The 71,758-nt window shown below is 41.9% G+C and overlaps 2 protein-coding genes across 9 annotated transcripts; both read left to right on the top strand.

The window, feature by feature from the left end:
* The first annotated feature begins 12,271 nt into the window (after positions 1-12,271).
* Positions 12,272-28,318, top strand: PLIN3 (perilipin 3). Of its 2 annotated transcripts, none has more exons than XM_072601866.1 (8): positions 12,272-12,578; positions 16,219-16,298; positions 16,901-17,096; positions 17,587-17,669; positions 20,186-20,483; positions 23,494-23,693; positions 25,327-25,452; positions 27,407-28,318. In XM_072601866.1, the coding sequence occupies exons 2-8, from the start codon at positions 16,236-16,238 to the stop codon at positions 27,770-27,772; spliced, it is 1,332 nt and encodes a 443-aa protein (XP_072457967.1). In that variant the 5' UTR covers positions 12,272-12,578; positions 16,219-16,235; the 3' UTR covers positions 27,773-28,318. The 2 variants fall into 2 exon arrangements, with proteins under 2 accessions (XP_072457967.1, XP_072457968.1); XM_072601867.1 differs by having other exon boundaries at positions 12,368-12,578; positions 27,410-28,318.
* Positions 28,319-42,052: 13,734 nt separating this feature from the next.
* Positions 42,053-61,227, top strand: TICAM1 (TIR domain containing adaptor molecule 1). 7 transcript variants are annotated; one of them, XM_072601860.1, is made up of 4 exons: positions 42,053-42,995; positions 44,807-44,929; positions 45,583-45,822; positions 52,535-61,227. In XM_072601860.1, the coding sequence occupies exon 4, from the start codon at positions 52,665-52,667 to the stop codon at positions 54,771-54,773; it is 2,109 nt and encodes a 702-aa protein (XP_072457961.1). In that variant the 5' UTR covers positions 42,053-42,995; positions 44,807-44,929; positions 45,583-45,822; positions 52,535-52,664; the 3' UTR covers positions 54,774-61,227. The 7 variants fall into 7 exon arrangements, with proteins under 7 accessions (XP_072457961.1, XP_072457960.1, XP_072457964.1 ...); XM_072601859.1 differs by having other exon boundaries at positions 42,053-43,010; XM_072601863.1 differs by lacking the exon at positions 44,807-44,929.
* Positions 61,228-71,758: the final 10,531 nt, after the last annotated feature.

Here is a 71,758-nt window from a genome sequence, read left to right as displayed (position 1 = left end):
CTTCTCAAGCTCATTTGATGGATGAGTAAACTGAGGCAAACTAGATTGTGACTTTCCCAAGGTCATGAAGCCAGTCTGAGGCTAGATTTGAACTCAGGAAGATGAGTTTTCCTGTCTATAGGCCCAGTGCTCTATCCACTGCACCCCCTAGCTACCCTATTTTTCCCATTTACTGATGAGGAAACCAAGGCAGACAGAGGTGAAGTGAGTAAAACGGCCAATGTGGTCACAATTTGAGATTGGATTGGAATTCAGATTTTCCTGACTCCAGAGAACCACTGCACCACCTAGCTATGGAATAAAGTCCGCATGGATAAAGGTTACTATTCAGTCATTTTCAATCAAGTCCGACTCTTCCTGAAATCATTTTGGATTTTCTTGGAAAAGATATTGAAGTGATTTGCAATTTTTTTCTTCACTTCATTTTAGAGATGAGGAAACTAAGGCAAACAAGGTTAAGAGACTTGCCCAGGATCACATAGCTAGTAAGAGTCTGAGGCCAGATTTCAACTGAAGTCATCCTGACTCCAGGCCTGGCACTCTATTTGCTGTGTCACCTAGCTGTCAGGGATAAAAGTTTTATAATTCCAAAAATTTGAAAAGAATAGGAGATACCTCCACCTATATCAATGCTCAATGAATTCAATTTTTCTGCTTCGTTATAGAACAACAGCTTTGATGTTTCTAAGACTTTTCTTCTCACCACAGTATGAGTTGGTAGATGCCACACAAAACTTCACTAAAATTTATATTTTCTGGACATGTGAAACGGGGAAATTTGTTTTGCTTTTGACTGTGAATATTTGTTGTAATATATATGTTATATATATGTATATGTGTGTGCTTTGTTTTTTTCTTTTTGCAATGGAGAGGGGAGTGGGAGAGAAAGAAGGTAGATTTTTGTGAGTTGTAAAAAATGATATTTTTTTTTAAAAAAAGAAACTTCTAAACATTTCAGAACTATGGGTAGCAGAATTCATAGCTAAACAAGGAACAATGATATCACAAAAGACAAAATGGACAATTTAATAACATAAAAATAAAAATCTCTTATGTGAACAAAATCCACCAAAAATAAGAAAGGAAGGAAATTGATACATTGTCCAACAGATAAGTGGTCAAGAGACATGAACATGTTATAAGAAGAAATGCTATCTCTCAATAATCATATGAAAATTTCTTCAAATGAAAATTTGGCAGCTAGATTATATAAATAGAACACTGAGCCTGCAGTCAAGAAGATACGAGTTCAAATCCAGCCCCAGACTAGCTGTGTGGCTATGGGTTAGTCACTTAACCGCAGTTTACCTCAGTTTACTGTAAAATGAGGTAATAATAGCACCTATCTCCCAGAGTTGTTGTGAGGATATGTATTTGTAAAGTGCTTAGCACATAGTAGGTGCATATAAATGCTAGCTATTATTATTAAATTAAACTCATTTCCTTTGTTTTTTTTTTTTTACAAAGAACTTCACAAACACCAACTCATTTTATCCTCACAAAACCCCTGTGCTACAGTTCTCTAAGGGCTATTATCCCCATTTTACAGATTAAGAAATTGAGGCTTGGCAGTTAAAGGACTTACCCTGGGTCACCAAGATGATAGGCATTTGAGGCAAGATCTTTCTTATTCCAAGAAAAGTAGTCTATTCACTACATCAAGATGCCTAAGAGTAGGCATCTAAACTCAGATTAAATGAAATGATAATCTTAGTAGGGGTAGAAGGAGGCAGATGATGAGACACTCTCCCTCCCTCTTAGTAGAGTACTAAATGTTAAATCTGTTATATGCTGTACATTTGTTGTCAAACTAGATTTTTTCTTTGTTAAGGGGTTAAATTGAGGAGGGTGGATGGAAGTTTTGGTGGTTGGTTAGTTGTCCTTTCTCAGAGAGGACTAAAATGACATTACTATGTTAGAGTCAACTTACAGTGTTTCCAGTTGTGGTTGATCAGACCAATACAAGCTCAGAATGTTCTACCACAGGTCGGGCACAAATAGTCCATGTGAACATTTGGGGTGGATTTTCTAAATTTGTGCATCCTGCATTTCTTTTGAGCAATTTTAATTCTGCTTTGCTTAGAGAGCACGGCACCTTCTTTGATGAGGGCACACCATGCTGGGTGGTCCTTTGCCAGTGTCTCCCACATTATACAATAAGTCCCAAAGTTCTCCAGAGAGGTCTTGAGAATGTCTTTCTGTGCTTCTTCTGACCACCATGTGAGTGCTTGCTTTGTGTGAGTTCATGAAATAGTCTTTTAGGCAAGCATATGTTTGACATCCAAACATCATGGCCAGCCCATCAGAGTTGAATTCTTTGTAGTAGAGTTTGAATGCTTGGCAGTTCAGTTGGAGAAAGAACCTCAGTGTCTGGTACCTTTTCTTGCCAGGTGATCTTCAGAATCTTCCCAAGACAATTCAAATGGCAAATGAAAGTCAGTTTACCTAATTTGGAGCTGGATATGTTTTTCTGGGGTGGCTATAGTGAAAGGGAGTATGCCATTTAGCTAGTGTACATTCTTCAATAAAAACTAATCTACTCAACAAACTTGTATGCTTACCAAAAAGAAGTGAAAGACAGGCTCATGACAATGTCACTTGCAGAAAAATGCCAAGCCACCATCCTCTGTGCCTATGCTCCCAACATGACAAACCCTGATGAGGTCAAAGAAAAGTTTTACAAAGACCTGGACACCTTCATCATCAATGTGCCAAAAGAGGATAAACTTATAATTCTGGATGACTTTAATGCTAGAGTAGGCACAGACTACCAGACATGGCAGGCAGTCCTAGGGAGGAATGGAGTTGGAAACAGCAACAGCAATGGTCACTTTGGTGGTAGAGACTTAACAGAAGGGCACCAATAAAATTTTATAAAAATAAACAAATAAGACAGGGTCCCTGTCCTCAAAGGATCTCTAGCTTGATGTCAGCACTTCCACTGAAGTCAATTCTCAATAGATTTTTCCAGGACACACTCCTCCCATCATGGTAGCAATTTTTGAAAGTCACACAAAACTGCGCTAAATAATTTTGGTTTATTTCAAGATGGCCTCAGGCAATATAAGGATCCTGTGGAGAATAAACTTATCTTGATTATACTTATTATAGAGAAAGGGGACATTGAAGACCTACTCCAATCCCTTGCCCTTCATTCTATAAAGAAGGATATTCACACAAGAGCAAATCAAAGCCTACAATGAGGATAGGCAGGAGCTCCTCTGGCCACTTGAACAACCACCCAAGGAAATCAAAGACTACCACCATGGAACAGAAATAGGCTACTGACTGGTCTGCCTGCCTCTAATCTCTCCCTTTCTACTTCATCTTCTGCAATCTGCAAGGCAATTTTAGGAGTGTTCCTTTGAATAATGATGGCATTTGCCCATCCCCCCCAGCTCAAAAACCTTAGTGCTTTTCCATTACCTATTGAATGGAGTATAACCTTATTCATCTGCCACTCAAGGACCTTCACAATCCAGCCCCAGTCCAGCTCCAACTTTATTTCACTCTCTTCCCCTCTAGGTACTTTCCAGTCAAATTACAGTTTGCTAATTTGATATGTTACCTGCTAGGAGAGAGCTACAAGACTTTGTCTAGATATGATTAGAAAATTTTTTGTACAAGTAGGTAGCTTCTTTTCCCTTTTAAATTTTTCCCACTCTACAGTATTTTAATTTTTCAATTCAATGTAAAGATAGTTTTCAACATTCACTTTTACAAGATTTTGAGTTCCAAATTTTTTCTTCCTCCCTTATTCCCCTCAAGCAAGATGGCAAGCAATCTGATATTGGTTATATACACATGTACAATCGTATTAAACATATTTCCACCTTAGATGTGTTATGAAATAAGAATCAGAGAACAAAAGTGAAAAAATGAGAAAGAAAAAAAAGACAACAGTATGCTTAGATCTTCATTCAGACTCCATAGTTCTTTCTCTGGATGTGGATAGCACTTTCCATCATGATTCTTTTAGAAATGTCTTAGATCATTGTATTCCTGAGAAGATCATGTAATTGATCATCGAACAATGTTGCTGTTACTGTGTACAATGTTCTTCTGGTTCTGCTTGATTCACTCAGCATCAGTTCATGTTAGTCTTTCCAGGTTTTTCTGAAATTTGCCTGCTCATCATTTCTTATAGTACTATGGTATTCCATTATGTTCATATACCAAAACTTGTTCAACCATTCCCCTATTGATGGACATCCTCTCAATTTCCAATTCTTTGCCACCTCAAAAGGAGCTGCTATAAATATCTTTGTACATGGGGGTTCCTTTCCATTTTTTATAATATGACTAGTAGTTTAACTGGGGCCTTCTGAAGACAACTCTCCCACATCTTGTCTATACCATTTATGTTGCTAATGGGTTTTGATGGTGGGAATTTCAGACCAGATAGGACAGTGAGTTAGATATCTTCCCTTCCAATTATTGCCTACACATGCTTTGTTTATTTGCTCATGAGCATACCTCTGTTCTCTGATTTGACTTCTCATACTTAACAAATCATTCTTGGTCTCTTTGCCTCCTCCTACCCCTTAGCTTTGAGCATTCTCCAAAGCTCTGACCTTGGTCCTTTTCTCTTTCTGCCTTGCCTTACTTGGCAATCTTAATCCATTCCCACCACTTGGGTGATCATATCTATGCAGATGACTCTCAAATGCAGCCCCATATCTCCAACTGCTCACTGAACATCTCTAGCAGGATGTCTCAGTGAGTCCTCAAACTCAATGTGTCCAAACCTGAACTCATCATCACCCCCCCTCCTACCACCAAAAAAGACCCTTCCCCTCCTTCTAATTTCTTTATATATGTTGATAACCTCATCCTTGCAGACAGATAACCTTGTAAACCTCAGAGCATCTAGCTGCCCTCAATGAGTTCAATCCATCAGAACACGATGAACTATACTCACAGGCTACTAAAATGAACCCACAGCCAGTATGACTGCAGAGTCTCCATCAACAATCTTGGAAAAGGCTTTAAGAACTTCAAGTCTTCTAATTCTATGATTCATTTGTAACCTCTGATTTTTCTTTGCTTCTTCCAATTCTAGTACCAGAGAAGAATGACACAGAGAGGCAAATGACTTCAGACATTTAACTTAAAAGCAGGTAACTTAAATTCATTCTAATTTCTGTCTTCTGAGGGGAACAGGCTTCCTGTTTCATGGAAAATCACCCCAGAAGGTATCCGAGGAGGATAATACATGAGCAGCATGCCAGAGACACAGAGGGGGCAGGAGCAATCTGTGGGCTTTCCAATATGGCTTCTTTTAGCTGCTTGGCCAGGATAATGAAGCACCCACACCAAGGCTTGAGCGGCAGTTACAACAGGCTCAGTTGGATGGTGAGACACAAACATGGAAAGATGCAGCAGTGTGTGACGGCCTGACACTGTTTGGCTTTGATATAATAATAATAATAGCAACATTTAAATAGTGCTTTAAGGTTCACAAAGGGCTTTACAAAATCTTATTTTGGGACAGGTAGGTGGTACAGTGGATAGAGTACCAGCCCTGGAGGACTTGAGTTCAAATCTGGCCTCAGACACTTACTAGCTGTGTGATCCTGGGGCAAGTCACTTAACCCCAATTACCTCCCAAAAAACCAAACAAACAAAATTTCGTAGCAATAAGTGCTAATATTAGCCAGAGACCAGATTTCAGTTCAGGTCTACACTGAATTCAGGCTAAAATATTTAAGAGATGATTTCTACCCCATCACCACTACCATTATAATCTGTGGGAGTTGCTTTGAAGAACCAAGCCTAGAAGAATGAGTGGATGAATGGAGATTTCAGACCTTCCTTGTGGTCTCATGCCACTCTCCCAATTGGGAGTGTTAAAGCAGGCCTTCTAAAGTTTATTTTAACCGCAATAAGGAGTCCAGAGGAATTGAGAGATCCAAATCTCTTCCCCAAATCTAACTTTATACTCTGTTTTGTTTTCATAGATAATTTTATTGTTTCTCTGTTTATAACTATCAAGGGATATTGGAATTGGACTTGTGATTTTGATGGTATAGGGTATGTAAGAAAAATCCCTTTACCAATACAGGTTAGCACCTTCTCCGCAACTTATAGTCACAGTAAGAATTCTTAACCTTTTTGTGTTATGGATCCTCCTTTCCCCCAATTTAGCAGTCCGGTGAAGCTTATGGACCCCTTCTCAGAATAATGTTTTTAAATGAATAAAATAAAATACATAGGATTACAAAAATGCTTTATACATACATGCACACATATTTGCTTGTTGTCTCCCCCAATAGACTGTAAGATACTTAAGGACAGGGACTATCTTTTGACTCTTTTTGTATCCCCAATTTAGCACAGTGCCTGGCATATGGTAGGTGTTTAAGGTTTATTGATAGATTTATTATTTGAACCAGAGCTGGAAAGCTCAAGTCCCAGGCACATGCTGTCTGTGTCTCTGCGAAGGATGGAAACGTCTGAAAAGACCTGAAGCAGCTCCAGCTTAGAGCGCTATCTGGTGTCCTGTGCAGAGACTGCACCCTCATTAGCCATGCAAATAAAATTCCTGTGGATAGGAAACCACCTCCCCCTCCTCTAAACAAATAATTTATAAATGCTGAGAAAGGGGAGCAATGGTAATTAAGGGCCAGCATGGAACCCTTCCCCAATCCCTCTTAGTTCTGTCTTCCCTCTATTATTTCCAATTTATCCTCTGTATAGCTTGCTACATACATACATATATGTTTGTATATATACATACATGTATATATGTAACACATATTTGTTAGTATGTTGTCTCCCCCTTAGATAGTAAACTCCTTTAGGTCAGGGACTGTCTTTGCCCTTTTTTTTTGTCTCCCTAGTTTAGCACAGTGTTTGGCAAATAGTAGGTACCTAATAAGAGTTGATTAATTGACTGATTAGATTAATAAAAAACAAGTTATATTAGAGTAACCATATTTTCTTTTCTGAGTTACTAGGGGATTGGTGTAATATAACTGGATTAAGAAAACCTGCTGTAGTGGAAAAAGCATTAACTTTAGGCAGAAGACCTTGGTTTAAATACCAACAGTTATGACCTTGTGTAAGCCACCAACCTCACCAAGTCTCATTTTCCTCTAATATAAAAGAAGGCTGGATTAGATGGCCTAATGTTCTCTTTCTGGGGTCTCTGTCCTCAGGGCATTTTACAAAACCTTTCATGATATCCTAGTGGACAAGACTGAGCATTGTGGGTGGATGATCGTTCAGTTAGGATGACCCAGTATTTGCTGAATGATTAGGGTCAAAAAATAGCAATGAATCCTAAAAGGAAGTTTTCATTGGAATACCACAGGGCTCTATCACTGACCGTAACTTGACCATCATTTTTCACCAGTGACTTGAATGGAGAAGAAGATATGCTTACTGAATTTATGGATGACAAGAAACTAAAAGAGGTAACTAACAAGCTAGATGATAGAATCAGGGTCCAAAAAGCTCTAGAGAGACTAGAATCTGGAATAGATTAGAACAAAATAAAAAAAAATTCCTAATAAGATGAAATTTAATAAGGATCAAAGAATTTCCAAGTGAGAAGAGATTTCAATAGTCATTCAATCCATTCCTTAAAAAAAAGTGAAGTATTCAATCAGCCTCCATTCTTTCCTAATGTATTTTACTAATGGATAGGTCAGATTGTTAGGAAATGTTCCATTACTGTGAGCCCAAATACATCTCTATGCTACTTCTACTCTTTCTACTCCTTGAGGGCTGGCAGCTTTAATCCTAGCTTTAAAATGTTTTAGGAGCTCCCCACTTCCTACTGATGGAATCCTAATAAAGCTGCCCCCAGCACCAGTATTCTAAATTCCTCATGGGCGTTACAGAACAGCAGATGTGTCTGTATTTAACTGCAGTCTGGCTTTAACCACATCACAGGCCCCCAGACTCAATCATAAGCCTCACTGAACAGCAGGCCCATCATCCCTAGTTATCCACTGCTCCCAGACTCAACGTAGCCACTACTCCCCTTGCCCCCAATTCAGTATCCTAACTTCTTTGTATATGCCTCACTGCCTTACTAGAACAGAAGGCTTGTCCATGAAGTCATGCCCCACTAGGACAGCAGGCGTGTCCATGGGATGGAATACTGGCCACTGTCTCTAGCTAGCCACTGCCCACAGACCCATTGCTCATATTTCCCACAGAAACAAGTACATCCATGCATTCAACTACAACCACATCCATCTACTCTCTGACCCGACACAATAGCCAGCCAATCAGAAAGCAGCAGCACCAGGGTGCCAGAATAGGATGTGGACCCCAAAACAACCGAAGGAACTTTCCCTATGTAGGCACTTGCGCAGTAATAGCAAAAGCTGTCCTTTAGGTGAACTTATTAAGTAGAGGGGCTTATTATAATATCATTATCATACATACATACTCCCTCTTGAGCTTTTCTGTATGCATTATGGGTAATCGCATGCGCAGTTCCACGGAGGTAGGACCCCCCCCCCCCATTACCTAATCCTTTTACAAACCCCTCTTACCTTTTTAATATTCATAGCTTCTGTTGTGTAATAGCATCATGACACAATAAAATTGCCGGTCTTGTCATACTAACATTGCTGGTTCCTCTTGGAACTCTCAGTCTCCTGGAGAAAATGTCACCCTCAATAAATAAATGCCTTTATTGATTAGAGGTGGTCTAAGTCTGAGTTCTTTGAGATGACCCTCCACAACGTACCATGAAACCACAACAAGCTGATGCAGGCTATGTGTACAATTATGTAAAACATTTACATGTTAGTCATTCTGTGCAAGAAAACTGGAAGGAAGGAAGGAAGGAAGGAAGGAAGGAAGGAAGGAAGGAAGGAAGGAAGCTTTAGTTTGTATTCAGAAGACATCAGCTCTTTCTCTGGTGGCAGACAGCACTTTTCATCATAAATCTTTTGGGATTGTCTTCCTTCCTAAAACTCTTAAGCTACTCTGACTTCTCCTAACTTGTATTATAATTATTTGTATTTTTTCCTCATCTTCACCCCTACCTGTTGGATACTAAGTTCTCTTAGGAGAGGAACTGTATTTTATTCCATTTTTCATATCACTAGTGTCTAATATCAAGCCTTATTATAATTATTGCTGACACATACTTTACGATTTACAAAGCATTGTGCATACGTTATCTCATTTAATCCTTACAAACTTTTGAGGTTAACACTATAAGCATCATTATTCCTACTTTACAGATTAGGAAAGTAAGGTTATGGGCAATTAAGTATGACCTACCGCTGACCACAGTTTAGAAAGTGTTGAAGATGGAATTCAATGTCCTATGTATGTTCATAGGACAAATCTAGCATTTTATCCACCATACCAGAGATGTCATACCCACCTCACCCCCATCTCCCCATGCTTCCCACAGATCTCTGTAGTGGGCATAGCCAGATTAAAGTGTAATTGGGAAATGTTTAACAAAAGAAATAAAATACAAAATAACATATATAATGTTAATTTGTGGTTTTCTAAGTCTATCTGCAACTGCAGGAATCCATTCCTATTTGAGTTTAATACTGCTGTACTATTCTCTATTGCCTCTCTAAATATAGTCTTATATATGTTGTGGTTGAGTTGTTCAGTCCTGTCTGAGTCTTCCAGACCTCACAGATCATAGCACACTAGGCTTTTCTATCCTCCACTATCTCCTGAAATCTGTCGACGTTCATGTTCCTTCGTTTCCATAACGCTATCTATCCATTTCATCCTAGGCTATCACCTATTTCTTTTGCCTTCAATCTTTCCCAACGTCAGGGCCTTTCCAATGAGTCCTGTCTTCTCATTATGTGGCTGAAGTATTTAAGCTTCAGCTTCACTATTTGACTTTCCAGTGAAGAGCTTGAATTCATTTCTTTATGAATTGACTGATTTGATCTCCTTGCTGGTCAAGGGACTTGAAAGTCTTCTCCAGCACAATAATTTGAAAGCATCAATTCTGCAGCAGTCAGCTTTCCTTATAGTCCAATTGTCACAAACATACATAGCTACTGGAAAAACCATGTCTCTGACTATACAGACCTTTGTCAGCAAGGTGCTGTCTCTGTTTTTTAGTATGCTGTCCAGGTTTGCCCTAGCTTTCCTTCCAAGGAGCAAGCATCTTTTAATTTCATGGCTACAGTCACCATCTGCACTTCTTTGGGGCCCAAGAACAAAAGATCAGACACTGCTTCCAAACTCTCAAAAATGGAGTTATTCTCAAATCAACCTTTGAGGCTGGTGTCTTTAAGAGATTTCTTTTCTCATCTAGAAGGCTAGATTCTAGAATTCTGCCACCTAAGAAATTTTCCTCCCCTAACCAGGAGGCAGGAATTTGAGAATAACCTTGGCTTTGCTTGGACTGCCCTCTCATGCTATTGGACAACACTGATCAAAGCTAAGGTTTACTCAGCATTTTAAGGTTCGCATAGTACTTTATATGTAATTGTATATGCATGGCCTATATCAGATTGGGGAGTGGGGAGGGGGAGGAGGGGAAAAATTTAGAACTCAAAATCTTATAAAAGGGAATGTTGAAAACAAAAAATGAAAACTAAAAATAAATTTTTAAAAATATTTTACATATACTATCACCTCTAATTCTCGTACCATCCCACTGAGGTATTATTCTCCCCATTTGATGGATAAGAAAACTGAGGCTGACAAAGGTTAAGTGACTTGACCAGAGTTGCACAGTTAGAAAGGGTCTGTGACAGGATTCAAACTCAGGGTTTCCTGATGATAAATCTGGAGCTCTATCTACTCACTGTATATCATTCTATATACCCCTTTAGGACACTTCACCCTTAGTTATCTTCCATGGACATAACTTTAATTAATTAATTATTTATACATTGTCTCCCTCATTTCTGACTAAGTTTCTTGAGAATAGGGACTGTTGGGGTGTTTTTTTGGATCCCAAGCTTTCCATAGTAAGGCACACAGAAAGTGCTTAATAAATTGATTGATTGATGTGTAACTTCATTGATATGAGTGTTCCTTCTACCAATGGAAGTGAGAAGGGAAGGATGGAACGTGGGAAACTCCCATTGTGGAAATTCCCTCCACCAATTCAAATTAGCAACTCCTTCATACCTGAAATTCACTTCCTCCTCACCTCTTTTTGTTGTTGTTCAGCCATTTTCAGTGAAGTTCAACTGTTCCTGACCCCATTTGGGGTTTTCTTGGCAAAGATACTGGAGTGGTTTGCCATTTTCCTTTTCCAGCTCATAGTACAGATGAGGAAACTGAGGCAAAGAGGGTTAAGTGACTTGCCCAGGGTCACGAGTGTCTGAGGCTGGATTTAACTTAGTTCTTCCTGATTCAGGGATAGCTAAGTGATAAAGTGGTTAGTGCCCTGGGTTAAAATCAGAAATATTCATCTTCGTGAGTTCAAATCCTGTTTCACCTGTTCCTTCTCCTCATCAATACCTTATATAATTGTTCACTCCCTTCAAGACTAAGCTCAGGCAACATCTGCCTTGCCTTAAATTTTATTATTTGTATTTATTCTGCATATACTTATATAAGTAAGCTCCTTGAGAACAGGTGCTTTGTTTTTGTATCCCCAGCATCTAGGTATTAGTAAGATACTATGCAAGTCTTAAATGTAAATGTTTGTTATTATTATTGCATAGGTAGTAAGTGGAAAAGCTGGGATTTGAACTCGGGCTCTCGGACTGCTTCTTTTCCTCTACAAGGGCAACTTCACTCATTCAACATTTCTTAAGCACCTACTGTGGGCAGTGCCTTGTGTATGATGCTCTATAGGGAGGGGGGTGGAGGGGAGAGAGCGTAGTGATGCAAAATTTAACTAAGATCAGCCCCTGCTCACAATCCGGTAGGCTCACAATAAGTCGCCAACAGAGATGAGTGAATACACAGTATGACCTCGCTGCACACTCGGTCATTCACCTTCTCCCAACCAGATGCCAGCTGACCAGAAAGCCATATGGAGGAGAGGGGAGAAGCAGCGGCAGAAGCACTAGTCCGGGCTGTGATTTGGGAAGTAAGGGCAACGCAGCAAAGATGTCCCTTTGGCAGTTAAGCCTGAAAGCCTGTCTGTGGGAGGAACTGGTACTGGCACTCCCTGGCAGGCCACCGAGGGGAAGTCGAGGCACGGGGAGGGAGAAGCCGTATGTCCTCCTCTCCAAGTCGGAAAGTAGTTACCTGCCCATCAGACAAAGGCTGCTAAAGGGTCATTGAAAGCCTACTCTGGTGCGCCGGAAGAATGCACCCCATCCTCAACCTGCCCCGCCCCGTCCCATCCCACCAGTTCACACTGGTCTGGGAGTCTCGAGACAGAGCCGCCACTATTTCCACAAGTTGCAACATTCTAGCCTGCCCCGAACTCCCCATTGGCTGGCGTGAGGAAGGCTCTGATTCCAGATTCGCTCCTAGAGGCTGTCCGTCAGGCGTCTTCCCCAGAAGTACTTTAAAAGTTCCTCCGCTCGTGATCTGCTCAAGTTGGAGTTCTATTGATTCGACTTGAGTTTGCAGAATTCCGCCCCGATCTCTTCGCTGACTCCGCCGGGTGAATGGTAGTTGGGGATCAACGTCGACCCAAGACTGAACGGTTCCCTGGGGTAAGTGAAATGGGGGGGGAGGGGGCGCCAGAGAAGGTGCAAGAAGGGTCTAGGTTGCCTTCCAGACCAGGCGTGGCTTATTTTTTGGGCTTTCGTGCATCTGGGTGAAAGGTCAGTCGTTGATCTAGGACCTGGCTTTGTTTATCGATGCCCTGCGTGCCTAGGTACAGGGCAAAAAGCACGCGTGAGCCATAGGCCAAATACACTCTCGCCACCCCTAGCCCTGTTCTGCCTTGCCTGGGAGCACCCCCACCTCCTTGGAGCGTGGGGCTGGGAGGCCGCCTCTCCATCCCAGTTTCCTGGGTGAAAGTGGGCGGGGTGCAGAATACGCGGTTGAGAACGCTCTGAACCTCTCCCCTGGCCAATTTTCCGGCTCCCCCATTGTTTATGGCCTTCCTTGCCACTTTTGAGGTGAGGGTTCTACCAAGGAAACAGACATTTTCTCCTTGAGCCTGCTTATTGACTTCGTCTGGATCATTACGAGAAAGGAGGACGGGAGGGAGAGGGGGTATTTCCCCACCTCGTTGGTGACCTGCGTCCTTTCTAAGCCACCTCACTGCCCTTCCTAAGTCGTGTGTTGGAAGGCAACACTTCACCTTCGGCTTGAAGGAGGGTGTGGAGGGTCTTGGTGACTCCTCTTATTCCTCCCTCTCTTCATCCATTATCCAGCATAGTTCGTGTTACATTTCTTCCTACTCTACTACTGAAGGGTGGAGTTGCACAGTTAAGTCCCAACTGGTGTGAGCCAGACCTGAGGTGCCGAGTGGAGAGTATTAGTAGAGGCTCTCCTTGGAGAAGCCTCCTTGCCTCCAGGCAAGACCTCCTAGACTCAAAGATTTTAGGGCCCCACTAAGGCTTTTATGGGAGACTTCCCCATAAGAAGGGGCTGGGGCTAAAGTTTGGAGTCACCCTGCTGAAGTAGAAAGAATGGGATTTGGAACTCAGCCACCTGGGTCCAATTCCAGCCAGCATACCAGCTGTGTGGGCTGCCTCTTGGGCAAGTCATGCTCATTTAGCCTTCTCTTTTTCATCTGCAAAATAAAAGAGGTGAATTAGATGACGTCAGGGCTTCCAAAGGCTTTTAAAGTCACCTCCAGAGACCCTCCTAGTTTGAGGTCTAGGGTGCAGCATTCGATCTGTTGTTCTGTCATGTCTGATCCCTTTTTGGGTTTTATTGGCAGAGCCCTTTGCCATTTCCTTCTCCAGCACGTGAGGCAACAGGGTTAAATGACTTGCCCAGGGTCACACAGCTAGTAAAGTGTCTGAGGCTAGATTTAAAGTCAGGAACACCTGAATCCTGACGTAGCACTCTATCCACTGAGCCACCTAGCTGTTCCTGGTTAGTATTGGTTCCAGGAACTCTCATTTGCTTTAGCCAAGGACCTATGTTGAAGGCTGCCCTAAGCCAAACAGGCCTCTCTGTTTCCCTTTAAAACTGAGATCTTGGTTAGAGAATCACTGACCTCAGTGTTCAAAGCCGTATTTCCAGCCAAAAGCATTCTAGAGTTTCTGTATGAATAATCTGCCATAAAAGTCCTACCTGTATTCTTGTATTCCCTTAAATATGGGTTCTTCATGTTAGTTGAATTCAAAGAAAAAAGTCTCTTCTCCTCCCAAATCTAGATATATTTATAGCCTGTTAGAATTAGGTTATAATGGCTCCCCTTTAACAGAGGGAAAGGTCACAAGTCTTACTCATAGTCTATTGGGGAAGGGCAGGCCGCCACCCCTTTACTTCCAGTAGGTATGGGGATGGGGGAGGTGGAGCTAATACCCATAAAACTTAGAGCTCGGTACCAGCTTATGAAACCTTTTCCTTTTTCTCTTCCTCCTTTCCGCCACCCCTTAGCACACATACAGAGGCTTTAATCTGAATCATCCCACTGAACAAGTCACTATGTAGGTAACCAGTCAGAAAATGTTTAGCACTTGGTTGATCTATCACTTCAAGTTTCTCCATCCTCTCAATAATAGCTTGAATTGAATTCCTTGGATTGGCCTCCAACCGGATGCAGTTGAGCCTGGGGGATGGGGTAGTGACCTGAAGAATGTGGATTTGGCTTTTGAATCAGGAAAGTGGAAGGATGAGTCATAATAAAAACTGACAAATGTCTCCTTCATTCCTCCCATAGAAGTACTAGGAATCCCTTTAGTTTACAGATTAGGAAACCAAGGCCCCCAGGGTCACTCAGGTAATAAACACAAGACAAGATTTGAACCCAGGGCCTCTGATTCCAAATTTAGGGCACTGTCGTTGTTATTGGCAAATCATTGAGGATTTTTGGACGTACACATAGGGGATGGTTGGATATGGGCAGTGATTTGGGCATTACCTCAGTAATTCACTGAATCTGTGATCTCTGATGTGGACATGTGGACAGTGCACAATCACCCTTCCCAACTCCCCAAGATTACAGATTACAACCCGTCCAAACCTAATTCTTAACCTTCTCTAACCCTGCCCCCCAGATCATACCTAGCTCTTGGTGTATAACCAGTCAACCTATAGGGCACTTGGAAAATGCTTTACACTTTACCAGACCTCCTTACTATAAAGTAGTACGTCATTGAACATACAGTTCCTTTCTCCACCCCTCATGTGTATGTCAGGGGATGTGATGGGCTACCACCCCCATAGAAGTGCCAGCTTTGAAACAATGAGGTCAGAGGCAGAAGCCAGGTTCAGATACCTGGTAACTGGAAATGGGTAGCAGTGTAGATCACTTTTAAGAGAGAATTCTTGTCCTTAATTCGTTCTTTTCTGGGAAGGACTCCTTGAGGGAAGACTCTGGCTGTGCCTTCCATGTTCAAAGGGAATGTTCAGATACAATAAATACCTTTAAGTGACCTACTGTGGTTATGTGGAGCCCAGATAGCCCATTGAGGATTGGTACCCAGCAAAGACGCAGAAGTAGGGAGTAGGGGGGGCAGGTCTCTTCTCATAGATCTGAATCTGTGCCTTCACCCCTTCCACCTGGAGAAACCAGGCTTTTACCTTGGGGCAGAGGGAGAAGCCCAAAGAACAATGTCACCTTCATCCAGGAAGAGTGTCAGGCCCCCTCTAAGCCTAGTCCTTAGGACCATAGTTCAAATCCTGCCTGAGCTAACTATTGACCATGTGATCCTGGACAGTGCGCCTCTATTTCTTGATAAAGTAGGAACTACTGCTTGTGTATTCTACCTTTTTGGGATGGATAGTAAGACTCCAATGGGAATATATTGGCTCCTTGATAAAGGTGCTTTGGAAGTGGGAGTTGTTCACACTGACTCCTTTTTGGGGTGGCTCTGCTTGGAGAGCTAGCTAGTTAAGCTGTGTCCACCCACCTAGAAGGAAGCCACTTTATTGAGTTATATTGTCATCTCCATGCTTCTGGAAGTCTTTCTTAAGTCTGGAGTGTACAAGAGCCATAGCACTGTCTGCCATAGCTGTGCCCTAGCTCTTAAGCTAGAGCCTCACCTGATGAAGTCAGGTGCATCTGCAGTTGAATGACATCTACCTGTTTCCAGGTGCCTTTAAGAAACAGGCCAGAAGGTGAAAGCAGTCCCAGCTGGGCTGACCTCTGCCCAGCTTCTACGTGGTGCTGGACTTTAGCCAGCTGACAGATCCACACGGCAACACCTCTTTCTCTTTGGCTTCCAGTGCCTTCTACTCTGAAGATGTCTACCAGTGAAGTTGAGAGCAGAACCAGTGTCCCAGCTGCTGGGGAGCCAGTGCAGCAGGTATGATCCTCCCAAGAACCAGGTGCAAAGTAGTGCCAACCTGAGATGTAACACTTCTAGACAGGAAGGAGAGGAGACTGTTTTCATCTCCAGCTGTGCTTGACTGGGTACCTGGACCCAGAATCAGGGAGTAAAAGGACCTATGGATTAGGTAGCTGGGATGGAATAGGACCTCCTGATTCCGGGAGACCCAAGTACAAAGTCTAGTTGGGCTATTTAATACTCTGTGGGCCCTGAGTCAGTCCTTTTTCAGCCTTGGAGCTTTTCAGTGACTTGGAGAAGGGACTTGACCTTAGTTACACAGTTGGTCAGCAGTTGATGTAGGTTTTGAACCCAGTTTACAGTAAAATCTAGTATGCTCTCTTTCTTTCTCCCTCCCTTCTCTTTCCTCTTCACTTTTCCCTATCCATTTCCCCTTCCCCTATCTTTTTCCTATCCTGTCTCTCACTCTCCTCCTCCCTTCCCTCTTTCTCTCTTTCCTCTCCCCTCCCCTCTTTCTCTCTCTCTCTCTCTTGCTCTCTCTCTCTCTGTCTCTGTCTCTCTCCCCTGCACTGCGGTGTTCTGATTTACAGTCAGTATGACCTTTTTCTTTTCTATGTCAGAGTGTAGTCAACAGGGTGGTCAGTATGCCACTCGTCAGTTCCACCTGCGACATGGTCTCTGCAGCTTATGAATCCACTAAAGAAAACTACCCTTACATCAAGTCTGTGTGTGACCTTGCTGAGCAAGGGGCAAAGACTCTCGCCGCAGCAGCTGTCAGTGGGGCCCAGCCGCTCCTATCTAAACTGGAGCCTCAGAGTGAGTAATGGCCCCGAGGAAAGCTCATTAGAAAGAAACATTGCCACTTCCTCTTGGGTAATAGGAATCCACCCTTAATTCTGTTGTAATCTTAACAGTTTGAGTATTAGACCATGTCAGGATGTTGTCAACTAAAATACTACTATTCAGCAAGTCCTATGGGGAATTATTATTTAAGGGATCTGATTTGATCATGTCAAGGTCTCTGATGTCTAATTCAGCCTTCAAAGTTTCTGTGAAAAGGGCGGAAAAACACAACTCAAGGTTAAACTGGTGATTTTCAGAACTTAGCTACCCTGGTGATTGGCTGGGACAGCTGGTGCTTAGAATGCCTTCAGAAGATGAGCATTGGCAGGGCCTAGCTTCTGAGGATCCAAGGTCACCCCCATGCCAGGAGGAATCCAAGGGGGCCGTTAGTGGAAGCTTTCAACGTCAGTTCAAACTTGTGGTAATATTGAGCCTCTTCTTTCTCTTCCTCATCCTCTGTCAGTTGCATCAGCCAGCGAGTATGCTCATAAAGGACTGGACAAACTGGAAGAAAAACTGCCAATTCTTCATCAACCAAGTGAGAAGGTAGATAAGTTTCCCAGCTTTCCATCTTTCCTGGACCATGGGCTTAGACTGCTGGGGGAGATAATTTCTTACTCAAACTCTGCCTTAAACCTGGAACTTGGTTAATACTTGAAGGCTTACTCTAACTCTCAAAGGAAAGATTCCTTTTTTTCCACATTTGACAATGAGTGAATGAGAGAGCGTTTATTTAGGGCTTACTGTATGCCAGATAAAAGAGATTCAAATGGCATAACACTGTTCACAGAGCCCCCCATCCTAATTCAAGCCCTCAGTACCTCTCACCTGGATGATTGCAAAGCTCTCTCCTCTCCCATGTGTCCACACATCTGCCAAATATTTCTAAAGCATTGATCTAACCATGCCATTCGAATTCCTCTGGCTCTAACTTCCTAGACTTACATTCTCTCCCTCTTGAACTCTTCCTCTCAAGCCAACTACGAGCCCTCCTTGCCCAAACTCTGAAGGGCACGACATTCTGTCTTTATTTCTGTGCCTGGAATGCTATCCCACGTGACCACCTTCTTTGAATTCCTAGTTCCTTTCTTCTCCAATTCAACAAATATTAAAAAATAAATTTTAATTAAAAAAAATTAAAGAACGTAAACATTTCAGTTTAAATTAACTTAATTTTTTCAAGCACGAAGCATTGTTAGTCTTCTCCTTATTTCACCCCACCCCCTGGAAAGAAAAATAGAACCCTTGTTTCATAGATACAAAGTCAGGGAAAACGAGTTCCTATGTTGGCGGCATCCCCAAACTGCATTCCTTACTCCTCATCTTGGTCAACCATCTCTGTCATGAGATAAGTAGTATTCTTTCTTAGTCAATGGGAATCAGGAGTGATCCTTTACTTTTAATTCTCCCACACATGCTTTGTTTACTGTCTCTGTACATCTGGCTACAAATACTCCCTTCTCCCTCCCCTCCCTGTTCTCAGAGTAAATGTAGCCTCCCCACTGACCAACAGTATTACATTGTATCTTTGTGCTCCTGTTTAAACACCTGGTGTATATCAGTGCTTATTGGGGACAGGTTTTACTCACCTAATGTTCAGGGCTGGGATTCAGCCCCAGCACTTCTAACTCCCAGTTGGTATTTTCTGCTATATTGTACTGCTGGTCTTGACAGAGACTTTACCTACTCTACAGGACATAGGGCATATGCTAGGGTCAGTATAGATCAAATAAAAACATACCAGTCAGTGAGGAGAGATGGGTAACATTTAAAGTAGCCACTAGGTGGTGCAACAGTGGCACAACCAACAGATATTTACCTCAAGTTGGAGGCTGTGTGTATACCCAGTCCTCATTCCAGAGATCTCTTTGAGTAATAACACTTCATATCTTGCCATGTTTTTTGCACTTCATTTTATTTTCAGCATGTTTTTGGTTTTTGAAATTTATTATTTGTTGTTTGGCATTCTTTTCTTTTTAAATTTTGAATTCCAAATTCTCTCCCTCCCCGCCCTTGCCCACTGAGAGGGCAAGTAGTATATCAGTTATACATGTGAAATCATTATGCTTCATTTTATATAAATAAACATAAATGTTTATTTATATAAGAGTGCTGGGCCCAGGTTCAGGAAGATCTGAGTTCAGATATGACCCAGACATGCACTCGCTGTGTACCTTTGGACAAGTGATTTAACTATTGTCTGCTTCAGTTTCCTTAACTGTAAAATGGAAGTGATGATATAAGGGTGAAATGAGATCGTATTTGTAAAGCAGTTACAGCAATGCCTGGCATATAGTTAGTACTGAATAGATGTTTGTTCTTTTCCCTTAAAGTCACACCAAATGGAACAAGACCCCATTGCTAAGGGATGTCACCGGTGCTCTTACCTCTTACTTACAGGATTCTGCTTTAGGATCTATTTGCCTATAGAAGTAAACACGTCTAAAAAGTCACTTACTAGAGCTGGAAACCATTTGAATGAGATTGTCTAAGGCCCAGTACCTCTTAAACTGTGGGGATTGTGACCCATAATTTAAGAATTGCTGAAGGGGTTGAAAGTGGAAAAAGTTTAAGAAGTCCTGGTCTAAGCAAGGGCTTCTCACCAGTGGCTATCTTGTACATGGAGCTAGCAGAGAAACATTTGACTTGAATGAATGAGAAAGCATTTAGAAAGCCCTTCCTTACCCTAGGAAGAGTTGTATGATAAGTACTGAGGATGTCAGTGAAAAAGTAAAACGGTACCCTCTCTGTAGCTTACACGCTAATGGAGGAATATGGAAACATATATTTCAAGCAGAAGCCCCCCCCCCCAAAAAAAGGACTATAGTAATGCTTCTAATGTCCTTTGTGTTAATAAAACCATATCAGTTTCTGATGATGAATCATTTGGTAATGCCATTTGATAATGGACTTTGGTGTCAAGAAGTCTTTCTTTGGGGTCATCAGTAGCTGTGGATGTGAGGAGGCAGGAGCTATAGCAGCCTAGTTGTCTTTACTTGAGTCTGGGTGGTGGAGGAGGTGCTCTGAATCACGAATATTAAACTTTATCCTCTGCCTTCCAGGTTATAGCTGATACTAAGGAACTTGTATCTTCCAAAGTGACCGGTGCCAAGGATGCGGTCTCCAGTACAGTTTTGGGTGCCAAGGATGCCATGGCCAACAGAGTGACCGAAGCTGTGGATATGACCAGAGGAGCTGTCCAGAGTGGTGTAGACATGACCAAATCAGTGATGACCAGCAGTGTCAACACAGTTATGGGCTCCAAAGTAGGACAAATGGTCCTCAGTGGCGTGGATACTGTGTTAGGAAAATCTGAAGAATGGGTTGACAATTATCTGCCCATGACAGATGAAGAGCTGGGTGAGGATTTTTTGCCCTCCTTAGCTTGCATTGGAGAGATTCTTTAAGAATTAAGTAGCTACCCATGAAGCAGACATTTTTTAACTCTTAAAACCTCTGGAGGAACTTTGGCTCACATTTCTCTCTCTCTCTCTCTCTCTCTCTCTCTCTCTCTCTTACAGGTAAGGCAGGCAATCTTTATTATCTTTCAGCTACAGAAATAGTATCAAGCAAATTCTTTAAAACGTGATTTTACAAGGCATATGTTCCTGTGATTATTTTTTAAGACACTGAAATTCACTAATACCACTCAATTACTCTAGTATTTGGATCACCCTAGTACAATCTTCAAATGCAAGAAAAATAGCCTCAAAATAATAGTTGTAACTTATTTTTAAAAATTTCACTTCATTTATTTATTTGTTTGGTCCATTTAAAGTCAAACCATACTACGCATACTTCTGTTTTTCAGTTCTTTCTCTGGAGGTGGATAGCATCTTCCTTCATCTAGGTCCTTTGTAGTTGATTTGAGTATAACACTGAGAATAACTTAGTCATTCATAGTTATTCTCTGAACAATATCGCTGTTACTGTAGCCTCCATTTTCTTGGTTCTGCTTATTTCACTCTTTATTATTTCTTGTGAGGTTTGCCATATTTTTATAAAATCAAACAGCTCTAAGAAATCATAGAGCAGAGTAGATATAATTTTTGACATACCAAAAATGGAAGCCTACTGCATTTAAACCAAACTTTTTCTAATATCCGGCTTAAGTCTTCACTGTCCTTGTTATGTTAGCTAAAATACAAACTAAGGCTTTCTTCAAAAATTCAATGTATTAGTTTCACTCTGTAAATTGACTCAGTCTTAAAAAATGATTTGTGTTTATAACTTTATTACGTTGCTTAGACAGCAGATTGGTAGCCCTGCTATGAGTTTACTAATTTAAAGTCTTCTGGGAGCATTTTTCAATGTTTCATGAGCCCTGAGTTATTATAGAACCTTCTAATGAATGTACACTTTACATTTGTGTGTGTGTGTGTGTGTGTGTGTGTGTGTGTGTGTGTGTAAAACGTTTACTCTATACATCTTAAGCTTTATATAGGTGATTTACAAGTTACCTACAGAATAATAATAAGGCAGCTACGTGGCACAGTCAATAGAGCACTGGCCCTGGAGTCAGGAGGACCTGAGTTCAAATCTAGCATCAGACACTTGACAGTTACTAGCTGCGTGACCTTCGGCAAGTCAGTTAACCCTAGTTGCTTTTCTTTCCCCCACTCAAAAAAAGAGAGAAAGAAAAATATAAGGCTTAGAAGCAAGAAAACTGGACTCTATTATTATAAAAAAAGAAAAACAATAAACACAAGTTACTAATTATGAAAGTAAGAACAAAATACAACATGTATATTTATCCTGACCGACTTTCTTTAAGTATTTCTTTAACATCACATTTCTCATCTTACCCCTGTCCTCTAAGCCATTGATTTGTATATATTCAAGTAAAGGATCATTTTACTTCAGGTCACAACCATCTCTGCTTTGGTCCGAGAGTTGACCTGAGTCAGAAGAGGTTTAAGTGACTTGCCCAGGATCACATAAATAGTAGCCCAAGATAGACAGGGGATTTGAACTCAGATCTTTTTGACTCCACTGACTTTTCCAAGTTGCTTCTCCTCTTTTAATCTGTTAATGAGTCCTAGGATTGTAACAACGATTCATTGAGATTTACTGCTGCCACTTTAACTTGGTTCCTCTGACAAAGGCTTTGGCAAACTTCTTAGTTTTAAGATGTTTGACCACATAGTAACCAGCTTTTAACTCCACCCTCCATTGTTGATCCTTGAATACATGACTTTCCCTAACGAAGTATTGCTTTCACCACAAATCACCTCTTCCTTAGGCTCATTAAGATTGCTTTTGGGTTACTCTGACCAGAAGCTTATCCCTGGTAGATCCCCTCCTCCCTCTCATAAATCCCTCTGCATTTGGAGGGGCCTTTCCAGTGTAGTAATACTGGCTAAAGCCTACACTGTTGCCTTTATCCAGGGTCCTCTCCACACCAGGAGGCACTGGATAGAGTACATTCTGATAGAAGAATCTTCTTCCTTCCCTATCTTATAGATAAGGAAACTCAACCCTCAGAAGTGACTTACACAAGATCACATGGCTATTTACACAAGCTGGTCCTAGAAGTCAAGGGTTTCTTACGTTTTGATTTTTATCAATGCCCCTTTTTTATGTCATTTATTTCCAAGTGTAACCTTCCCCTACAAAGACATAAAATACATCTGAAAAAGAAAAGTCAGTTCAGCAAAAATTAAAATGCGTTTAATGACAGTGTATGTGTCACATTCCATAAACACAGCTCTCACCCCAACTCGAAGCTGGACCTTCCCATCTATTGATCTCCATACTCAGGATTGGCTTGTCTAGCTCTTGTTATTTGTTCCTACTGGGAACCTGACCAGATCAGCAGTGAGCTCTGCTCTTTAAATCAGGAAGCTTGAAACTATGGTTCTGGGGCAGAAAGTAGCCCCCTCCCTACCCAAGCCCTTCTACTTTCTGCCTTTTAGAATCCCTCATCCACTTCCAAGTGTAGTTCAGCCACTATTTCCTACGCATATGAGAAGTTTCTTTGTTATATCATCATACTACCTCTCATTGTAAGGCATCCCACATCCTGAAATTACTGTAGATACTTTTAATTCCTTCTTTGTGTTTACTTGTCTGGGGACATAGAAAAGAATCTCTTGAGGGACTGTCTTTTTGTCATATCTGGTACTTGGTGGATTGAGTTGACCCTTTGAAGTTGCTTCAAACTCTTCCCTTTCCAGCCACCTTAATGGCAATGCACTCTGGCCTTACTCATCAGATGAGGAGGTTATCCCTTGTCTCTCCCATTAGGGGGTCTTTTCCATTAGATTGTAAGCTTCTTGAGAGAGGGACTGTGAGTACTTAGCACAGTACCTGGCACATAGTGGGTCCTTAATACATGTTGATTGATGGATGTTGATCTTCTTCTCTGCAGCTAAGATTGCTACCTCCCTAGAAGGATTTGACATGACCTCCGTCCAGCAGCAGAAGGAGTCACAGGGTTATTTTGTTCGCCTGGGCTCCCTGTCCTCCAAACTCCACCAACGGGCCTACCAGCACTCCTTGGGTAAACTGAAGCAGACCAAGCAGAATACCCAAGAGGCCCTCCTCCAGCTCTCTCAGGCCATCAGCTTGGTAAGGTTTCACCACCCAGCCTAGGGGATGGACATTAGGATGGATTTGATTCTGTAGGCCATTTTCATTAATCATTTTAGCTAAATCATCGAAGATTAACCCTTCTACATGTAGAAGACTGTTCAATCAAGCAACGAATCAAAAAACATTTATTAAGTGCCTACTATGTGCCAGGCACTGTGGATACAAAAAAAGGCAAAAGACAGACTCCTGTATGCCCAAGGGGCTATAAAAATGTGCATACCCTTTGGCCCAGCAATACTGCTTCTAGGGCTGTATCCTAAAGAGATCATACAAATGGGAAAAGGACCCACTTGTACAAAAATATTTATAGCAGCTCAATCTATAGTGCCCAAGAACTGGAAATCGAGGTGATGCCCATCAATTGGGGAATGGCTGAACACATTGTGGTATATGAATGTAATGGACTACTATTGTGCTATAAGAAATGATGAGCAGGTGGAGTTCAGAAAAACCTGGAAAGACTTAGATGAACTGATGCTGAGTGAAGTGAGCAGAACCAGGAGAACATTGTACACAGTAATAGCCACAGTCTGTGATGATTGATTTTGGTAGACTTAGCCCTTCTTAGCAATGCAAAGGCCTAGAACAATTCCAAAGGATTCATGATGGAAAAATACCATCTACATCCAGAGAAAGAACTATGGAGTCTGAATGCAGAGTAAAGAAGACTACTTTCTTTTTTTTTGTTTGTGTCTTCTTTCTCATGGTTTCTCCCATTCGTTATAATTCTTCTGTACAACATGTCTAATGTGAAAATGTGTTTAATAGGAATATATATGTAAAGCCTATATCAGATTGCAGGGGAAAAATTTAAAACTTAGGGAAGTAAATGTTGAAAACTAAAAATAAATTAACTTAAAAAAAAAAAAGAAAGTTCCTAACATGAAGGAGCCTTTTGTCCATAATATAATTTTGTAGTTCAGAAGCACTCTAGGGCTTGTCTGCTAGAATTGGTGAAAGCCTCAGACAGGATCCCTGCATGTGAAGGAGTTGCTCCTCGTTTTTTTTCCCCCATAGATAATATTTTTTTTCCCAATTACATGTAAAGATAGTTTTCAACAGTCACTTTTATAACATTTTGAGTTCCAAATTTTTCTTTCTCCCTTCCCTTTCCCTTGTTCAAAACAGCAAGCAGTCGGATGTAGGTTATACATGTACAGTTACGTTAAACGTATTTCCACATTAGTCATATTGTGAAAGAAGACTCAGAGCAAAAGGGGAAAACCATGAGAAAAAAAAGTGGAAATAGTATGCTTTGATCTGCATTCAGACTGCATAGTTCTCTCTCTGGATGTAGATGGCATTTTCCATCGCAAATCTTTAGGAATTGTCCTAGATCATTGTAATGCTGAAAAGAGATAAACCGATCATAGTTTGATTGGTCATCCAACAAGGTTGCTGTGTACATTGTTCTCCTGGGTCTGCTCACTTCAGGGAGTTGCTGTTCTTATCTCCTTGGAGATCATGCTGTGTTTTTCTAAGGTTCTTCAGACTATTTAGACATATAAGGTATTCTCTCTTTTTTCTGCTCCCCTGCCTAGTGGTTTTGTACTTGGGAATTTTCTCTTTCTCATTCTCTCACCATCTTCTCCCTTTCTCCCTTTTTCAGATTGAAAATGTAAAGCAGGGCGGTGTTCAGAAATTGCTTGATGGCCAAGATAAACTCCACCAAATATGGCTGAACTGGAGCCAGAAGGAACTTAAGGACTCTAGTGATACTGCTGCTAAAACTGAGGTAGGATCACCCACAAGTATTTTTGTTGTTGAGTTTTTCAGTTGCGTCTTACTCTTCGTGACCCCATTAGGGGTTTTCTTGGCAAAGATACTACAGTGGTTTACCATTTCCTTCTCCAGCTCATTTTATAGATGAGGAAACTGAGACAAACAGGGTTACAGTGACTTGCCCAGGGTCACGTAGCTAGTAAGTGTCTGAAGCCAGATTTGAACTCTCAAAGATGGATTTTCCTAACTTCAAGCCTGGTCCTATATCCACTGTACCATGGAGCTGTCCATTGGGCCACCCTCAAGAGCAGATTCTTAATCTTTTTCTAGTATCGCTACTTTCTGTTGTTCCTCACCCTCTTCCTTCTCACTTGCCTCTGAAGAGGAGCACCAGGAACTAGCCTGAGTCTGCTAAGAACAAGTCACAGAATCTGAGAACATCCCAACTAATAGGAATCTTTGGTCATCTAATCCAGGTCCTTCAGTTTACAGGTGAGGGTACTGAGATCTAATAAAATAACCCTCCATTCTATTTTAAAAAGTCTTCTAGATTGGTAAATCTAGGTTACTCTTGCCTTGCTATAACTAAAGTCTAGATACTTATAACAAGCTATTCTCATTAAGAAGTTGTAGTGGAATTTAGGAAGTCAGATTTCTCACATGGCTTTCAAATGCTAATTCAGATATCTTAAAAAATATTAGATTTCTGGACCTCCCTAGGATTGAGTTGTCGCTGTTGGACAAACTGGGAAACAGACTTTCACATACTAATGAAGGACTTCTTAACCAAAGCTGTATGTAGTAGGACTACTGAGGGAGTGACTAGTCACTGGAAGACCTCCAGCTGAAGCTCAGGACCTCCTTAAAGGAGTTTTTCAAGAGATCCCTCCATGAGGGCAGGAAGTTGAAAATCCAGATCTGGTTCTCTGACCTAGCAACCCTGTATACCAGTTAGCATTTGTCGAATCTCCTTCCAAGAGATAACAGTAGCCCTTGTTGTTCAGTCGTCTCCAACTCCTAGTGACCCCATTTGGGATTTTCTTGGTAAAGCTGTTGGAGTGGTTTGCCATTTTCCTTCTTTTCCTCATTTTACAGATGATGAAAGTGAGGCAAAGAGGATTAAGTGACACATCCAGGGTCACACAGCTAGTAAAGTGTCTGAGGCCAGGTCAGGAAGATGAGTCTTCCCTAACTCTGAGCATGGTATTTATCCACTGAGACACCTGTCTGCCCGTGAAATCAGACTAAATACCTATAATACATCCCAGGGATATTCAGAATAAAATTAGAATACTGAGCTCTTTAAAAGTTTTGAAATGTGACATCATGGTCTTAACACAGTCTGGAACTAGAATTTTAAAAATTGGGTCTCCTAAATCCTGGTCCTTCTGAGTGATTTCTTTAAGATACATTTTAATTTAACATTTGTTCTTAAGTCCCCTACATTTCCTACTGTATTCCTCCCTCACCATCTCTTGTGTCTACTAGTACACATCTTCCTGCTTCCATTCTCACCCCTCAATTCCATCCTTCATAGCACTGCTAGAGAAGTCTTTCTTAGTCGCAGATCCAGTAGAGACACTGCTCTGTCTTCAATTTCTCCCTTGTGGATTACTAAAGAAAGGTCAGGTTCCTCTGCTTGCCTGATTTTTCCGTTATCCCAGAGTTACTTAACCGAGGGCCTGTCATCACCATTTTTTAAAACATTCTGATTTATGGTTTTAATTTAATTGATTTTGTTCCTAAACCTCTGTATTTTTTAAATATGAGTCTGAGAAGGGCACTAAGACAGTTAAGAATCTCTACCTTATAGTAAAGACAAAAAAGAAAATGTAGCAAAATCATAACGTGTTTACATCCAGTATTATATATTGTGCTTTCCCTACCCCTGCACCCCCTCTAAAGAAGCTGGGGTAAGCCCTTCAGGCTTTTGAGTAGCAATGCTAACTACCTTTCCCTCCCCTCAGCAGGTTGAGTCTCGTACCCTCACCATGTTCCGGGATGTCACCCAGCAACTTCAAGGTAACTGCTTACAGCTTGTATCCAGTATCCAAGGCCTTCCTAGCAACATCCAGGACAAAGTACAGCAGGCTCACACCCAGATTGAAGAACTTCGGGCCACCTTTTCAGGAGTCCAGTCCTTCCAAGACCTCTCCAGTAGCGTCCTGACCCAGAGTAGAGAGCGGGTCAACAAGGCCAGAGAGTCCCTGGATGAGATGATTGAATATGTCACTCACAACACACCCCTCACGTGGCTTGTGGGACCTTTTTTCCCATCCAGTCAGACCTCTAGTGAGTCAGAGAAAACTCCAGAGAAGATGGAGACCAATTAGATATGGCAGACAGGAGTTGATAGGATCCTATCAGAAAGCTAACTTACCTTTAAAACCTAACTCCTGGCAAGTGGGGTTATAATACTTTCTGATCATTCTCTCAGCTTAAAGAAACCAGCTGGCCAAAGCTGCCTATAGCTTCCCCTAGTGTTGGTTCTAGTTAATAGGTGATATGGGGAAAGGGACCTTCCCCTCTCATCCCCAGGGTCAGCATTGAATCAGAAAGTAGAAACGTAGCCTCTCTAGACCTCGTCCCTGAGTAACGAGGATGTATCTGAGCTCAAACCAATAACCCATTCTTGTCTTTCCATGAACCTTTCCCTACTCCTTGTAGAAATTATACTTTGATAATTGAACCAGGTGGTATAGAGGCATAGACTACTAATCACCCTTCCATAGTAGTAGGAGGTAAACTCCCTGGTTTTTGGTGGGGAGGAAATGGAAGACAACATTTTCCTTTCTCTGCCAACCCCTCCAATCAGTGTTGTAGATAGATTGCTTTTGTAATAAGTTCAGTTGCCTCAAATAAACCTTACCTGCATTTAACAATGTGTGTTCCTGAGAGCGAAATTTTTTTTTTGAAATCTAAGTATACTATTTCTTTTTTTAATTGATTTTATTTATTTTCAGTGTTCTACAATCACTACCATATAACTTAGACTTTTTTTCCCCTCCCTCCCTGAGATGGCATACAATGTTACATAGGTTCTACACATACACTCCTATTAAACACATTTTCACTATAGTCATACTGTGTAGAAGAATTAAAATGAATTGGGAGAATCATATAACAAACCAAAACGTAATACAAAAGAAAATGATCTGCTGCATTCTGCGATTGAGTTCCATAGTTCTTTCTCTAGATGTGGAAGGCACCTTACCTTAAAAGACCATTGGTAATTTTTTTAAGTCCTTACATTGCAATGAAGTTCCAAGTGTACCAGAAAAAACTCTCACACACTGTGGTCATTGCTGTGCACACAGTTCTCCTGGTTCTGCTCCTTTTGCTCAGCATCAGATCATATAAGTCTTTCCAGGCCTCTCTGAAGTCTTGCTGTTCATCATTTCTTATAGCCCAATAGTATTCCATTACATTCATATACTATAATTTATTCAGCCATTTCCCAATTGATGGATATCCCCTTGATTTCCAGTTTTTGTCCACCACAAAGAGAGCTGCTATAAATATTTTTGTACATGTGGGAGCCTTTCCCATTTTTATGATCTCTTGGGGATACAGTCCTAGAAGCGATATTGCTGGGTCAAAGAGTATGCATATTTTTGTAGCCCTTTGGACATAGTTCCAAATTACTCTCCAGAATGGTTGGATCAGCTCACAGCTTCACCAACAATGAATCGGTGTTCCTACTCTCCCACATCCCTGAGAGTGAGATATTAAATATTAAAATCAACAGAGTAGCATCCAGACAATTTATTTAGCAATGTAGGTGACTGGCTGTAAAGCAAATAAGGTTCAATGCTCTTGGTAGCCAAGAACCCTGAACTTTGGTCTTTACCTGCTAAATATATAGTTTGGAAGGAATGAAAAATAGGATGAAAGGATTAATATACTTGGTTTTTTACTGGAGGAAGGGAGATAGAGACAATGAAGGGAGGTTGAAAGGACTGAGGAACAATCAGGAGACAGGAGAGAATGAAAAAGGGCTTGTCTTGTGACATTCTTTAAGTTAGGGAACATTTGGGAAGGGGAGTAATCTTGTGACTTCTCCAAACTCAGATGACTTTTTCTTTCTGCATGTGTGATAATAAAGATTTAGAGTGTTCTTCAGTTTTGTGAAGTGGGTACTTACACGTATTAACATCATTTTATAGATCAGGAAATTGAGGATGACAAGAGGCCACCATTTTGCCAGGGTCACAGCCAATAAATGTGGGAGTCCACATACATTTATTAAGATCCTTTGGAGAACAGGAGATGACAAACCTAACTCCCATTCCCAAGGAGTCCACCTTCTAGAACCATGTAGAAAAGAAAAAAGAACAGATACTAAATAACATGGGCTGGAATACACCTAGCAACTTAGCTCAAAGAAGTGTCATCAGACCCTGGTTCCCTTTCTCCCCATTTGACAAAAAAGGAAACTGAGGTCCCAGCTTTAGGGTTAGAGTCATGGTAGTGATGAAGGAAAACTAGTTGGCAGCAGAGCTTGAAGTCCAAGGTGGTCTTAGAGCAGCAGTTTTCCCTTCCCACTATAGGAGGCTACACCTTTGTCTGAGGTCATGGTGTCCCTTTATGGAATGGGAAAACTAAGGGGTGATGGTGGTAGTGGAATAGTACCTACCATGTGCCAGGCACCATGTTAAGTTCTTTACAGATGTTACTTCATTTGATGCTATGGGTAGCCGAGAAAGCTGAACAAACTCGACTTTGTAATTCCTCTGCCTTGCCCCTGACCCTGTTTGTATGCAAACCCCACCCTTCCCCCAGCTACTTTCCTTACCACTAAAACAACAAGGACAATTTATTTATCCTATCTGTTAGGGTGGGGTTACAACAGATTGTTAATCTGAAGAGTCCTGTTACTAGCTCCAAGTTAACAGACTCTGCCTAATCACATAATACCACATCCCCTAGTCCATTCCCACTAGCCCTCAGAAATAGCCTTGTCCAATCCTGAGGAACCCCATACCTCATTCACCTCCTGCCTAAATTGAAACATACATGTTTCATCCTTTTGTTCCTTTGGGGAGTTTCTACTTCTTTCCCCACTGTGTGGGTGGGGCTCCCTTGCTGGTGAACTCAATAACCTCTTATTGGTTTCTAAATTTATGGTATTGGGTTCTAGGATTCTGGTTCTGGTTTGTGGTAGCGCTGACAATTTTACCCAATGTAAATGATGGCAGGCAATGAGAATCTCAGATGGGCTGCCCTATGGAATTCCAGGGATCGTGACCTGGGAATGCCATGGGCTCATCCACTCAGAATAGTTCTTATGGATTGCAACTGAGAGCCTGGTGAGTATTTGTACTACAGCGGACCAGGATTTGCCATGTCACTTGTTTCTACCATTGGCAACACTCCACCAGCCTTCTGATCAATCAGGTAATTAGTCTGGTTCTGACTCCACCCGCCTTCTAATCAATCAGGTCATTGATCTGGTTCTGAGTTAAAAACTTTTTTTCTGGATTAATTGGAAAAGATTTTTCCAGCAAGTGCTTCTATGTACCTGTCTTGTCTTTGTTTCTCTTAAAGTGTTTGTATTTATGTAATGTCCAGTATATTGTCAGCATTGTGTATGTTTTGTATCTTAGTAAATCCAAACTGACTTTTTACTGTGGTCTAATCAAAGGAAGAAACTGTAAAGAGTGAAAATTTTTCTGTAGATCTTTCAGAGCTTTCACAAACAGTCTCTCTCTGCATTTCTAACTCTAGCTAAGTTGGGTTTGCAGACAAAACAGAGAAGAAAGAAGGAAATTGAGAAGGCAGGCTGAGCTCTACCCCAAACTCCTCTGAACATCTTTAAATAATACCATAGAATAATTACTGAAGCAACAGAACCCACAAAAGGACAGGGTGAAACAATTTTCTAACCTAATATAACTTAAAATTTGGCAGAAAAGTTTGTCTCATCAGGGTGAGAGTGGAGCACAGTACAGTACAGGCCTCGCCAGCGCAGACCAGGCCCCAGGAAACCAGGAGCAGACCTTGGGGGCGAATGAATCAGCAGCCGTAGCAGCTGCTTCTAGAGCTTCTAGCCCCCAAAGGGTAAAGGGGTCAAACAACTGATCAGATCTAAATTAATTTACTTATTTAGTGCCATACCAATTAAACTATCAGATAATTATTTTCTAGAGCTGGATAAAATAATATCAAAATTCATCTGGGACAACAAAAGGTCCAGAGTATCAAAGGGACTAATGAAAAGAAATGTTAGGGAAGGTGGCCTAGTGCTACCACATCTCAAATTGTATTATAAAGGAGCAATTATCAAAACCACTTGGTATTGGCTAAGAAATGGAAGGGTAGACAAGTGGAATATACTTGGCACTCAAAACACAGTAGGCAAGGAATATAGCAACCTCCTGTTTGATAAACCCAAGGACCTCAGCTTCTGGGATAAGAACTCACTGGTCAACAAAAATTGTTGGGAAAACTGGATAACAATGTGGCAGAAAGTAGGCATAGACCCATGCCTGACACCATACACAAGAATAAAGTCCAAATGGGTACACAATCTAGGTATAAAGATTGATACCATGGACAAACTGGAGGAGCAAGGAATAGTGTATTTATCAGATTTATGGAGAAGGGAAGAATTTTTTACTAAAGAAGAGACAGAAAGCTTTATGAAATGCAAGATGGATAATTTTGATTACATTAAACTGAAAAGTCTTTGCACAACTAAACCCAATGCAACCAAAATTCGGAGGGATGTAGTAAATTGGGAAAGAATTTTTACAGCTAATCTTGGGGATAAAGGCCTCATTTCTAGAATATATAGAGAACTGAGTCAAATGTACAACAATATAAGTCATTCCCCAATTGATAAATGGTCAAAGGATATAAACAGGCAATTTTCAGAGGAAGAAATTAAAGATATCTATAATCATATGAAAAAATGCTCTAAATCACTTTTGATTAGAGAGATGCAAATCAAAACAACTCTGAGGTACCACATCACACCTATAAGATTGGCAAACATGACAGAACAGGAAAATGATAAATATTGGAGAGGATGTGGGAGAGTTGAAACACTAATTCATTGTTGGTAGAGCTGTGAGCTCATCCAACCATTCTGGAGAGCGGTTTGGAACTATGTCCAAAGGGCTACAAAAATGTGCATACCCTTTGACCCAGCAATATCACTAGTAGGACTGTATCCCCAAGAGATCATAAAAATGGGAAAGGGTCCCACATGTACAAAAATATTTATAGCAGCACTCTATGTAGTTGCCAAAAACTGGAAGTCAAGGGGATGTCCATCAATTGGGGAATGGCTGAATAAATTATGGTATATGAATGTAACGGAGTACTATTGTGCCATAAGAAATGATGAACAAGAAGACTTCAGAGAGGCCTGGAAGGACTTATATGACCTGATGCTGAGTGAAAGGAGCAGAACCAGGAGAACTTTATGCACAGCAACAACCACAGTGTGTGAGAGTTTTTTCTGGTAGACTTAGATTTTTGTAATAACACAAGAACTTCTTACCAAAAAAAAAAAAAAATCCCAATGGAGGATCTCAAGGCAAAATGCCTGCCACACTCAGAGAGAGAAATATGGAAGTCACTCACATATTGTAGCAGATCATGTTTGTGTATGTGTATGTGTTTGTGTATCATGTTCTGATTTGTTATACGATTTCTTTCATTTATCTTAGTCTGACTACATAGCATGACTATAGTGAAAATATACTCAATAGGAAAGTATATGTAGAATCTATACAGAATTGTATGCAGTCGTGGGGAGGGAGGGGGGGAGTGGGGGGTAGGTGGGGGGGATAAAATCACAATTGTATGGCAGTGATTGTTAAACATTACAAAATAAAAAAAAAAAAGAAACAAAATAGGTCAAATTGTAAGAGGTATAAAAATCCAATATAGAGAAGAATTCTTTGAAAAGCAGCATTGGCCAAAAAGAAAAAGAGGCACAAAAATTCACTGAAGGAAAGAACTCATTAAAAAATAGGATTGTCCAAATAGAAAAGGAAGTACAAAACCTCACTGAAGAAAATAATTCCTTCAGAGCAAATGGAAGCTAAAGGTTCTTTGAGACATCAAGAAACAATAAAATAAAACTAAAAAAATGAAAAATAGAAGAATACAATGTGAAACAACTTATTGGAAGAACAACTAATCTAGAAAACAGATCCAGGAGAGATAATTTAAAAATTGTTGGACTTCCTGAAAACCATGATCAAAAAAAGAGCCTAGAAATCATCTTTCAATTTCATTATCAAGTAAAACTGCCCTGATAGTCTAAAACCAGAGGGTAAAATAGAAATGGAAAGAATCCACTGATCTCTTCTTAAAAGAGATCCCCAAATGAAAGCTCCCAGGAATATTAAAGCCAAATTCGAGAATTTCCAGGCCAGGGAGAAAATATTGCAAGTCTCCAGAAAGAAATAATTCAAGTACCACGGAGTCACAGTCAAGATAAAACAAGATTTAGCAGTTTCTACATTAAAGGATCAGAGGGCTTGAAATATGGTATTCTGGAGGGTAAAAAAAAAAGCTAGTATTACAACCAAGAATCACCTACCCTGCAAAACTGAGTAAAATCATTTGGGGGTGAAACTGCACATTCAATGAAATAGAGAACTTTCAGCCATTTCTGATGAAAAGATCAGAATTGAATAGAAGATTTGAATTCCAAATACAAGATTCAAGAGAAGCATAAAAAGATAAACAGGAAAGGAAAATCATAAGGGACTTAATAAGGTTAAATTGTCTATATTCCTACATGGAATGATGAAACTTGTAACTCATAAGAACTTTCTCATTATTAGGGAAATTAGAAGGAGTATATATAGACAGAGGGTATGAGTGTGAGTTGAATATGATGAAGGATATCTTTAAAAATAGAATTAAGGGGTGAGAAAGAGGAATGTACTGGAAGAAAGGGAAAGGCAGAGGTATAATAGGGTGAATTATCTCACATAAAAGAGGCAAGAAAGAGCTAATACAGTGGAAGGGAAGATGGGGGAGGTGATGGGGAATGTTTGAACCTTACTCTCATTAGAATTGACTCAAAGAGGGAATAATATACACATTCATTTGGGTATAGAAATAAATCTTACCCTACAGGAAAATAGGAGGGAAAGAGGATAAGAGAAGTGGGGAGGAGGGGGTAGAGCTCATAGAAAGACAGGTGGATTGGGGGAGGCAATTGTCAGAAGCAAAACACTTGAGAGGGTGAAAGGAGAGAGTGAATAGAAAAAACAAAGGAAGTAGAATGGAGGGAAATACAGTTAGCAATCATAACTGTGAAAAAAAGTTTTGAAACAAGTTTCTCTGATAAAGGCCTCATCTCTCAAATATATAGGAAAATAAATCAAATTTATAAAAAGAAGAGCCATTCCCCAGTTGATAAATGATCAAAAGATAGGAACGGTCAGTTTTCAGATGAAATAATCAAAGCTATCTATAGGGATCTGAAAAAATGTTCTAAATCACTGTTTATTGGAGAAATGCAAATTAAAACAATACTGAGGTACTACCTCACACCTATTAGATTGGCTAATAGGACAGAAAAGGAGAATGGTAAATGTTGGAGGGGATGTGGGAAAATTGAGACTCTAATGCACCATTGGTGGAGTTCTGAACTGATTCCACCATTATGTAGAGCAATTTGGAACTACACCTAAATATTTATAGCAGCTCTTTTCTGGCAGCAAAGAGTTGGAAATTAAGGAGCTGCTCATCAATTGGGGAATGGCTGAAACATTTGTATATGATTATGATGGAATACTATTGTGATATAAGAAATGATGAGCTAGATGCTCTCAGAAAAACCTGGAGAGACTTACATGAACTGATGCAAAGTGAGATTAGTAGAATCAGGAGAACATTGTACACAGTAACAGCAATATTGTAAGATGATCATGTGGATGATTTATTCTAAGTAATAGTGATCCAAGTGATCCAAGACAACTCTGAAGAACTTACGATGAAACATGCTATCCATCCCCAGAGAAAGAATTGATGGCATCTGAATACAGATCGAAGAATGCTTTTTTTACTTTCTTATTTTTCTTGTGTTTTTATTTTGGTCTGTGTTTTCTTTTACAACATGTCTAATATGGAAATATGTTTTTCATGATTACACATATATAACCAATATCAAAGTGCTTGCCTTTTCAATGAGAGAGGTGGGAAGAGAGGGAGACAATTTGAACTCAATTTTTAAAATGAATGCTGAAAATTGTTTTTACATGTAATTGGGGAGAAATAAAATATCAAGTTTTTAAAAAATTACATGGTAAGGGAGGGGAGATTTTTTTTTTCTGAGTGCAGAAATTTATGACACTATAAAGTAATTAGGGACTAAATTTGTGACTAAAATGTAAGTACAGTGAATTTCCAAACTGTTGTTTGAATTTTTTAAATAAATGCTGAAATATGTTAGTAAGTTTTGGGATGCCATTCTGTAGAATTTGTTTTAAGGTAAAATGAGAATAAAACTTTGTGAAAGTTACATAAAAATAACGCTAAGGCCTTTTATCACTTTTTCCCTAGAGCGTGGCAGATTTATTTTTTTATTGCAAGGAGGAAAGTTATTTCACTAACTAGAAAAAAAAAGGAAGAGCTGAAGCACTGTCAGTGAAGTTTCAAAGTAAAGGAAAAAAATGGGTTTGCTGTATATAGTTTGAATTTATCTGATACTTATAACATGCCCATTATTACCTCTTTTCTTGACCATGAAAAGAAAAAAAAACTTGTTTAAACCAGGAAGCAACTTTAAAATAAGTAAAATTTAATTTGGGAGAATGTTTTGTGTTTCCACTATTTTTTTTCTGTGAATGATATACAGAATGTAATTGTTTAGGTAAATAAAAGCAAAATTGTCTAAAGGTTTTGGAAAAAATCATGCATTTATAAACTCTAAAGAACCCCCCAAAGGGAACAGTATTGCAACAAATTGGCACTGTGTAATAAAAACTTGAACTAAAATGGCAAAGGAGAAATTGAGTAGGGGAAGGGGGGTGAAAAAGATAAATTCTATCAATAGTCTGGGATATGCCTAGGAAATAGAGACCAGAGGAAATAAGCAAATAGAAAAAAGTAAGAGAAATGTCAGATCAGAATATGGAAAGAAAAAAGAAAGGGGCACTTTGAAGGACTTTAATCACCATCCACTATGGGATATGAAAAGGAAGAAAGGAAGAAGTTTTAATTAAGTAGTGGTGAGAGAATAGGTAGAAAGTTAGAGAAAGTTATAATCTGTTTGCACTGAGTGTAAATGGAGAATTTGAAAGTAAAAGGTTTGGAGTTTGAGGGAGATTTTTGATCTTGTTGAGATAAAATAGAAATGAGAAATACAATCTGGTTATTTATACGGAAAACATAGAAATATATTTGCAGTGTTGAATTATTTGAGGAAATCAGGCCTTAAGGGAAATATAGTATTTAGCATTAGTATTTAGCAATGTGTTTAGGAACTGCAAGTTTTGCTAAAGGTATAATTGGATCAAAATTACTCTATATTGGTCTTGAATGCAATCTATACTGCGTTGAATACTGCAGTAATATATTTGCAGTATAGAAAGCTTAAAGTTCAATCTAAGCAGATTGGCCTCCCAGTAGAATGCCCAAAGTGATCACATGAATGGTTTTCTATGTAAGATAATTTGGAAAGGCATTCAATTAAATCGATGTCATATGGCTGGCAATAAGTTTTGTTTCATGTTTTAAATACATGATATTGTGTGTGTTATTATTGTTAATTTGTTAATTTTATTACTATTGTTTATATTCTAAATTTTCTTGTATTGTGAATTTTGAGAAATCATTGTATAAGAAATGCTGTTAAGAAGATGATGCAATTGTATGATTGGAAAATTTAACTCCTTTTGATCTGGATGCTGTGAAATTATTAAATTATTAGAGGCTATCGTGATGTTAAAACCTATCAAGTATTTAATTGGGTATATTTTAAAAGAGAAGAATAGTAATTATTTTGTAAGAAAATAAAAAAAAAAGAAGAAATCCTTGTAAAAATCTTCTTATATGTAATCTTGTCAGGTTCCTTGGGACCATCTGCTTGGACAAGGTCACAAAATCTTATTGGTCCTTTGAAAGAACTTGCTAAGTGTTGTGAAATTCCAGAATAATCAGTTGGTTTACTGAGAAAATGGGATTCCTCTCTTCTAACACGAACACTCTTTGCCAAAGCTGGGGGAGAATTTACAGGTTGTAACTTATATGATGGTTTGTGATTATGAAAATTGTGAAATTATACCTGGAAGTATCAATGTTTTTCTGGATGTAGAGTAAACTGTCATATAATCACTGTTTATGTGGAATTCCAGCATGAAATTATTTTCTTAATTGTTATGGATTGATTTATAAACCAGGATGAGTTTAAACTCAAAAAAGAAAAAAGAAGAAAAGGATGTTGAGTGAATTGTTTTGAAAGGCTTGGTAAACTTTTTATCATTAACAGTTACTGTAAACAGCATGAGAGAAATAATAACTGTACCTAGCTTTAAGTTGTGATTAGTGAAACTTGCTATTTGAGGTAAAATCTCTTGGTACTGGAATTTGATATTGTTCTGAGTTTTGAATTTGGGTAAAAATGTCTGAATTATCATTGTCAATACCATTCATGGAAAATTCCATGAGCTGTTCAAATGGAATGTGATCCAAGAGCTGCTACAGGTGGGAAATTGGAAAGGATGACCTTTCATAGGTGAATATAGGATCTTCTTGCCTCGGTAATTTCTTTCTTGAATAGGAATGTTTCCCAACAGGTTAATCTTCAGCCTGGCTATGGTATTCTATGAATAAGGTGGAACTTTTCTGTGAGATTGGCTGTTCCAAAAAGTTAACTGTGACAAGGAAATCAAACAGAACTAGGGATGCTTTATCCTGTTATATCTATGTTAAGTCATTCTGTGCTTAGGCCTGGAGGTACAGTCCTGATGTTAATGCAACCATGTCCCTCCTTCTTCCTTTCATAGAAATTTCTCTAGCTATGGCAGGTAAAACTGTAATTTTTAAAATGTAATGAATCTTATTGTTGCAATACCCCAGCATCTCTGAATTGCTATAAAGGGATGCAAGTAGAAAGTCAAGGAAATACCTCCACAAACCTATCCTGATCTATGCGCAGATGTTTGAGAGATGTACAAGAGGTACCTATCAGATACTTGAAGATTATAGACACTGCCAAAGGACTTGACACCTCCTAAAGCTACAACTATGCTGGATTTCTTTATTTACCTTATTGTAATGTTGCTTGTTGTATTAGTTCTGTGTGTGCTATGGATCTGTTACCTATTCTGTAAGCTGCTTATCATTTCTGCTTGGATTGATTTGGGAATTTTTTTTTTAATTGTGAGACTGCCAATAGTCTCAAATAAGGGAATCATGAATAACAAGAAAGAAAAAGCCAACTTCATTTTGTCTGTAGTTCCTCTATCTTACCACTGACCCTGTTTGTATCACAACCTGTCTCCTGCCTCTTCAATTTAGCAGGGTCTCAAAGGATAGCTAAGATAACTGAAGAAGAGCCTTTCTAGTTTCTAGTCCAGCAATAGGCCTGTTCAATCACAGGATACTACATTCCCTATTCCTTCTCCACAAGCCCCCAGCAATGTCCTTGTCTAATCCTGAGGCACCCAATTCACCTCCTGCCTAAATTGAAGCTTTGTCCTTTTGTTCCTTTGTGGAGGCCTGGCTCCTACAGGTGGGACTCTTCTGCTGACAAATTCAATAAACCCATTGGTTTCTAAATTTGTGGTACTGGATTTGGGTTTTAGTTTGGGGGTTTTGGTTCTGGTTTGTGGCAGCACCAACAATTTTACCCACAATGCTCACTGTAGTCCTTTGAGGTAGGTGCTGTTATTATCCCTACTTGAGAGTTGAAGAACCTGACAGGTTAAGTGGCTCACTCAGAATCTCACTGCTAGTAAGTGGCTGAGGCTGGATTTGAACTCGGGTCTTCCTGACCCCAGGCTTAGTTACTGATGGAGACTTAGGTAGGTCTACAGGCTGAATCTCAGAAATAGGTTGAGTAAAGATTAATTCAAGTCCTGGTTGAGTTGGCATTTCTCATGATGAATTCAAACTTTTTTCTTTTAAGGGGTCTGGCCAATGAGGCATTATAGCCTTCTGTTTTCTTCTTGTCAAAGAGAGGATGTCAACCCTAAACTGACTTTGGGAATTAATTGAATTCTATGTCCTTGCTTAGGATCTGATGTGAGCTTAGGAGCTGAGCTGAATGGGATCTAGGGCTTCTAGGCAGTTTGGGGTGGGAGAAGGAGAAGGGAAAAATACTAGGCTCCTCTTCACCTTAGGACCCTGATCTGATGTGATCCTCACCTGCTCTACCTGTTATTCCATCTGATCTTCCCAACAACCCTGGGAAGTAGGTGCTATTCTTATCCTCATTTTACAAATGAGTAAACAGAGGCTGAGAGAGGATAAGTGACTTGTCTAGGGTCACACAGCTAGTAACTCAATCATAATTCGAACTCAAATTTTCTAGACTCTAGGCTCTTCACTCTACTTGGTACCTTGTGGCAAATTCGGGCAAACTTAAGTTTTCTTATCTGTCTTCCTCGGATATTTGTTCAGTAGCTGACTTTCCACATACCCTCACCCATCCTGCCCTCACTGTCTTATTTACTTCTTCAAGAAAACCCTGTGGAATGGGCAGGCATAGCTTCTGGTACGGAGTGATGGCTCTAAGCTCCTTGTCCTTCCAAAATCAGCCTGGGGAACCTTGGGAACTCATCATTCCCAGATGGCCCAGGATGGGATGTTGTAGCACCAATGCCACTCTTCTCTTCATGATTTACAGGTGAGGGAACTGAGGCCTGAGAAAGGTGAAATGATTTCCCTGAAGTTGGAGACAAATTGGGTCTTCGAGACCAGATCTCCCTAATTACTGCTTACTGCCTGGTCTCATTTTGACATATGTTTATTGCTACACATATATTTCCCCAGTAGAATGTAAAATCTCTGAAGGCAAGAGAGCTTTTTGTGCCTTTTATCCCAGTGTCTGGCCCACACTAAGTAGACAGTAACTGCTTACTGGTTGAGGGAGACAGGATGGGAGACTGAGTCACTTGCTCTGACATCAAACTCGTAGTAAGTTTGACAGGAAGAAGCCTTGCCATTGGTTTTTCAGGCCCATCACTGTGATTGCTGCAGTATAAAACCAGAGGGTGCTATAAGAGGCATTCTGGTTTTTATGAGTCTGTCCAAGTTTGACAGAAACCAGGCTTTACGGAAGCAGATGGTACTGAGAACAGAAGTAAAAATCTTTTTAGAACTCTCTGTGGGGGAGGGGAAGAGTTACATCTAGATCAGAGGATCATAAATTAAGAGCTAGCAGGGACTTAGATATCACATCCAACCCCTCTCATTTTTTACATACAAGGAAACTGAGGCAGAGAGAAGTTAGGTGACTCATCCAGGGATTATAACACTAGTAAGGCAGAATTTGAATTCAGGTCTTCCTGACTCTAAGTCCAGCCCTCTGTAGGGAGGGATAGGGAACTCAGGGGTACTAAAAATAGCCTCAGGACCAGTGGTGTGGAGAGAGTTCTAGCTTGGAGTTGTTTCTATACTACTTTTAGCTGTGGCAACCTTGGGCAAATTAATTCAACTCCTATTCCCCTTCTGTAAAATGGGGAGAATATTGGTATTATCCTTCCTTCTCTGGGTACCTATGAAAATGGAGCCAGAGGGCTTTGTAACATTGTACAGTGGGTGTGTCATTGTAGGCCTGGGGCCACTTAAAGCTCTCAGATGATCCTGTATCCTCACCTGTGAAATGACTCCGACCCCTAACCTCCATAGGTAGGTATTGAGGAAAGTGCTTTTCGAATACAGTATTGAAATATTAAGGAAATGGGAGATTCTATTATCCTACCATGGGACACTCCTCTTTCTCTTCTCCCCTTTTCTAAGACCTGATACTTCTTACTGTTATTACAATAAAAGCTAAGATTTGGGGCAGCTAGAGAGTGCAGTGAATAGAATATTGACCCTGGAGTCAGGAAGACCTGAGTTCAAATATGACCTCTGACACTTACTAGCTGTGTATGCATGGGCAAGTCACTTAACCCAGCTTCCCTTAAAAAAAAAATTTTTTTTTTAAAATATATTTTGAGCTTTACTCAATCACTCTGGGAGGTAGGTGCTATTATTATCTTTGTTTTACAAATGACAAAACTGAGGCTAAGATAGAGAGAGATATATGCTCTGGGATTCTGTGTAGTAGCTAACACCACAGAATCTACCCAGCTTCCCTGAGGAGAGAAGGACAAACCAAAGAAAGGGGTCAGGGAGGAGCCAGGCCAGGAGGAACTAGAGGGGCAGAGGAGCCAGGGTCATCTGCCTCACCTGACTTCGCCCAGAACTTCTTTTACTAGGGAGTGATTGAGTTCCGAAGCAGCTAGGTAGTAAGCAATGTGATTCATGAGAAAGGGAGTGGATTTGGAGCCAGGAAGCTTGCTTTCACTTTCAACTTTGTTTCCTCTCCCCAGGCCTTTTCACACACTTCTGGAATGACTGACTTCTCCACTTACGACTCAGAATCCGGCCCCCTCCTTCTCATCCCTCCCATAAAGCATCTGACCATTTTCAAATTATCTTGTACCTTAACAACAATAGCATTTCTATAGCTGAAATAGGTGTTATTATTACCCTCATTTTACAGAAAAGGAAATTGAGGCAGGTAGAGGTGGTTGGTAGCTTATCTAGGGCCACTTAACCTAATAAGGGACCCAGGGGAAATTCAAGGGCAGGTCTTGCTTACCCCTGGCCCATCTCTCTATCTAACCGTCCCTGTTACAACCAAATTATTTATTTTCCATAATGTTGTACCGGAATATGCACTTTCGAGGCGGGGACTGGTTCCCTTTTTCATTTGTTTATGCAGCTGGAAACCTAACTCTGATTAGGCACTTAAATGAATGATTGTGGTCACTTTCTGTCTATGAGTCTTAGTTTATTCATCTGCAGAATGGGGTTGCTCGGTCAGGGAGAGACGATATACATTAAGAAATGAAAAAACAAATATAAGAACCAAAAAAAAAAATCAATTAAAACAATTAGCCTACGAGTAAGTTCAACTTCCACTTCCCTTCCCCCATCCCTTCTCCTATCCCCTCTCTTCCTCCAGGTTGGTAGTTAGTAAGCGGAGGAAACGGTAGCTAGGGACAGATTAGGGGCTTTTCCCTAGCTGGAGACTGGAGGCAATTCTATTGTTTTGTTTTTTTTTAAAAAATCCAGATTTCCACTAAAGCCGAGAGCTAGGAAGGAAGAACTCCTGCCCCTCTCAGAGGGCGCAGGGGCGGTACAGCCTCCCTGCGCTTGGGGCGTACACGGATCCACGGATCCACGGATCCACCCTCTAGCAGCGGAGTAAGACGGACCTGGCACAGACCTGGCACCTCCCCGGCCCGAATAAGCGCAGGTGGTTCCGCCCGCGGTCTGCCCCCACCTTCAGCCTGGGGAGCTCTGGAGGCCCAGGGAGCACCCTGAAGGGCTGCATGATTAGAAGATCCGGACACCCCATGTCGGCGGGTAGGACTGTCTTAGGTTGGTTACGGAATTTTCTCTGTCCTCCAGAGTTGGGAGCTCTCCTTCGCAGGGTTCCGAACTCCTGGTGGAGTCCCGACCCCTTCTGAGCTTTCCCTCAAGTCTGCGTTCGCAGTGACTGTCACTAACGCCAGCGCCCCCCCCCCCCTCCCCCGTTCTGAATTCCTCTCTTCTCCACTTCTCCCCATCCCACCCTTTCGTCCTCGGAGTTTCTAGCTCCGCACCCTTTCTCTCCAGAGCCCAGGTAGAGCTGGATACTCCCGTTCGCCCAGGTTTGAAGTTCAGGAGTTCTCTCCTTCCTGGGTCCAGGAGGCCCTTCCTGGCTCAGCCTGCCTGGAACATGAAGTTTGCTCTGAGTACCCACTGGAGAGCAATGCTCGGACGATACCGCCTCCCCTACCCCTTTATGCCTCGAAACGCATCGCGTCTCTTGGGGAAGTCCCAGTCAGTCCCCTCCAGTGGCTGGGGAAAAGGGAAAATCTTGGTGCCACTCAAACATCCGAGGGAGGGGCCGGGCCGGACTCGGAACACGTTGCTGAAAGTTTCGGTAACCCATCTGGTTGTCCGGCTTCCGCATCCAGCCTCCTCGGGGGAGCGGCTGGTGTGCTTGGCCTTGCCTGGAAGTACTGGGATTGGAACCTTCATTCTGGGGCAGTTAGTGTCCCCCACTCCCACCCCACTCCTCCGCCAGGTCTTGGGAAATTCTTTGTATGGTCTTCTCTGTATGGTCCCGACTAAGCACTCTGGCACTCTGCACTTCCAAAGAAAGGTAAGGGCAGGGTCCAGTGGGGGCAGGGAAGTCCACCATTTCCTGGGTCATCTTGAGCTCAGGATCCCACATGGATCCATAGTCTCTTTCCCTTGTGGTGGAAGCTGATTGATTCCTCACTCAAGGAGACAAGATTTGGGAGAAAGAAGGGAAGGGCAGGAGGTTGTTATTAAGTGCCTGTTAGGACCAGTATTACTGCCTCCACTATCTTAGTCATCGATCTAGGCGTCACACTGCTCTGCTGAGCAAAGGTTAAATTACTTTCCCTGACATTCCTTTACCTTAGGAGTTTTTAATCTATTTGGGTAACTGGATTTCAATAGAATTGATTTCCGTTGGAATCCTCTGTATTTTATTTTATGCGTTTAAAAGCATTCTGAAAAGGCATCCGTAGATTTTCTTCAGATTGCCCAAGGGACCCATGACCCCAAATGCCCCAAAAGTTAAGGACTCCAGTCAGTTTGTTCTGCCACGTCCGACTCCTCATGACCCCATATGGAGTTTTCTTGGCAGAAATGCTGGAGTGGTTTGCCATTTCCTTTTCCAACACGTTTTACAGATGAGGAACTGAGGCAAACAGAGTTAAGTGAATTGCTTGGGGTTACATAGCAAGTGTCTGAGGCCAGATTTGAACTCAGGAAGATGAATCTGTCCATTTACACCTTACCTTTTCGGTATTATTTCCTACAAACTCTCAGCCAAATTTAATAGTTCTCTGTGCTCCAAACATTTCTTGAACTTTGCCACCTTGATGTATTTGCTCACTCTACCCTATGCTTGAAATATCTTCTGTTGAATTCCTAACCATGCTCTTAAAAGCCCAGCCCAAATGCTACCTTTTTCCTTTGTTGTGTTTTGTTCACAAAGGTACTTGAGTGTTAGGACAATCATATCTCTGACTTCATATTACTAAAATATTTCAGATCAATATTTTTCACTTTATTCTTTTTTTTTTTAAACTAAGCTGGTTTTATTATCTTAACAAAATACCTGCTAAAATCTAAAGGGCCTTTTGCTTTGTATGTAGGGAGTACCAAGATTACAAATGCCTGTTTTCCCTTCAGTCGTTACCTAGGGAAGAGAGAACATGGATACATTGGAGAGATTTTCAGTCAACAAAACGGACAACTTATTGGTTATTGGGAGTGATGTAAGTGACAGCTAAGGGTCAAATCCAAGTTATAAACCTGGGTGGCTAGAATTTATATTTTATTCTAAAAACACTAAAAAGCCCCTGAAAAAGCTTCTTGAGCAGAGAAGTGACAAGGTCAGCTCAGCTCACTGTTAAGTGCTTCATGAATTGAATTGGAGATAGAGAACCACTAAGTCTTAACTAAACTCTCCATCTACCCCTGCTCTTAGTAATGAAATCTGTTGCTGTTTGCTGGTGCAGGACACCAGATGAAGGGAAAAACCATTCTGGTCTTTGACATCATGGATGAATCGATAATTTATGAAATTGTGAAATGGGGGCAGGCATGCCCAGTTCTTTGGGTACTCTCCAGGACAGACCTTGATTGGCAGCCAGAAACAGGCCAGCAGTCACACATTAATGAAGGCAAACAACAGAAAATACAGAGACAAGCAGCAAGAAGGATACAGAGGCAGATGGTGATGTGAGGTCAGGGGATGGGATGGGAAAGGAATCGTAGGGAAGAGGATGGGAAGGAGGAGAGGCAGAAGGTATCACTTATATAACTATTAGAGTCAGAAGCACTAGGCAGCATGGACCCAAGAGGGGTCAGGGGGCATGAGTTTGATGTCTCACTCTTATAAGGTCTTTTGTTTTTGTTTTTGAAACAGACCATCTCTTATTTGTGCCACCTTGGGATTAGTTCATTAACATCCACATCATCTCAAAGTTGTCGGTAATACTTCAGTTAACGTACCTACATCATCTCAATGTTACGATCAACTTTTGATGTTCTGTTGGTGTGGAGCTGTGGAGGTCTGGATTTTGTCTATGGACCAGATATCATAGGACCAAAATGCTGACAGTACTGCCTAGATGGCTTTCCCTTATTCAGCACATATTACCAGGAGGTGAATTTTGCTTAATATATGATCCAGTTTGTAAATTATTCTTCTTGGATGTTTGGGTTGATTTGTATGTGACTTCCAGGTTCCCTCTGCAATTTCCTGCTGTTGCTCCTTTATACTGACCACTTATAAGCTTAACTAGATTGACTAGAAGTGGGGTGGTGGTGGTCAGGGAGACCAGAACAAGATATAATTTTTAACAAAGTGGGACTATCCTTTGGAGGAATGAGATATAGACCTGTAAATAACTATACAATTCAGGAAAATGAAGAAGGCAAACTAAGTGGTTGGAGGAGAGGTCTCCTTCATCTTAGGGTGAATATGGAAAGGTTTTCTGAAGGAGATAGTACCTGAGTTGGTCTTTGAAGGAAGAGAAAGGATTTCAACAGGAAGAGACTGGGGGATGGGGATGGAAGGGTTGCTAGTAGCTCAGCCTGAATGGGCCATAGAGTATGGAAAGGGGAGGAGCATAAAATAAATTTGGGAGATGGGTTGGAGATAGACCTCAGAAGGGCTGGAACTGTAAAGTAGGGAGCTGGCATTTTATCTAGTAGGTAAGGGGAAATCATTGAAGATGTTTCAGCAGGGGAGTGATGTAGTCAGAACTAGGCCATAGGAGGCTTATTTTGGTAGCTGCGTGGAGGATGGATTAGAGAAAGAGAGATCCTCTTAGGAGACTATTGAAACTGCCCCCATGAGAGGCAGTGAATGCCTTAACTAGGGTGGTAGCCCTTTGAGTAGTGAGAAGGGTATGGATGTGAGATGTAAGAGGCACAGGACTTGACAACTGACAGGATGAGGGGCTGGGAAGAGTTAGAGATGACCCTGAGGTTTTCCCACTGGGTGAGTGGATGATCCTATCAACAGGACTAGGAAAGTTGAGAGGAGGGATAAATTTTGGAGAAAGGTTATATTCAAGAAGCATTTATTGTTTTCTTTGTGCAAAGCACTGCATGTCAAAACAAGGAAAAAAAAGAGTCCTTGTCCTCATATATTCTACTATGAAATTATAAACAAATACAAGGTATATTTGGAAGCACAAAGTAATTTCTGGGGAAGGGAAGGATAGTCAAAGGAATTAGGAAAGGTCTCATGTGGGAGGTTACACCAGAGCAAAGCCTTGAAGGACCTTAGGGCTTCCAAGAGATAAGGAAGGACAACATTCTAGGGATGGAAAACAGCCTACAAAAAGGTGTATAGGCAGTTGAAATATTAAGTGCAAGTAGGCCAGTTTTGCTGAAAAACTAAGTGCATGGGGGAGGTGGGGTAGAAATTTGTAATTGGCGTGGAAATTTAAACTTGATCCAGAATGTGAAGGGTTTTAAATGTTGAATTGGAGATGCCAATGAACTGTTTAAATGACGTTGTCCTGGAGTCTAGAGTCCCTACCCTAGAAGTCATCTAGCCCAGGGTTTCTTAACATCTTTTATGACACGGATCCCTTTGATAGTCAGTCTAGTGAAGCTTATGGATCCTTTCTCAGAATCCCATTGTGTTTTTTTTTTAAAGAAATCTTTTTTTTTGTCTTATTATTTATTTATTTTTAGAATCCTATTTTTAAATGCATAGGATGATAAAGGAAACTGACGCTGAAATACAGTTATCAACAAGCAAGTTCATGTACCCCAGGCTAAGAAGTTCTGAACTAATCCAATTTGCTCCTTTTACAGTTGAGGAAACTGAGATCCAGAGAAGAGAATGACTTACTCAGAGGCACAGTACCATGGGAAACTGGATCCTCTGATTCCAAATTCAATGCTTTTTCCACTATACACGCTAGAAGTAGGGGCTAGGGCTCAGGAAAGCATTCAGAACTCAAGAGCTCTCCGGACATACACATTTGCAACTAGTTGTGCCATGGTTTCCTCTTGTTATTTATTATAAAAATTCATTCATTCATAATACATTTATTGAGTACCTACTATGTACAGGGTCCTATGCTAGGTTTCAAAGGGGGATATGAAGATGAAGTCCCTCAGGTGCTCTAGGAGTTTATAGTCTAGCGGGGTTGGGAAGATATGTACACAAATAGCCGGAATACAAAGTAGAGTGTGATGATCCCTCTGCATGGAGGTGACCCTAAAGTCTTGACTACTGTGCAGATCCCACAAATCTTCAAGGGCTTCAGCTACAGGCCAGGTGAAGATTCATGTCTATCCCATGAGGACCAACCTGTTAAGTATGGAGAGGCTCATTGACAGAAAGTTGGCCACAGGGTGATGGGTTTACTTTTTTATATGTCAGTGGAATAGCCACAGAGTAGTGGATTTTGTTTTTATGGTTGTACCATCAGTGTGGTGGGGAGGGAGAGCTTATACCAATGAAACCATGATTGTGGGTCCTTGACACAAAGAATGTGATGAATCTTCTCATGGAAGTACTTCTATTGGCCAAAGAGATCACCTCTAGATGGGGGTTTCTGGGAAGGCTTCATAGAGAAGGTGACATTCGGCCTGGGCTTTGAAGATCTGCAGAGGAGAAGGAAGTTGGAGAGCATTGTGGGTGAGGTGAATAGTGCAAACAAAAAGATACTGATGCTGGAAAGCACAAGGTATGTTCAGAAAGTAATGAGCAGATTCTGATGGACTGAGTGCTAGACCTGGAGTCAGGAAGACCTGAGTTCATATGCAACCTCAGACATTCCCTAGATGTGTGACAAGTAGATTTGCTTCTGTCTGCTCCACTTTCCTCCCAGGATAGTTGTGACGATAAAATGAAATGATATTTGCAAAGCACTTTATGAATCTTAAGGTGTTGTATAAATGCTAGCTATTAGTGGGTAAACTACTGGACTTGAAGTCTGGATTGGAATTGTACTTCCTGACCTGGAGCTGTGTGCCTCTGGGCAGTTCACTTAACCTCTCTTAGCCTCAGTTTCCTCATCTGTAAAATGAGTGGTTTGGACTTAATGATCTTGAAGGTCACTAAGGGACCTATGAATAGGACTGCTTGACTGGAACTTGAACAAAGAAAAGCGTGAGAAGGAAAAGTGAGAAGGAAGGAGTCAGTGATAAAATAGGGTGGAACTAGGTTGTGGAAAGTTTTAAGTGCCAAGCTAAGGAGTTTGGACTTTGGGTTTTGACCACATTAATGTCCTTTTTTAGGAAGATTGGTACAATGGAAGGCTTAGTCTCTAGTCCTTGCTCACTTGCTATGTGACCACAAATAAATCTTTTCCCTCTTTGGGCCTCAATTTCCTTATCAAGTCAAATGAGGTTGAACTTGATCTCCATCTCTAATATTTTGTGATCCTGACTGAAATAAGACAATAGAAGAGATTCTGGAGCCAGATGAGTCCTTCTACTAGGGTAATGCTGGTGGAAGTAGAAAAAAGGAGGAGGATGGGAATGATTCATTTCAAAGGAAGAATTGATTTGACGTGGGATTGGAGATAGAGAGGGATCAGTCAGAGAGAGTTCCAAAACTTGAAGATTAGAGAACGTTGGTGTCATTGACAGAAGAATTAGGAACGGAAGCCAGTTTGTTGGGACAGGAAAGCTAAGCATGTGTATGTGGGTGGGGCGGGGAGAGATGATAGATTTCATTTTGGTTGTGCCAGATTTGAAGCAAAGGTGGGCATTTGGAGATGTATGAGCTTAGGAGAGACCTAAGCTGAGATATAAATTTTAGAATTATTTTTATGGAGGACGGAATTACATCCATGGAAGTAGATGAGAGGGAAAGATTAGTGAGAAGAGCAAAAGAACAATGACTGAGCTTTGGGAACACCCACAAATGAAGTTGGGAAGAAGATCGTAAAATGAGGTGGGGGGAGAGGGAGAGGAAGAGGGAGAGGGAGAGGGAGAGGGAGGGCGAGCTCCCAGTAGGAAAAGAGCCAGGACAGTCAGTATCATAGAATCAAGGGAGAAGTTAATATCCAGGAGGAATGAGAGTGCTCAGAAATGCTGACCGCTGCAGAGGTTGAGGAGGATGAGTACTATAGTGCAATGGCTATTTGATTTGATGGGGGCAGTCAAGTGGTGAAGTGGAGAGCTCTGGGTCTGGAGTCAGGAAGACCTGAGTTCAAATGTGGCCTCAGACACTTACTAGCTACATGACCCTGGGCAAATCACCTAACCCTGTTTGCCTCAGTTTCCTCATCTGTAAAATGAGCTGGATAAGGAAAAGGCAAAGCACTCCAGTGGTTTCTTTGCCCCAGATGGAGCCATGAATGGTTGGACACAATGGAAAGGATCGAACAACAACAAAATTTGATTTGATGATTATGGAATCATTAGTCGTTGCTTGATACATATTTTATTCTGTAACATTCATAGTCTCTTAGAGATAGAAGGGACTTGGTGGATCATCTGTCCCATCCCTCACCTCTCTTATGAATTCCCTCCACAGCATCCCCAAGAAATCTAACCTAAACACCTCCAGTGAAGGGTCACAGATTTCATATGTGAACTATTGTGATATTTCTAATAATGATAACACATCTGACCTTTCTATAATATTTTCATGCTTCTTATTACACTCTCTATAAAAATTGAACTCAATTCAATTTAATAAGCATTATTATCTATGTGCAAGGAGACACTGTGCAACAAAGGAAGTCTCTTCCCTCAAGGAGTTTATAATCTAATGGGAAAAGACAATACACAAAAGGAAGTTGAAAGGGAGGGGTAGGGGGGAACCACCAGGGGCTGCCCAGCAGAAGGGCATGATGTTCTGGAGTTTAAACCAAGTAGAGCTGATGATAGAAAATAGTTTCCTAGAAAGTGAGTCCTGTATAAAGGAAGACTTAGGGGGAGTTTATTGCTCCCCCTCCAGCCCTCCAGTGGCAGGGAGTGGGGGAAGAAGGGGAGGGGGACGCTGCTGAGGAGGTGTTGAATATCAAAAGTTGAGTCAGTCTGCATGATGTGATGAGATTTCTGGTGATCAGTTTATCTTGGGGGAGGCATGATGTTCATAGAGTCCAACCAAGCAGAGCTGTTGATGAGACCCATGGGGGTGTGTTGGCTCTCTTTAAATATTAGCAGGGTTTTTGATGAAAGATGAACAAGACTCATTTTGCTTGCCCCAGAGGATGCAAGTAAGAAGGATGGATGGGAGCTGCTGGGAGATGGATTTAGATTATTGTAACAGTTAGAGTGGTCCAAAAAGAGACATGGGCTGGTTTGTGAAGTAATGAGTGCCCCATAATCAGAAGTCTTCAAGCATTGGCTTGTCAGACAAGTTGTTGAAGGAATTTTTGTTCAAGTGTGGGTTGGACTGGATTGCCAAGCAGATCCCAACCTTCCACTCTGTAGCATTCTGATTTGCCCAGTTGGGCAAGCCACTACTACTCACAGATTGTTGTTTGTCCTTCATTCTGAAAGAAGACTAGTGACACGAGGCGGGGGTGATGTCTTGACTTGCAAGCAAATTGGATTTAAGATCACATCGCTAATAAGAGTAGGGCTGTGATGGGACTACATTCACGAGCAGGGATGTACCTTTAAGACTCCAAAACTTCCCTTGACGATAGGAAGAGAAAAGAGCCAGATTTTTCTCTTTTCCCATGTTAACCATAATGTTCCTGCTCAGGACCCTATAACCACACGCATTCTTTAGACCAGCCCTGTGCAAGAGGCAGGGAGGGAGGGGGAAGAAGGAGCAGCCCACTGTCTGTTTTTAGGGAGTTTTCAGTCTAGTTAGGACAGACTTACACACAGAGGACAACTAGGAGCCAACCTATGGTACGGATGCTAAGTTTAATAAGACCTGCAAGAAGGAAAAGCAAGATAATATGGGGGAAAGAGTCCTAGGACTTGGAATAAAGATCTGGAGTCAAATCATGACTTGGCTGCTTCTGAATTATGTTACCTTGGTCATTTTTCTTCTCTGGACCTAAGTTTTTTAATCTGAAAAATGAGGACACTTGATCAGATGATCTGTAAGTTTCTTCCAGCTCTGCATCTCAGCTCTTACACTCACTCCTGTGGGACACTGGATAAGTCACTTTCCCTTTTTGAGCCTCAGTGTTCTCATCTGTAAATTGGGAATAATCCTTCTCCTAGTGCTTACCCCACAGGGTGGCTGTGAGGAGAGCGCATTGTAAATCTTAAATGCCCTTAGAAGTTAGGAGGTATTGCTATTAGGAATGGCTGAGCTCGTCAGAGATTTCCTGGAGGGAAGCTGCTAGGATTGGAAAGAAAGAAAAATGATTTACTTACTATTTTAAATGCTGTAGATACCAATAGAAAAACTAGTCTCTGCTCTCAAGCTGCATTCTAATGTGAGCTTGACACACCTTCAAGTCACATGGAAAGATCCCGTGGTCTTTGGAGTACAGACGTAAAGCACACGTTAATGCATCATCTTAAATATTCTACTGCTACTACTGTCTATTCCCAAAGCTGAGCCATTTGAACGACTGTGGGGGCAAGAATTTGATTTTTGGAGGCGGGGGTCTCTGCCAGGTTGCATCTCCATAGGGGTGACGGCTGCTGGGGCTAATGGAAGCCTAAGATTCTTAGAGCCAATCTCCTGGACTGACTCTATTGGGGTATGTCTGAAGGGATCAGTGGTGGCTGAGCTGGTGGTGGTGGTAATATCACTGTTGTGTCACATAACTCCTTCTGTCTCTCCCTCAGGGTGCCTTGCTCCTAGTATAGCTAGGTTGGCTCACCTGAGAAGTGGAGGAAAGGAAATGTTACAGGGTGAGGATGGGGATGGGGAGGAAGAACATGAGTAAACTCTAACTCTGCTTCCATTCTGTTTGCTGCAGGTACAGTGGAAATGCCTGAAGGCAGGATGGTGGAGGCCTGAGCTCCTGGGGTCAGAGTCAGAGGACCCTCCCCATCTCAGGCAGGCAGACCAGAACATGCCATGTCTACCCCCTCTCCAGGAGGCCAAAGATGGCAGAGGACACACCAAGCTTGAAGGGAGCCTTTGACATCTTACACCAAGCAGGGAAGGACAAACTCCTTTATCTCAAACACAAGTTGAAGACACCTCGGCCAGGCTCCAAAGCCAGCAACCTCCTATATGCCATGGTCCTCCTGACTCTGGGACAGAAGACAGAGGCTAGGATTGTCTTGGACTCACTGAGAGGAGATAAGGTGGCACTCTCTGTGGCTAGGACCTGGGAAGGAAGTGAGCCCCTCTTGAACCAGGGGGACCTTTTGCCATCTGAAGAACAGGCAGATATTCAATTGGCTGTTGCCCGCATTTACCAGTTGCTTGTAGAAGAGAAACTATGTGAGACTTCATCCCGGAACCAAGCCTACCAAGCCGCCCTACAGGCCCTCAGTCTGTGTCATGATGCCCGGCTAGATGGCGTCTTGGCTGAGGCCCGGTCCCAGGGTGGCCATGATATCCATGGAGCTGGGAGTTTCCAGACACTCAGGTCAGATATGGACTGCCTTCCAGTGTCCCCAGCCCCAGTCTCTAGGGTCAATAGTCACCCCTGGCCCATTAGGGCCAGGTCAGATTTATTGGCAACTGAGTCATCTCCTCTGTCCTTACACTCTACTGGCACTCCCGCATCTTTTGCCAGCAACCTGGAGATTAGTCAGTCCCCCACTTTGCCCTTCCTCACCCACCAGACCCAGAAAAGGAGCCCCAGAGGCCCCAGTAAACTATGTGAGGATCCTCAGACCAGTTCCACACAGAACCCTGAACCACAGGCCAGGCAGGAGCCAGAGGAGATGAGCTGGCCTTATTCTAACCCAGACACCTCACTACCTGTACAGCTAAACAACTCGGCCTCAGTGGTTTCTGATCCTCAGCTTCCCAGCTCCTCCACCCCTCCATCTGCTACAACCCCAGTGGCCCCTGAGACCAGCATACATTCTGCTGTGGAATGTTTCAAAGCACTTTCTGACCCCACATCTCTACAGCCAGCCTCAGTGATGCCTGCAGAAACTCTTGTCTCCCAAGAGGGTTTTGGGGTGCTCCCCGGATTGCCCCCCATGTCGGTCCCTCCTACTGGGAAAGGGAAGACCACCTCACTCCCCGTGCAAGAGAGTGATTTTCCAAGGAAGACTACAAGTCCAAAGCCTCTCATCTCCACCCAGTATCCTTCTCCATCTCCCTCGTCTTCACTGCCCTCAGGACCTGAGATAGACACAGGACAACGTTTCTTCAGCTTTGTGATCCTCCATGCCCAGAAGGATGAAGCCATTGCCCTTCGAGTCCGGGATACCCTTGAGAACCTGGGCGTACCTGATGGTACCACATTCTGTGAGGAATTCCAGGTCCCTGGACGTTCTGAGTTATGGTGCTTGCAAGATGCCATTGACAACTCTGCCTTCATACTGCTACTTCTCACCAGGCACTTTGATTGCCAAATGAGCCTCCACCAGGTGAATATTGCACTGATGAACTCCCTCACAAGGAGAGAGAAAGAGAACTCTGTCATTCCCTTCTTTCCCCGGGAGAACACTCTGAAATCTGCCAAGGTCTCCCCGCTGCTGACCGGCCTGGTAAGCCTGGATGAGAGTTCTCCTGTTTTCTCCAAGAAAGTCAGTAGCACCTTCAACCCTCGAAAGCTACAAGCCCGGAAGGAAGACTGGAAGAAACAACAGGAAATCCGGGCGATCCAGGAGCAGAGCAAGCAGATGGCAGCGGACAGGGAACGGTTCACGCAGAAGGAGAATGCCCTCTCTCACTTAGCATACCAGTATAACCTTCTCCAGCGGCAGTTACAGACTCTCACCATGGCTTTCCCAAATCAAGCATCCGTTGTTCAAGGCTATCAGATGTCGCTGCCATCTCCTTGGGCATATAATTTCTCTCCCCACTTTGCCACTGCTCCCTCACCTTTCCAGCCTAATCAGTTTATCCCACCTATGCCTTTTCCCCCTGGCCCCAGTTCAGCCCCCCAGCTGGATCCTCAGAGTGCCGGAGCTCAGCCTCTTATTATCCATAATGCTCATATGGTACAATTGGGTCTCAACAACTACATGTGGGGACGGAGGGAAGGACAGGGCCCCAATGAGGAGGAGAGAACTGAGGGAGAGTGATAAGACCTTGGAAAAGTCTGGAGCCCTTGCTCCATTTTCCAACCATCCCTTGCCGCCACCACTGGTCTGAGGAGCCAAGAGAGTAAACATGGGGCAGTGCCAGAGAAATGTCCACAGCTGAGATCACAAATTTGGAACTGAAAGGCACCTGAGACCCTTCAGTTCAACACCTTCATTTTGTAGATTAGATAACTGAAGCCCAGAGAAGTTGAGTGACTTCTCTGATGTCACACAGCTAGCAATGGCTAGAATTGAGAATTCAGTCTCAAGGATGGCATGCCAGGCTAAGAGTGGAAGAAAGCTTAGCTATCATCCCTGTTCATTGCTGCTCCCTCCTTGTGTCCCTTAGGGGACTCAGCAGCTGCAGTATTGAAGAGAGCTGCAAAATTGTACAAGTAGAGAGATACAGAATTTTCCTCTTCCGATACTGTTGCGTCATTTCTTTCCAGAATCTGGAGAGGAGCCTTGGTTGAGAACTTACAGCTCAGAACATCATCAGGGAACCAAAATCTGATATTGATCTTCTGTATAGGATCCCCCTTTGCTTTCCCTGATTCTCCACTTAGACACCAACCTTTATGAAGTGGGTGCTAGACAAGTTAAGTTTTCCTGTGGTTGGGCCTTCTGGGTTTGGGATTTAATGTATTTGAATGTATGGGAGAGGAGAGAAGTGGGTAATGGTGGGAGAGGTCATTACCACCATCACCAAAAGACACCAGTGGATACCTACTTTGTGACTAGAATCAGGAACTAGAACAGGGCTGGGGTTTTTTGGGGGGAGGTTTTTGGGTAGATTTCAGGAGGTCCATGAATTTGGATGGGAAAAAATGACATCTTTATTTTCACTACCTTCTGGCTTGAATGTAGTGATTTCCTTCTATTATGAATTCAGGCAAAAGATGCTTTTCAAAAAAAGGAATCCGTAGGCTTCCCCAGGTAGCTAAAGAGATCTGTGACATAGAAAAAAGTTTGAACCCCTGGACTAGATGGAGGGGAGATGAAGGGAACAGACAGAGTCATATATATGTACATGTATATGCACATGTGTGTGTGTATATATATATGTAATATAACTAATACTGTATTAATCTCATCTTCCCAGCTGTAGCATCTCTCTCTCTCTAAATACATACATATATATAGATACATATCTATATATATGGAAAATGAGAGGAATACAGTTGAAAATGTACTTACTACCTGTAGATCTCTTCATAGAAAGAATCTGGGTTAGAGGCTCCTGAAGCCCATCTTGCCCAATCCCCTTTTGAAGATCTCAGACAAGGAGAAGGAACTTTCTCTTCCCAGGCAGCCTTTTCCACTTTGAGATGGTTCAGATGACTGGGAAGTTTCTCTTTACATTAAGCTGAAGCTTAGATCTCTGCTTCATCCACCTGGTTTAGATCTCTGGGGCAAAGACAACAAGACCTCTTCTCCCTGACAGCCCCTCAGATACTTAAAACATTTTAACAGTAGATGACAACTGCCACACACTACATATGCTTCCTTGAGGCCCCTGTGCCTCCCAAGTCTTCTTCAGGTTATCCATCACTGATTTCCTCATTAGATTCTCAAATGGCATAAAGACCTTTCATAGTCATGGCTGCTCTCCCACACAAACTTCAATTTGCTAACACTTTTTCTCAAATGTGCCTCTGAGTACAAAACCCCACTGTCAGGTTGTACTCTTGACTTTCCCTGACTTTCCCTCTTCACCCAGGAAGCTTATACTGGTCCTAGACTTCCCACACTGGAAGTGCCTCCTGCCCCTGCCTCTCCCTCTGATGTGCTGCTTGCTTCCTGAACCCCCATGTGAGGGAGGAGTCCCAGGCCATTCTTATGCATAGTGCACTCCTGACTCTCTGGACTTTCTACTATGGCCCTAGGCTTCATACCTACATCTGTCTCCCTCCTTTCTTGGCTTTCAGTTTCCTTTCATGGGTTGTCTTCTTCCATCAAAATGTAAACCCTCTTGAGGATAGAGTCTATCTTTCTGTTTGAACTTGTATCCCCAACCCTTAGCACAGTCTCTGGCATACAACAGGTGCTTAATAAATGCTTGTTGAGTTCCTGACTGGGGAAGAATACAGTTAGTACTATTATGAGAACACAGGAAGTTTTTGGGGGGCCATCATGTCACAGTTGACTCATTGAGCTTACAAACTGATAAAACCTCAGATCTTTTATCAGCTGAACTAGCCGTGCCTCCCCCATCTTATATTTGTGAAGCTGATTTTTGTTTGGAAAGCCCAAGTATGGGAGGTCTTACAGAGCTTGGGCATTAGAAAGAGCTCTGGCTTTAGAGAATCTGGGTCAAATTCCATGTCTGCCAATTGCTATTAATAATTAGGGCAAGCCTCTTAACTTCTTCTATGGGGCCTCTACTCCTCATCTGTAAAATGGGTGATTAAAAGGCCCAGGGTAAGCACAGATTCCTGGGGCACTCCACTGAGCATTACCTCTTTTCTCAGTTGTCATCCAATCATTGATGACTTCTCTTTGGGTCCAGCCATTCAAGCAGAACTGAATCCACCTAAATATATAACTGTGGAACCCATATTGCTCTATCAGGCAAGAAAATTATTCCTATTATATATATAAGTTGGACTTGAGGCCTTTTCCAACTTTGAGAGTCTAACATTCTGTGAAAAGCACACCAGGGTCTTTCTGCCCTTGGATTCATAATGATCTAGGAAGTCACAACTTACTGTAGTACTAAAAGGACCAATAGTTTTGTCAGGGAAGGCACTCTCTTTGGACAAATACAAATCCCAGCCTTGCTTCACTCAACCTTAGCAAATAGTTTCATTAGCTGCTGCAGATGAAAAAAAAAATGGACCAGAAGTCCAACCCTGTGGTGATGGACTTCTCCATACTCAGCCAGTCTGGTCTTCTGGTGACAATCCTATCCCCCAACCAATCCTTGAAGTCCTTATAGAAAAGCCACCAGACTAGCCAAGGCTGGTCAACTCTCTGAGCAGAGCCTTTATGAGGCTAAGGATACCATGGTGTACCTATGAAGAAATAGAAGAAGGCTTCGGTGAAACTTGGCATAGCGTTGACAAATGCCCTCTTCCTTCCATGTTGGTGTTTGGGGGCAATGGATGGTGGATGGTGGAACTGAAGGTTGAATCAGCTCTTCTGTAATAAATATTTATTGAATAATTCCTTGTGTCTTCCAGTGCCCCTGTCCTCTAAATCTAAACTAAAAAAAGGGGGAAACCCCACTTATCAAGCAGGGAAGGGTGTTCAAAGAGCAGGCCCAGGCTCAGGCATGAGCTAGGTGGACTGATTATGACAGTCTAGTAAGGGAGGGCTCAATTTTGGCCACAGAATATTTCGGTTTGTTTTTTTAAATATTGGAGGTGGTAGGACAAAGAAGGGAGGAGGCACCTTCTTAAGCCCTTTTGATTACAGGACATGGAGTTATGATACTTGGCTTCAAATCCCAACACTTACAAGCTTCCAATACAGTGGGCCAATCATTTAACTTCTCTGTGGTCTCACTTGGAAACCTGGGGTGGAGAAGGCACAATAATCCTAGTAAGTACTTGCACCAAAGGGATGTTTTGGGGGAAGTCATTTATAAACTTTAAAGTATATATAAATATGAATTGTTAGTATTAATAAGTAGTACCAGGTTGCATAAAATGCAACTCTGTAGAGTAGTTATTAGTTATAGATCAATCCATTATTAGATATTAATCCAGCATTTGTCAAGCATTTACTGTGTCAAGCACTGTTAGGTGCTAAGAATACAAATTCAAAAATTGAAACAATCTTTGGACGTGCTAACTTTCTCTTAGGGGAGGCAACAAAATGTGTGTATGTGTATGTGTGTGTGTGTGTGTATGTGTGTGTGTGTGTGTGTGTGTATGTATATGTATGTATCCCAAAGTGCTTAGCACAGTTCCTGGCACTAGTAGACCCTTCATAAATGTTTACTGACTGACCGGTACTTAGTAGGCATTTCATAAACGCTAGTTAACTTGCTGATTGGGAAGTTGGTGTCAGAAGGGCACTTGGGTTTAGGACTTTACTCCAATCACATTTCCTAAGTAGGTTGTTAAGTTCCATTTACAAAAAGATAGGATGTAGCCTGTCGTTTCTGGTCGATATTCAAAAGTAACCAGACATCTCCCAGGAAGTGGACAGGATGAGCGACATAGCAGTTCCCCTTTCTGAGGCCCAAAGGCATTGTGTGACTTGTCTGAAGCCATAGCAAGTCCCTGGCAGACCAGGACAAGAAACCAGGGTTCTTTCCACCAGACCATGCCTTTCTTTAGTGACAGAAATGATTCTCGCACACTAACCAATCCCAATCACCCTCTAAAATTCACAAACTAGAAATATCCATGCAAGAGCCAATAAAACCACATCCTATGCACAACTCTGCACTAAAAATAAATAAAAGACATTTTAATTAAAAATGTTTTTTCAATTAATAAAAACATTTTCTCTCCCTCCAGCCTACTCCCAGTAGAAACGAAAAAGAAAAACAAACCCCTAGTAACAACTATGCATAGTAGAACAAAATAAATTCCCAAACTGTATCCAAAAAAAAGTCTCTTTCTGTACCCCAAGTCTATCACTTCTCTATGAAGAGGTAGAATACATTGGTCATTGATGAAAAACATTTCTTTTTTAAAATTTAATATTTTATTTTTCCCCTAATTACATGTAAAAACAACTTTTTACATTCATTAAAAAAATTTTTGAGTTCCAAATTCTCTTCCTCCCCTCATTGAGAAGGCAAGCAATTTCATGTAGGTTATACATGTGCAGTCATGCAAAACATATTGAAAAGCATTTCTTTTTTTTTAAATTAATTTATTTATTTTCAGTTTTCAACAATCACTTCCATAAGTTTTAAATTTTCTTCCCATCCCTCCCAACTCCCTCCCCAAAATGGCAAGCAATCTTATATGGGCTCTACACATACATTCTTATTAAACACATTTGAAAAGCATTTCTTAAGGGCTTATTCTGGGTCAGACCCTGTGCTAAGTCAGGAATATGGGGAGACAACACACAGAAGAGAGGGAAGGGGCAGGGCCGCCTCAGGAGGGAGCTTTGGTCTAGGAAGTCCTAGGGATGGAGTCATAGGGAAGTCTGTTACACTTCCAGAAACAATGGTGGTATTGATTTGATTGCTGCTGGAGTGACTGGCTGGTTGGAATAGAAGTGTGGCCTAATCTGAAGAAGACCAGGATGGACAGTTTATCCATGTTTTCACACACACTGACCTGTATTTGTGTGTATATGCTCAAGTTCATGCAGGTAGTGTCAGAGCCAAGACTAGTACCCAGGTCCAGTGACATTATGTTCAGCACCGTAGATTGAGGGCTCTTTCCTCATATTGCCTTTTATATAGAGTTTAGGTAGTGCAGTGGATAGAATTCTGGGCCGAGAATCAGGAAGACTCATCTTCCTGAGTTCAAGTCTTGGCCTTACTAGCTGTGTGACCCTGGGAAAGTCTCTTTATCCTGTTTGCCTCAGTTTTTTCATCGGTAAAATGAGCTGGAAAAGGAAATGGCAAACCATCTCTGCTAAGAAAACCCTAAATGGGGTCACAAAGAGTTAGACACAACTGAACAATAACACGTCTATCTCATTTACTACTGGGCAAAACAAGGGGGCAAAACTACTGGGCAAAACATTCTAGAATGGGCTTTAAAGACTTTTCCAGCTCTGAACTGCCTTTTAGACATCTTGAATTTGATGTCCAGTAGACATCTTACAAAAAGAACCTATTATCTTTCCCCCTAAACCTTGGCCCCTCCAGTCTTCCCTATTACTATGGAGGGCATCACCATCCTCTATCCTTCAGGCTCACCATCCAGGTGTCATCTTCATCTCTCACCCCCCCATACCAAGCTATTGCAAAGGCCTGAAGATGAACAGCTTTGAAACATGTCTAGAATAAGAAACATGTCTTTTCTTCTTTGCTACCCTCACTACCTGGTGCTTGTCCTCATCATCTCCCACCTGAACTGCTGCTGGTAGGTCTGACTGCCTCAAGTCTCTTCCCACTCCAATCCATCCTCCATTCAGCCCCTAAAGGGATTTTTCTAAAGTGCAGGTCTGACCATGTCACCCTACTACTCAAAAAACTCCAATGGCTCCCTATTGCCCCCAGGATCAAATACAAAACACTATTTAGCATTAAAAGCCCTTCAAAACCTAGCCCCCTTCTACCTTTCCAATCTTCTTCTACCTTACTCCCCAATCCATACTTTTTAACACTGTGATACTGGCCTCCCTGGCTGGTCCTAGAACAAGAAACTCCAAGTCTCAACTTGTCTTCTTTGATGGCTGTTCTCCATGCCTAGGATACTCTTCTGGCTTCCTTGAAGTCCCAACTAAAATCCCTTCTTCTACTGGAAGTCTTTCCCAGCCCCTCCTTCCCTCTGACAATTTCCTTTTTCTCTTATATATAACTTCTTTGTACATATTTATTTGCGTGTTATTTCCTCCATTTAGATTGGTAGCTCTTTGAGAGCAGGGACTGTTCTTGTTTGGGCCCTTTCTGTATCTACAACACAGAGCCTGGCACATAAAAGGTGTTTAATGGATGTTTATTGATTGACTGACTCACTGTTCTAAGCTACAGTCCTTTGGAGCACTGACATTCTGTGTGGGGGAAATGTCGAGGCTACTGGGAAGATTTAGATCTAAATTCTGACGGCTGCTTACTGTATAACCTTGGGCCCTGGCTCCCTCTCCCTTAGAATCCAGAGGTGTGTTTGTTGTTGGGGAGGGGGAGAGCAGGGACTGCCCTGAATAACCTCTGATGTTCACCTGGAAATTCCATCTTTTCATATCTAGTAGAGGATAGCTGTGACGTAGTGAGAAGAATACGTGACCCAAGCCCCACTCTGCCCCTGATGGCATCAGGCACCTTCTCTCAACTTCAGCTTTCTCGTCTGTAAATGAGACGGTTTTAACTAGATGATGTCTTGCATTTCTTCCACGTAGGATCTTGTAAAAGCCAAGTCTGATTCCTAATCCTATTGCCAGGGGGGGTGTCACTTATTACTAGTCTCTCTGAGACGCAGTTTCCTCTGCTATAAAATACTCAACCTAGTGACCTTATAGGAGGATTGTGAGAAAAGTCCTGTGTGAACCCTAACATTGAACAGAAAAGTGACTATATCCCTTCCAACTGTGTTCAGCGTTTTAGCTGACATTCTGTTGCGTTGGGTCTGAGATTCTAGGGAGTCCTAAAGACATTGATGTTCTAGCTTCCCTGAACCTTCCTGGGATGTCTGCCCAGGTAGTGAGTCTTTGGAAGACGTCAAAGTCATCCGCTGCATCCTGGGCCATTGCCAATCATCTTGACCTTTGTCTTGTTACTGGACTGTGATGACTCTAGAAGAGAGTGTAACTGATGACTTTGAGTAACTCTGCTTCACTTCAGTCGGATCCAGGTCCAAGTCAAGGTATCACCCTGTGATGTCATTGGTCCTTAGTGCTGTAGAAATCCCTCTTGTCATCCCCTGGTGACTCGGGTAGCCATAGTCCTAACGCCAGGGCAGAAACCACTCAGTACCAGCCTGGAGTCATGGCCACACAGCAAGGCCGCTAGGGTCTTTCTTGGGAAATTCCCTGGAGCTCTCTCTATCTCATTCCCTCTGGACTGGTTTTTTAATATATCTTTTTAAAAAGAAGATAATTAGGCCATCTTTTTTTTCAATTAAACTTAAAATAAAATAGCCATCAATTTACATAGGCCCTCAACATCTAAGGTAAAGATAAAATCTTAGAACTGAAGAGATCAGCTAACCATCTAGCCCAAAACTCTCCTTTTATATGGGAGAGAACTGAGGTGTCTAGAGGGGCAGTGACTTGTTCAAAGTCACTCAGTGAGTTAACAGCAGAGATGAAATCCCCCTTCTGGGGACCTTTTCATTGCACGAGGCTGCTTCTTCTGCATATGAGAGTCTCTTCTCTCTACATATTTTTGGAAGGTGTTGAGTCTGGCTTTTAGGACCACATAAGCCATAGTGTGCAGATCCTGGGTTCTAGAAGCAGCACTAATCACAGGTTGTAGGTATCCAGTGTCCTAACGATTTCATTTCCACTTCCCAACTTGTGTTTCCTTGGGTACCATAATCTCCAAGATCCCTACTTTAGGAGATGGAGGCGGGGTGGTATAATAGAAAGAGAGACCAATCTGGAGTCAAAAGGCCTGGTCTTTCATTCTGGCCTTTGGAAACACGCCTCTCATATATCAAACAGGGGATCACAATACTTTTTTACCAAGTCATTTCCCCTCTTGAGAGCTTGTCTTTCTGGTGCTCATCTGAAGTATATAGGGATAATAAAATCTTGTCTTGAAGGTGGTGAAGAAACATAAATTTGAATTTGTTGTTGTTCATTTATATCTTACTCTTCGTGACCCCATTTGGGGTTTTCTTGGCAAAGATAATGGAGCAGTTTGCTGTTTCCTTCTCCAGCTCATTTTTACAGATCAGGAAACTGAGGCAAACAGGGTTAAGTGACTTGCCCAGGGTCACACAGTGAATACCTGAGACCAGATTTGAATTCAGGACAATGAGTCGTCTCAACTCCAGACCTGGTACTCTGTTGTATCACTTAGATGCCTGTTAAATTTGGATATCTCTCTATAATATTATATATGTATATATGTGCATATATATGTGCATATGCATCCATATTTGAGACTACAGAAGTCTTAGTCATGATGCATCTTTAATCACAATTATTATGTGTGTTCATTCTTTCCAAAATGTCTCCGTTCTGCCATTGATTTCTTGGATAAGATCCTTAACCTCCCTGGTGACTGAGGAGTGCTGCATCTCACAGAACTGTGATCCAGTTCATTGTAGCTGGAAAAATGGAAAGGAAATTAGCTATAAAGTCAGAGGGCCTGGGTTCAAATTTCACCTCTGACATTAACTGTGTGACCTTAGGCATGTCATATAACTTCTCTGGCCCTCCATTTCCCCAAGTGCATATGAAAAGGCTGAACTGTATATGAGTTCTGAGATCCCTTCCACTTCTGACATCTGATGTCTCCAGCTGTGAAATCAAGACTTATTAGGACTTTCCTGTGGGATCTTGAGGGATGAGACAGTATAGTCTAGTGGGTAAAACCCAGCATGAGGAGAAAGGACTTAAATCCTTGTTCTGCCCCTCATGGGTTATATGTCCTTAAGCTGCTCACTTTCCCTGTGGGAGTGGGGGAGTGGGGAGGATCCTGTCAGATTTATATTCCTAAGATCCCCCAAAGACTAAGAGATGCTTAGAAGCATCTCTTGATGAGAATTCAGGACTGGGCACTACGTCCAGTAGCCAATGTCTTCCAAATGTAAGGAGCATTTAAAGAAAGTTGATGGAGACTTTTCTTATTAAATGGAGTCCCAGAAACTGGAACTCTAGGATGGTGGTGACAGTGAACTGTCTGGAGGTGAGGGGGGGCAGAGAAAATTCAGAGACTACAGACCCCCCTATCCCACTCCCAGTGAGCTGCCAGCCTCTGCCCTTTCTCTTGATGTTGGCTGAAAAGGTAGAGGAAGAATGACTCATACTACATACAGGGAAATCGAGACTCCTGGATCCCAACACAAAAGAGCCACCCTCCTCTCAAGTTGGCTAGGAGAAGCAATTCTCTGAATTCAGCCTCCAAAGCTCCCCAGGGGAGGTTTTTGTCATAGTCGTCTCATGTGGAGCCCTGGGGTTTCACTTAGTTGACAGAAATAGAATCACATGCCAGCAGGGAAAAAAAATAGCGACCCATTGTCTTATGTTCATTTCCTCAAAAATGCTGTTGCTCTCAGAAACATACCCAGTACTCAGGGGCTGAAGCCAAAAATCTCCTTTCTCTCCTGTCTCCCATTTGGCTTTAGAGAATTCTCTTCTCCAACCCACTCCTTTTGCAAAGCAATTGTATGAGGTTACACAGGCAAGTCAGAAGATTTTGAGTTGGAAGAAACGATGAAGATGACCTAATCCAAGCACTTCATTACAGAGGAGAAAACTAAGATTCAGAGAGAAGCGTCTTACCCATTGGTGACTGGTAGTGATGAATTCCAACCCAGGTTCTCAGATGGGTCTGTAATCTTTTCACTACTCCATTCTCCTAAGTCCCAGATCAGTTGACATCATTGAACTGTGTTAAATAATGATCTCATGATGAAGAAATAGGTCATGGGGAAAAAAAAAGGGACTACTGGGTGCCCACCTATTTCTCCATTTGGAGAGGAAAGTTGTGCAGTGTTGGAAGTGCTCCCTTGTCTTAATGGGAAAGGAGGAGCAGTTATGAGGTGAGGCTAGCAGCAGAGGTCACTGTTGGCCAGTACTTTCCTGCTGTCCAGCTCCAGCCTATTAAGTTTCAACATCCTCTGGTTCGCTCTCTACCAACCATCCAAGCAAGAGCTCCAAGCCCAGCAGCCTCCTGTTCCTCCTCTATGGTGGTGGTGGGGTGGGGTGCAGGGGGAAGGTAAAGAAGAGGGTGTCAATTTCCTTGGGAAATTAGTAGCAATTCAGCTTGTTGTCCCCCTTTCCCTTTTTGAAATGTAATTTTCTGTCCTTCAGTTAAAATCTATTTTTATCTCCTTCTGACCCCACCCGTCTCCCCTATGGGGAGCAAAGAAATGGGGGCTTAGGGGCAACAGAACTGTTTTTGAAACCAATACATATATTGAAGCAAAACAAATTGCCACACTGGTCATACCCCAAAATTTTGTCTCAATCTGTATACTGAGTGCATCATTTCTCTTTCAGGAGATGGGTAGCATGCTTCATCACCTATCCTTTGGGATCATTCTTAGTCATTAACTTGATCAGAGTTTTTAAGTCTTCAAATGTTGTTTTTCTTTTTCTTCCTTTTTCTTCATTTGTTTCAGTTGTGTCTGACTCTTCATGACCCCATTTGGGCTTTTCTTGGCACTAGAGTGATTTGCCATTTCCTTCTTCAGATCATTTTTACATATGAAGAAACTGAGGCAAACAGGGTTAAGTGACTTACCCAGGGTCACACAGCTAATAAATATCTGAGATGAATCTTCCTGACTCCAGGTCCAGCACACTGTCTACTGCACCACCTGACTGCCCCTGAGGTCTAGAGAGGGTAAGTGAATTTTATGAGGTCACACAGTGACAAAGACAGGTCAGAGATCACCCAACTAGACAGCCAGGAGTTGTAAGTGGTTCAGAAACTAGGGTCTCTGAAATCCAGGTTCAAGGTTCTGGTAGCATGGTAATCTATGGTCCAATTCAGCACTTTAAGTACCAAGCACTGAAGAGCTAGCTGCAAAGCTGGAACAGTTTTTGCCCTTAAGAAGTTTATATTCTAGATCCCCAAAGAGTGGCTACTCTGCCCATGCTTGTCGGATTGAGGCAGTGCCATGCAATGGAATTTGGCCCAGGAGACCTGTGCTCAAATCAGCTTCCTCAAGGGGTGTATTGTTGTTTGTATGAGCAGATCACTTAACCTCTTCCTCCTCTAAAGTGAAAATAACTTTCATACCTCTTACAAAGCTGCTATAAGAAAAAGTGCTAAAAGGAGGAACTGTATTGTCAGAAACAGCCACTAACTTTTTTTTTTTTTTTTACATCTCTGAGAATTTTTCCCCCCTGAAGCCCTAAGGCTACTTCTCTGCAGATATTCCAGTGCCTTCTTGCAATCCTTTAGTGCTCTAAAGTGTGCCCTAGAAGCAAAGCAGAATAAATCTAGTCCCTCATCCCCATATCAGTCCTTTAAACGTTTGAGGTCAGATGATTTAGAGCTGGAAAGGATCATTAGGAGCATCTTGTCCGACCCTTAGTTTTGCAGAGGAAAGGACTTAGAATAAGGGAGAAAAAATGGTCGATGCACATGGTGGAGCACCCTCTGTCACCCCAGGAAAAGGAGAGGATGAGGCTGGTGGATCACTAGAGCTCCAGCATTCTAAGCTGTTCAGATGTTTGTACTAAGTTTAGCATCGTGGGGCCACCATGAGGGCCAACTTGCCCAGGAGAGAGACCGACAGACAGAGACAGAGACAGAAGGACAGATAAACAGACAGGCAAGAGAGGCTCTCCACTGTTGTAGCTGCTCTCCAATTCATTCTGAAAATGCTGTGCCCAAAATTGAACACAGTACTTCAAGTGGGATTTAACCAGGCACTATACATGGAGACAATCCCCTCCTTATTCTAGAAAACTTTGCCCGTATACAGTCTGCTGGTCAGAACCCGTTAGCTATCATATTTGTGTCAAATCTTATCCGGACTTCCTAACAGCTGTTCATATAATTCCCTTGTCTCTCAATGTCAACATGCAGAGAACTTTGCCTAGCTCTGGGAGGTGGGAGAGGGGAATGAAAAATCTTGAGCAGACAAGGTCCCCTTCCTCATGGAGTTTCCTTTCTTGGACTTTGCTGCTACTGCTAAACCCTGGTCATCCATCTCCTATTCACAGAGTGAGAGCAGGAACACATATGGTCACCAAGCTGAACTCAGCAAGGTCAGGGAATGGAATCGAAGAATGACCTTAAAGATTCCCCTCCTGTCTCCATTTTATGGGTCAGCAAACAAAGGTTCAGAAAAGGATAGGTACTTTCCTGAGATCACACCGGAACTAACTGTTGAAGCCACTAGGACTTGAACCCAAATCCCTTGACTCTTTGGCAGTTATGCAAGGCTTCCTGAGAAAATGGCAGGTGTCGCTGCCCCTGCCAGCCCCATACCTCTGCCAGGGTCCTTTTATTTTTAACCTAGCCACAAACACCGTGATGGGCTTTTTATAGCTTTCTGATCTCAGAAGAGGCTGTCCCTGGTTTCTTGTTTCCAGGGGGAATTTTTTCTCTTTCATCATTAAGAGAGGACAGCTGAGACTTCCCTGAGAGATTTGGGCTCTGGTCCCATTTACCCCTCCAGCCTTATCAGTCCCCAGCTCTCTTATGAGCCTACTCTGTTTCAGCCAACCAGGTTTCCTCCCTTTCCCTTGCACATATGGTATTCCTTCCCGCCTCTGAGCTTACCTTTACCCCAAAGAGCATAAGATCACCGATTTAGAGCTGGCAGGGACCTCAAAACCCATATGGTTCAATTTCTATTTTCCAGATAAAGAAAATAAGCTGGGGGTGGGTGGGAGGGGGAGTTAAATGACTTTCCCAAGATCACACAGTTACTATCAGAGGTGGAATCTGAATCCGGGTTGTTTGACTCCAGAATCAATGCCCTTTCCACTGTTCCACCATGTCGCCCAGAAATGCTTATCTCTGCCCACTTAGCTAGGGGCAGCTAGGAGTATTAGGCCTGGAGTCAGGAAAACATGAGTTCAAATTTGACCTCAGACACTTCCTAGCTGTGTGACCCTGGGCAAGTCATTTAGCCCTGTTTGCCTCAGTTTCTTTATCTGTAAAATGAACTGGAGAAGGAAATGGAAAACCACTCTCTTTGCCAAGAAAACCCTCTGAACAAAGCTCTCTACATCTTCCCCATCCTTCAATGACCAGTTTAAGCTCATTTCCATACAAGTGGCATTCTCTGGCTACATTAATTAGTCTCCTAACTATTCTTCAAATCTGCCCCATATGACCCCAAATTAGATCACATTCTTTCTTTAATATCTATTCCTAATTTGGGAGACTTCTATCCGTAATAATAGTAATAACTAGCATTTCCATAGCACTTTGATGGTTGCAGACTTCTTTGCATATGGCTATTTTATTTGGTCTCACATATATGCAGTGAGGTAGGTGTTTTATTATTATTATTATATTATAGATAAAGACGCTGAGGTTGAGAGAGGTTAAGTGACCTGCCCAGGGTTACACCGCTAAGTAAATATCTGGGTCAGGATTTGAATTCCCGTCCACTTCATTTCAAGTCTAGCGCTCCGCCCATTATACCATTCAGCTGCTTAAGAGGACCATGAGATCTGAGGGCCAGCATATGTCTTCAGTTTGGGGGGTGGGGTGGGGGAGTCCTCATTTGAAATGAGGCTCTCTGCAAAGTGGGTTTTCCTTACTTCTACATTTCTGCTTCTAGTGGGAAATGGAGAAAACACTAGAGGGAAATCAGGAAATCTGGGTCTTACTCCAATCCGTGCTCTTAATTTGCTGTGTGACACTGGGCAAGCTGCTTCCCCTCACTGGGTCTTGGTTCCAACATTAGGAAAAAAGTGTAATTAGGCTATATAATCTCTAAGGGCCCTTATGTCTCTGTCATTCTCCATTCGAAGGCCCCTTTTAGTCTTAACCTGAGTTTTTGAACGTGCTCAATTTGCCTAGAAAGAAACCACTGTGTCCTCTATCATGTGGGTGAGAATAGCCTTCTTTGGTTGACTTGTTTGCATTTTTACATCTGGCAAGACTGTTTCTGCCATATTTTTGGGCACTCCTTTGTGTTACACTACCTGGATGCCATGAACTGAATTGGGGAGAGGGCTGGGCTGGCCTTTCTCTGCTCCCTTTCTCTTACTCCAAATCCAAGAAATGGGTCCAGGGTTGTTTATTTCTGTTATGTGTTGTGTGTCCTCTTCAATGTCAGAGGTGATCTTGACAGAGAGTCTGAGTCATGGGGACCTTGGAAACAGGAGTGTAGGTAGGGTGGTACAGCAAACACAGAAACCCTGGGAAACCAATGTGCCTAGGACTTGAACTCCTGCAGGATTTTGGACTTAGAACTGGGATCGTTTGCTAAGAAAACCAAGTTAAGCTATGAACTTCATCCCCTTCCCCTCCCCAGGACTGAGATGATACAGGGAGGAGGAAGATTATGATTTCCACATGTTGGGGGGAGTAAGTTTGTATATTTGTGATTATACCCTCTGAAGTAAATGATTCTTGTAAAAGTTCCATTGTATTACATATGTTCTTCATTCAAATTTTTCTTCCACTTTCCATGGGAGAAGATTGCGTTGCAGAAGTAGGAGAAGGATTTGAGAAGGAATCATGAAGGTGATGGAGAGGACTTTGGAACTGTGAACAAGGACAGATACTAAATTCATGGGAGGGAAAATTTGGGATGACTTAAGAAGCTGAAGGAGAAGGAGAAGGCAAAGTTAGAAGGAAGTGAGAAGTGAGTTGAAAGAGAAGGGCTAGAGGAGGGTGGTACCGATCTGTCCACCAATTGGAGAATGGCTGAGCACATTAGGAATGCAATGGAATACTCATGAAAGGGATGGTCTCAGAGAAGCCTGGGAAGACTTGCATGAACTGATGCAGAGTGAAATAAACAGAACCATGCGGACAATTTATACAGTAACGACAACATTGTAAAGAAAAGCAGCTTTGAAAGACTTAAAACCAGATCTGATGGGGTAGTGACCAATAAGTTTATTTATTTATGTGCATTTATAATCTGACCTTTTCACTGCTTTTGCTCAATCGAACAACAACAAATCTTCCTCAGAAACATTAATAGTCCAGTGTAACAAATGCCCACATTGGACACATCTGAAAATATATGTCTTATCATCCTCTGCATTTTAAGTTTATCACTTCCCTGCCAGGGGGTGAGTAGAAAGTTTTGTCTTCATCCTCTGGACTCGTGGTTTATTATTCCATTGATCAGAAATCTTTCTAATGTCTTAAGGTCTCGGTCATTTTGCTCCATAATGTTAATGCTAATGTAGAAATTATTCTCCTGGTTTTGTTCACTTTGCTCTTCATTCTTAAACTGTCCATTTCATCATTTATTATGGTGCAGTAATATTCCACTGGGCAGCTAGGCGCGCCTGAGTCAGGAAGACTCAGCTTCCTGAGTTCAAATCTAGCTTCAGACACTTACTAGCTGTGTGAGATTGGGCAAGTGACTTACCCCTGCCTGCCTCAGGTTCCTCATTGGTAAAATGAACTGGAGAAGGAAATGGTAAGCGACTCCAGTATCTTTGCCAAGAAAACCCTAAATGGGGTCAGGAAGAGTTGGGCACAACTGAACAACAACATCTATTACATTTATATAGCACAACTAGTAAAACCACTTTTTTGGCTTTTTTTTTAAAGGTAATAGGCTAGTGAATGGTAAGAAACTTGGGCGTGGCTGTCAAGGTCTTATCAAGGTAAGGAGAGAAAGTACTCTGAAATCAAAGACACTTAAAGTGTCCTAAGCAGTTTGCCACATTAGTACTCCAAGAACACTACCAGCAAGAATGACAAGGGGCTGAAGAGTTCACCTCAAGAATGCATAGAGAGCCAAAAGGATTTTGTATGAACCTGTACAGAGTGTGGGCTGTTTTTCTTTTTGATGGCTAAGTTTAAAGTAAAGGCTCTCCTAGAAGAGAAGGTAAAGGACTTTAAGAAACCTCTCTCTACTTCCCAGGTTATCAGGGAGAATGAAAAATTCTTTAAAATGAAAATGAGGGAGCTGGGTGGCGCAGTGGATAGAGCATCAGCCCTGGAATTAGGAGGACTTCAAATCCGGCCTCAGACACTTACTAAGTAGGTGATCCTGGGCAAGTCACTTAATCCCATTGCAAAAAAAAAAAAAAAGTGAAAGAGCTTTATAGGAAAATTCAGAAGAAAGGAGCTCTGGAGGGGCAGAGTGGAATCCAGTTAGGAAGGTAGAAGAATGTGACACAGAGGAGAAAGGGGAAAAAGACCACAAAGATGCCTGGATCTAAGATGTATATATGAACTCTTCCCTCAGAGGAGGGAGTGTGACCCTCTAAAGGAAAAGTAGTTATCTGTCTTCCACATACCTCTACAGGGTTTGTCATGTCCTGATCATCCAGGAAAGGAAGAACAGGCAAGCACCAATATTGGGTGATTCCCTGGTGAAGGTCACCGAGACAGTTGTCAACCTCAAAACTGAGAGAGGTCTGCTGCCTTGCTGCTTTCTGCAGGGTAGACATGTATCCAGATTGTGACAGAGGATCTCTCAAAGACATGTCAAACTAGATGCTCACTACCCGCTTCTGGTGATAATATTGCCAAAAGGAATATTGAGAATACTACTGGAGATTACCAAGGGCAAGAAACTGGTGAGCTTAAGAGGCACAGGTTGGGTTTTTATCTCTCATGGTGAGTGAAG

This window comes from Notamacropus eugenii, chromosome 4 (genome assembly GCF_028372415.1).
Source record: "Notamacropus eugenii isolate mMacEug1 chromosome 4, mMacEug1.pri_v2, whole genome shotgun sequence".
Taxonomy (NCBI): domain Eukaryota; kingdom Metazoa; phylum Chordata; class Mammalia; order Diprotodontia; family Macropodidae; genus Notamacropus; species Notamacropus eugenii.
Note: the sequence above shows the minus strand (reverse complement) of the source record. Positions and strands in the feature narration are given on the sequence as shown.

What these genes read in the sequence shown, in the direction of transcription:
- TICAM1 (XM_072601864.1), top strand. Translation starts at nt 52,665, where the DNA reads ATGGCAGAGGACACACCAAGCTTGAAGGGAGCCTTTGACATCTTACAC.
- PLIN3 (XM_072601866.1), top strand. Translation starts at nt 16,236, where the DNA reads ATGTCTACCAGTGAAGTTGAGAGCAGAACCAGTGTCCCAGCTGCTGGG. An exon ending in ATCTAAACTGGAGCCTCAGA is followed by an intron (nt 17,097 to 17,586) that starts GTGAGTAATGGC and finishes ATCCTCTGTCAG; the next exon opens with TTGCATCAGCCAGCGAGTAT. An exon ending in ATACTGCTGCTAAAACTGAG is followed by an intron (nt 25,453 to 27,406) that starts GTAGGATCACCC and finishes CCCTCCCCTCAG; the next exon opens with CAGGTTGAGTCTCGTACCCT.